This window comes from Pseudophryne corroboree, chromosome 1 (genome assembly GCF_028390025.1).
Source record: "Pseudophryne corroboree isolate aPseCor3 chromosome 1, aPseCor3.hap2, whole genome shotgun sequence".
In the NCBI taxonomy this organism is placed as follows: domain Eukaryota; kingdom Metazoa; phylum Chordata; class Amphibia; order Anura; family Myobatrachidae; genus Pseudophryne; species Pseudophryne corroboree.
Genome location: NC_086444.1, coordinates 444,514,037 through 444,586,125, shown reverse-complemented (window position 1 = coordinate 444,586,125; position 72,089 = coordinate 444,514,037). Strand labels below are relative to the sequence as shown.

Here is a 72,089-nt window from a genome sequence, read left to right as displayed (position 1 = left end):
TTTCTGTAATAATACACTGTATTATTTTATTTACATTGTAAGACAGTCAATGGAAGGATGCACACAGGTTTCACATAAATCAAAGTACATCTGCAGGAGCGATTCTTTACGCTAAATGCACCTAAACAGCGGGAATGAAATGAGTGTATTCTGACGCTACCAACTGAGCAAAACAGTACTGTAGATCTTCAGCGTTTGTGTATTGCACAGGACCTGAATTTCCTCCCTGTGCAGGCTCCCAGGGGGGAAGGGCGATGGGGGTAGGGGGGAGACGATGGAAAATACTGTGCCTTTGAAATGCAATTACATGAGCGTCCGAGTACACTACGGCATACTGTAAACCAACACCAATGGGAAGGAAGTGCCAACCTTATTTTTAATGTGTTCCCGTGACATTCACTTTAACATTTTTTTTTTTTTCTCTCCAATACAGTACATCCAATGGAAGGATGCACACAGGTTTCACATAAATCAAAGTACATCTGCAGGAGCGGGGCGTTTGTGTATTGCACATGACCTGCATTCCCTCCCTGTCTACTGCATGATCTGTGCAGGCTCCCATGGGGGAAGGGCAACAAGCTGGCAGGAGGCGGAGGAAAACACTGTGCTTTACAAATGCGAGCGTCCGAGTCCTCTAAGGGCATAAACCAACAGCAATGGGGCGGGGGCCGGGCGCTGTTTGCAGTACTTTCACACATGAAATTGGAAATCTCTCATGAGGCGTCGTGGGCTAGGGGTGAAGGCTCCCACCTCCCTCGCTGGGGGACCAGGGCTCGAGACCTGATGTGCTTTCTTTTTTTTTTTTTTTTTTCTGTAATAATACACTGTATTATTTTATTTACATTGTAAGACAGTCAATGGAAGGATGCACACAGGTTTCACATAAATCAAAGTACATCTGCAGGAGCGATTCTTTACGCTAAATGCACCTAAACAGCGGGAATGAAATGAGTGTATTCTGACGGACTGTGCATCTTCGGTATTTGTGTATTGCATAAGACCTGTGAAGGCTCCCAGGAGGGAAGGGCGTAGGGCAAGACAGTGGAAAATACTGTGGTCAAAGAAAGGGCATATTCAAAACTATGGGAAACTGTCACAAAGTACAGTAACTACAGTACTGTACGTTGAATGCCTGGAACGCACGACGTCTGAGACGCACGACGTCTGAGGCGCACGACGTCTGAGACGCTCATTGAGCATAAGGACGGTCATGGCTGCTGTACGGGACCGTCCCTATGCTCTGGGTGAGCTGCGTCTCCTCGTTCGCTGGCGGGACAGAACTCTCGCCAGCAACGAGGAGAAAGTCACAGCGTACCGGAGGGCAAGTAGGGCTATCCTCCGGACTTACAACCGGAGGAGGACAATGAGGTCTCTCCAGAGGAGATGGAGTGACCTCGTGAGGAGGACCCCAAGACGCCTGCAGGCCATAAGGGATTGTAAGTACAGTACATTACTGTAGATTACTGTACTTTAAGTTACTGTAGTTACAGGTACAGTACATTATAGCAGGGGCTGCTGTAGCAGCAGGTATCCGGTCTATACAGCACTGTACAGTATTTGTGGTAAACAAATGGTTAAACAAGGACCAAACATTAACCCGGGTCAAAAGGTCAATTTGTTTTTTGGCGTCGACCTAGATGGTGCGGCTTTTGAAATTGGTTGACACCAGTTACTGTAGGTTGACATGGTCGTTAAGTTGACATGGAAAAAGATCGACATGCGTTTTACAAAAACAATTGTTATTTTTTTAAACTTGTGTATATACAGTAGTTCTTTACAATCCACGTGGTCTACGATTGTGCAGTGTACAGTATCATGCAGTGTACAGTATATGCAATGTATCACAGTGTATCGTGCTGCGTAATTGCAGCGTGTCATGCAGTGTACATTCAGTATATGGTATTGTGCAGTGAGTGTAATGCATAGTGAATCACATCGTGCAGCAGAGCCGGCCTTAGGCATAGGCAAACTACAGTAGGCAAATGCCTAGGGCATTTGCTATGCTTAGGGGCACCAGCAGCTTCTGCTGATTAAAATGATATGCGGCATGCCTATATTTTGCGTGACTGCGGCTGTATCTGTATCTGGCTAGGGCCAGCACTGTCGTGCAGTGTACTGTATACACATGTGGTAATTGCAGTTTTTTGTGCAGTGTACATTGTATCATATTTTGCAGGGAAATGTGCAGTGTAATGTGCAGTTTGTCGTATCACGCAGTGCATACACTATGCAGTGTCGTGCAGTGCATTGTGTGGTTTAATTGCAGTGTGTCGTGCAGTGTGCAGAAATTTGTGTTTCAGATAGTACAGTGTTCTAAGGGATGTTACTTTGGCAGAAATTATTCTAAGGGATGTTACAGTGGCCTAATGTGTTCTGACGTGCATTACTCTTGCATAATGTGTTATAAGGTTCATGACTGTGGCAGATCTCTACTTTGTGACGTAATGTGGATATACTACTGCACTACTGTGACGTACAGTACAGTAACGTGAATAAGGTGCTCTACTGTGTGACACAACGTGAATCAAGGACAGTGTGTGTGTATATACTGTATATATTCTATCCCAAAAGAGATACCTACTGTATAGGCACTCAGAGACAGCAATGAAGCATTGCCGGCTTATTGTGATGATTACATACTGTATACTGTGTGTGTGTGTGTGTGTGTGTGTGTGTATATGTACAGTATGTATATATATATATATATATATATATTACTCTGTATGTACCTTAATGTATGTACAGTATAATGTATACAGTAGGTATATAATACAGTATACTGCACATACAGTCTACTGTATATACAGTAATCTGTAATTTCATAACTGTATCTGATTTCATTATTTTTGGATCTTCACAGGATATCTCCAATGATAAGAGATGTGAATAAAGAAAAGAGAGTGGAACAGGCACGGCGATGGATTGAGAGTGGTGAAACATTTGATGATGTCATTTTCACAGATGAATCGTCTATTGCCCTTGAGCGGTTCTCCAGAATGTCATTCAGGAAACGTAACCATATCTCATTAAAACCACGCCCAAAGCATCCATTGAAAGTCCATGTATGGGGAGGCATATCACGATTAGGAGCTGGTCCCCTATTATTTTTCGAAGGTACAGTACTATACTTTATTCTGTGCCTGTGTTCTGTAAAAATACATGCTGTACTGTAGAGTACATGTAACTGCACAATAAAAGGAGAAGCTTATTAATGAACAACATTTTATGATTTCTGTAGGGATCATGGATAAGAAATTTTTCCAAGAAACAATAGTAGAGGAATGTATGGTGCCATTTGTGAATAAATATTACCCAACTCACCATAGGATATTCCAAGACAATGATCCTAAACACTCCGCCTCAGCCAAATTTATGGAAGAGAAAGGTATGAATTGGGAATGCACACCACCAGAGTGAGTATTCTTTCAACAGTGTACAAGTAAAATTTTAGATAGCACTCTAGTACTGTAAATTTATTTTTTGTTTAATAAACAGTACAATGTTGTATGTTTAATTTTATCTATTTACTGTAATGTCATTAATTTTTTCTATACGCTTTTTTTATTTTTATATAGATCACCAGACATGAACCCAATCGAATTAGTGTGGGCTCAATTGAAGAGGTACATTAGGAGTGTTGCAAAGCCAACAACAAAACAGCAACTGTTGGATGGGATAAGGAAATTTTGGCTAGAAGTACTCACACCTGAACATTGTAATAATTATATAAATCACCTGTATAAAGTATTACCTGTTGTAGTCGAAAGAAATGGTCAAGCCACAAATATGTAGTTCTGTACTGTATTTTCTGTTTAAAATTTTAAATTGGTGCATTATTAAAAAACATTATAAAATTGCCTTTGTCTGATTATTGCATAAACTAATGTAGAATATTATACAGTAGTAATGTTTATTGATGTGTATGAACAGTTATTTTCAGTTTTATAAGTCCTGAATAAGAGTACTGTACATTTTGATCAGTGCAGTACATGGAATCGGATGTTGTAATATGTACTTTTTTTTACATTAATATTGATGCTTTTCCAATAAATATTCAATTTTACACTATGGTACGGTACAGTACATCAGGGTACCTGTACAATATGATACGTCATTATGGGGGAGAAATACTGTATCCACTAAATGTACAGTAAAATGTTTTTTTATTATTACAAACACACAAAGGCATCTCAGATGGAAATACAGTATGCTATACACAGCAGATAGCTTATGGTGACAGAACTTCCCTACTGTATCCCCACCCATAGTCGTGGTATATTTTAGATTGCCTAATGAGACACTCCTGCAGCATTGCCAATGATTCATGTAAAACCTGTGTGCAAACAGTATCTGTATTGAATGCAAAGTACAGTAAGAGTACAGTATTATCAGAGCCATACCTGACCAACATGATGCCCTAGGCTAGATTTTGGCTGATGCCCTCTTGCACAGATGCTACGTACTGTAGTTCCGCCTCTAACCCTGCACCCCTTTCCCAGCACCATCACCCTTTTTGGCGCTCCTGCCCCCTATAATCTAATTAAGAACAATGTGCACATTTAGTGCCAGCCCAAAACAGTGTACAGTATGTTCTTGCTGGGAAGGGGCATGGTAACACAATAATACCCGAAGATGAAATTACACAACACAGTACTGCAACTTTATTCACATTATATCATGCAGTAGGGTCTCTCTTATTCTCATTACATCATATCATAGTACCACATTACTCCTAACAGTATTGCCCCTTATTCACATTACACCCCACCACATTCATCTTTATTTACATTAGACCACAGGTTCTCAAACTCAGTCCTCAGGACCCCACACAGTGCAGGTTTTTTTCTCACAGAATCACAAGTGAAAAAATTAGCTCCACCTACTGTATGGACCTTCTAAAATGTGTCAGTTAGTAATTAATACACCTGTGCACTTGCTGGTTTACCTGCAAAACATGCACTGTGTGGGGTCCCGAGGACCGAGTTTGAGAACCACTGCATTAGACCATGCAGTAGTGCCCTTTCCTTATGTTACACCAGAAAATATTGTAGTACACCTTATACACATACTGTACAGTACAGTAATGCCACACATTAGTAATGCATTTCATATTTACATTTTCTGATTTAATTTCATAGAGCCGCAGTCACTCACAGAATATAGGCATGTACTGTAGCATCTCATTTTATTCAGCAGAAGCTGATTATTCCCGTTTGGCTAGTTTGCCGTCTCTGTACAGTACAAAAAAGTTATAGTGTCAGTGAAAAAAGCACCTCATGACAGATACTGTACACAAGCGCATGTCTAAATACTGTATACTGTAAGCAGTGACATTAAGGGGTACAGTATATGCAATTGCGGTCGAATTCCGTCAGGAATACGAAAAAATGGACACGGGATCCCCCATCTTTTTAGAACCAGCACAGGGCTCTGCGCCTGGTCCTGGTGCAAAAACTAAGGGGGACAAAAAAGCGTAGGGGTTCCCCGTATTTTTGACCGGTCCCTGCGGCCATGGCATTAAACACCCAACTAGTCACCCCCTGGCCGGGGTACCCTGGAGGAGTGGGGACCCCTTAAATCAAGGGGACCCCCCTCCAGCCACTCGATTATCTCTATCGCCCCTGTGTATTGTAGCTAGGGGATTGTGACGCTCCTTCAGCATTGCCCCGTAGCTTGCAAAATCTGTGCTGTTATTTGCTCCATACTGTAGCTGAGTGCCTCCTAGGAGCTACAGTACAGTAGGAGTCACAGGCGGTAACCATTTCAATTGAGTCTGCCCTGCTATAGAATTGTATGTGTACCGTACGGTGCATAGAACCTTTACAGTAGAAACTCTCCTGCAGCTTGGGGGACAAAAAGCATAGGGGTTCCACCTATTTTTTTAACCAGCACCGGGCTCCACTAGCTGGACAGATAATGCACAGCCGGGGGACACTTTTATACCGGTCCCTGCGGCCATGGAATTAAATACCCAACTAGTCACACCTGACCGGGGTACCCTGGAGGAGTGGGGACCCCTTAAATCAAGGGGACCCCCCCCTCCAGCCACTCGAATATCCCTATCGCCCCTGTGTATTGTAGCTAGGGGATTGTGACGCTCCTTCAGCATTGCCCCATAGCCTGCAAAATCTGTGCTGTTATTTGCTCCATACTGTAGCTGAGTGCTTCCTAGGAGCTACAGTACAGTAGGAGTCACAGGCGGTAGCCATTTTAATTGAGTCTGCCCTGCTATAGAATTGTATGTGTACCGTACGGTGCATAGAACTTTTACAGTAGAAACTCTCCTGCAACTTTGGCCTGCTTTATGTAAAACTTGTGGTTTGTCAGCTTGCTATGCGATCAAGTCCGGTGTAACGTACTGTAATGTGCATAGACCTTGCTTACAGTATCTCTGTTTGCTAGGGGATTGTGACGCTCCTTCAGCATCGCCCCGTAGCCTGCACAACTTATGCCATTTCTCATTCCATACCCGACTGCTGCCTGCCACGAGGTGGGGGTTCAGGGGTAGTGGTCACTTTGACAGTGTGCTACAGTATGCGATTGAGTCCGGTGTACCGTAATATGCAATCCTACAGTATAGTAACTTATCCCCATCGCCCCTGTGTATTTTGGCTAGGGGATTGTGACGTTACTTCAGCATTGCCCCATAGCCTGCAAAAGGGTTCAGGGGCGGCGGCCATTTTGCCAGTGTGCTATGCGATCGAGTCCGGTTACCATAATGTGCATACTGCTGTATGTATTTTAGCTAGGGGATTGTGACGCTCCTTCAGCATTGCCCCATAGTCTGTACAATTTGGACTATTACTTGCTCCGTAGCCTAGGGCCTCTGTGGGGCAAGGAGTCATACTGTAGGTGGTAGCCATTTCTATTGAGTCTGCCCAGCTACAGAATTGTATGTGTACTGTACGGAGCATAGAACCTTAACATTAGAACCACTCATGCAGCTTTGCCCTGGTTTACTGTATGTGAATAAAAAAAATAATAAAGTGTATGAAAAAAAACTAACATGCATTCGTACTGTACTGTACATGGAATCGAACCCGGGACTCTGAGTATAGGAAGCGAAACACTTCACCACTTCACCGCAGACAAATGTATAAATCCATTGGTTTTGATTATGCTGTAATGGCTACGGGATTAGAACGATAACATACAGTACTGTACAAAATTCCGAATCTTGAGAGGCAATAGTGAACTTCTAACACACATCCATTTGCGACAGTGTACACTACTGGTTTTATGTTTTGCCTGCGGGACTTGGACGCTCACATACAGTATTCATAAAGTATTGTAGATGGATCATATACTGTATGCTGTACTATTTGCGTCTGTGTCGTATATACAGTACTGTATTAAATAATGCAGCGTAATGAGTATTTACTGTATGCAGCGCAATGAGACGCCTTAGTAAAGTAGTCCTTATTATGTATTCCAGTATTGTATTTTACGGGAGACCACACGCATGCGCAGTGGTGATTGTAAAAAGCGACATCTGGTGGCTGATCGCAGGTATTACACGTAAAGGTAACGCCAAACGCCATGTCTGCCTCGGGGCGATTAGGTACGCCTCTCTGTGACTAGGCGCGCCTCCCTACGCTGCATACGCTCTATCGGGACAAACGCCTCAGCCAGTCAAGATAAAGGTGGCTACATCTGTATGACATTTATTATACACATATCAACAAAATGTTGGTTTTGAAAGCAGGATTTTATTTACAAAACTAGTGTTGATAGTAGATTGTTATAATGAAAAAAAAGTCTAAAACCTTAAACCATGCTAAAACAATGACAGTAATGCTGTAATAGGCTGTCACAGCGGAACCCTGGAAATAAAATTACTGATTTGGTGGAAAACAAATTCAGCTGCTATGTCTTTAGTGTCCGGTACCAGGTGCATGGTGGATTTCTTGTGGCAGTTCTTGTTATATTTTAAGAATCATTTCCATGAGTAATGTAAACATATGTATCCTGGCCCTCATTCCGAGTTGTTCGCTCGCAAGCTGCTTTTAGCAGATTTACTCATGCTAAGCCGCCGCCTACTGGGAGTGAATCTTAGCTTCTTAAAATTGCGAACGACGTATTCGCAATATTGCGATTAGACCTCTCTTAGCAGTTTCTGAGTAGCTCCAGACTTACTCGGCATCTGCGATCAGTTCAGTGCTTGTCGTTCCTGGTTTGACATCACAAACACACCCAGCGTTCGCCCAGACACTTCCCCGTTTCTCCGGCCACTCCCGCGTTTTTCCCAGAAACGGTAGCGTTTTTTCACACACTCCCATAAAACGGCCAGTTTCCGCCCAGTAACACCCACTACCTGTCAATCACATTACGATCACCAGAACGAAGAAAAAGCCGTGAGTAAAATTCCTAACTGCATAGCAAATTTACTTGGCGCAGTCGCACTGTGGACATTGCGCATGCACACTAAGCGGAAAATCGCTGCGATGCGAAAAAATGTACCGAGCGAACAACTCGGAATGACCACCCCTGTTTCAATGTACACTACTTATGTATATTGAATGTGTGCCTAATTCAGATATGATCACTGGGCTGCGTTTTTTGCTGCCCTGCGAATAGATAGTCGCTGCCTACAGGGGGAGGGTGAAATCGCTATGCATGTGTGCGAACGCATGTGTAGCAGAGCTGCACAAAAACTAGTTTGCAGGAATCTATGACCTGTAAACTGGATTTATTCTAGGGAACGGATTGCCACCAAGCAACAGCAGGTGGGTAGGAAGCAAGCCTTCCCGGATTTTGCTGAGGCAGAGGGGAGTGAATAAAAAGAAATTCACTCCCCCTGCCTATAAAATGGATCAGGTGCACGTGCACGTGCACGTTAGATCACGTGCATGCTCGCGCTACGTGCACATGCACACCGGGTCTGCTGATCAGATTTTTCTGGAAGCTCGCAGGTGGCAAACCCTTTCCCTACAGAGATAGTAGAGAAGAACGGTAAGTATTGGCCTGACTATTGACGCATTACTGAGTGTGTCTATCAGGACCGAAGGTAGCAAAGGACACAGTTACTACCATGTATGCAAACAAGAAACAAATGTTTATTAAACTTGAAATGCAAGCTAAAGGACTGAGATTGGATGTTTTTTCAAACTGGAAGGTAGAAGAACTGTGGAGACATCGTTGGCTTTAAACTGCATGAAGTAGTCCCAATGCTGGGAAGTGAAAGTTACTTCTGCTCGTTACTGGTAGCTGGTTGAGGCTTCTTTTGACCCTTCGTTGCGCCTTTGGGAGCAATAAAGAAGAAAGATATTAGCAGGGCCAGCTCCAGGCCTACTAGTACCCTGAGTGAGAAAATGTAGACGCGCCTGGAAAAGTGGGCGTGATCTCCTGGAAAAGTGGGCGTGGCCTCGTAACTTCATATCATCAAACTATAAATAAATATATTTTCATACCCCCTCTACGCACACAATTAGCAGCCTTACACATAACAGCCACAGTAGTGTTTCTTACACATAATGTCTCTAGTATAGTGTCAGATACACATAATGTTTCCAGTATAGTGCCAGATACACATAATGTGCAGTGCCAGATAGACATGACATGCCCCGCAGCAGTGCCAGCTACACATGACATGCCCCGCAGCAGTGCCAGCTACACATGACATGCCCCGCAGCAGTGCCAGCTACACATGACATGCCCCACAGCAGTGCCAGCTACACATGACATGCCCCCCAGCAGTGCCAGCTACACATGACATGCCCCACAGCAGTGCCAGCTACACATGACATGCCCCCCAGCAGTGCCAGCTACACATGACATGCACCCTAGCAGTGCCAGCTACACATGACATGCCCCCCAGCAGTGCAAGCTACACGTGACATGCCCCCCAGCAGTGCCAGCTACACGTGACATGCCCCCAAGCAGTGCCAGCTACACATGACTCATTGTAAGGGAGCTTGTATTTCAAAGTGTAGCTTGGATTTGTAAGTGTATGTGAGTTGGAATCAGCAGAAGCAGGAGCTGGAAGCCAAAAAAAGGAGGTGCAGTGAGCTGGAGCAACTGCTAAGTGGAGTATCGGTGCCGCAGGAGAGGTCCCACTCAGAGGGGGCATTGGAGTACTACGGCTGCATAAAAGCGAAGGACCAAGGACCGCACAAAGATAGATAAGTATAAGCCAGCTTAATTATTGTATAAGTGAGTGTTTGCCCAGATTGTTTGTCTTCTACTTATTCTTTTTGCTTCTTTTTCTTTGAGAGTAACAGGGAGTTAGACCTTACAAACAATATGGGAGGTGCTGTGATTGGGGACCTCACTCAGCGCATGTCGTGCATGATGTATGCACACCTGGAGCTACCGGCCCAGTGTGATTACATCTGCACAAGGTGTGTGCGAACGGTTGCCCTAGAAGCCCAGGTAACTGATCTAGAGCAAACAGTTACGTGACTGAGGGAGATTCACAATCTCAAGCGAAGTTTAGACAGAACGGTGGAGGAGTTGCGGGAGGGTCACTGGTAGAAGAGGATGATGATCAGGTAGCCAGTTGGGTCACAGTTAGAAGGAAGAAAAAGAGGAGGATGCTCGACATCTCCGAACTATCAAACCCGAACAAATTTGCCCGACTGGACGAGGAATCGGAGGATGATAGTGAAGAAATGACTGTGCTGGAGGAGACTGCTCCCTCTAGCATCCAGAGGAGCGGTCCCTCTGGCGCAGTAGGGATAAAAGATAGTGAGGTATGTGGTAGGGGATTCTATCATCAGGAAGGCAGATAGGGCAATCTGCTACCGGGACCGTGATCGCCGTACAGTCTGTTGTCTCCCGGGTGCTCGGGTATGGCACATCGCAGACCGGGTAGATAGATTGTTGGGAGGGGCTGGGAAAGACTCGGCTGTCCTGGTGCACGTTGGCACCAATGACAAAGTTAGCGGAAGGTGGGATGTCCTTAAGAAAGACTCTGAAATATTACCCGTGCCACGCGCTAGTCCAGGGAGGCAGAGGGAGATTAGGGAGGTAAATGTGTGGCTTAGGGATTGGTGCAGGAAAGAGGGGTTTGTGTTTCTGGAACACTGGGCGGACTTCTCAGTCAGGCGCCATCTCTTTTATCGTGATGGATAGCACCTGACTGAGGAGGGGGCAGCGATGCTGGGGGGAAGGATGGTTAGAAGGTTGGAGGAGATTTTAAACTAGGAGCCTGGGGGTAGGGTTTAGCTAGAAACTACGGGTCATGCAGTGAGAATAGTTGGGATGGCGGTTGTAAACGAAATGGGGGAGAAGTTGGGTGGAGGGTAAGAGCAGGTGGTAAGGTTACTAAAATGGGTACTAAAAGAAATTTTACCAAAGCACTAACCAATGACGATTACAGGTCATCATTGCTACATAAGCTGAAAGATGTCCCTAACGCAAGGGAAAATACTTATCTTAGTTGTATGTATATAAACGCTAGAAGCCTAACTGGTAAAAAGGGCGAACTAGAAATACTTGCAGCAAGCAAACAGTATGATATTATAGGCATTACTGAAACTTGGTGGGATGAATCTCATGATTGGATAGTCAATCTAGAGGGCTATACACTGTTTAGGAGAGACAGACTTAATAAAAAGGGTGGAGGGGTGTGTCTTTACGTAAAGCCATTTTTAAAACCTGATATACAGGAAGATATTCAGGAGGGGACTGTAGACACTGTCGAGACATTATGGGGAGAAATTTCATGCGGGGAAAAAGGAATAAAAAAAGTTAGTATTGGGTGTATGCTATAGGCCGCCTGGTATTAATGTATCTGATGAGGAATTGTCACTAAAGCAAATTGAAAGAGCAGCAGGAGTAGGAGACATAGTAGTGATGGGAGATTTTAACTATCCAGAGATAAACTGGAAAAACGATTCATGTGATACTGCTAGGGGCAATATGTTTTTAAACACACTTAATGATAACTACTTAGTTCAACTAATTGAGGAACCAATTAGGTACAATGCAATCTTAGACCTGGGGGTAAATTTACTAAGATGGGAGTTCTATTTAAGATGGGATGTTGCCCATAGCAACCAATCAGATTTTTCTTCTCATTTATCTAGCACCTTCTAGAAGATAATACCTGGAATCTGATTGGTTGCTATGGGCAACATCCCATCTTAGTAAATGTACCCCCCAGTATTAACAAACAATGGGGATGTGGTATCAGGTATTATAGTAGGGGAACCCATAGGAAACAGCGACTACAATATGGTCACATTCAATATCAATTTTCATAAAAAGCCCTATACTGGCTCAACTAGGACTCTAAACTTTAGCAAAGCGAATTTTGAAAAGATGAGGGTATTTTTCAGGGATATTGAATGGGAAGGTTTGTTTTTAGGAAAAAATACTACAGAGAAATGGGAGGTACTAAAATTCCTGCTAGCTAAAAATACTCTAAAATTTATTCCTACGAGCAGCAAAAAAAGGAATAAAAATCATAAACCAATGTGGCTTAACAAAAAGATAAAGGAACTTATGGGCAAGAAAAGGCGAGCATTTAAAAAATACAAATCTGACGGGAAGCAGAGTCATTTCAGCACTATAAGGAATGTAACAAAATTTGCAAAAAGGAAATAAGAGCGGCTAAAGTAGAAACTGAAAAAATAGTAGCAAAGGAAAGCAAAGCAAATCCCCAAAAATTCTTTAAATACATTAATAGCAAGAGATTAAAGAAGGAGAGTATAGGCCCTTTAAAAGACAAGTTGGGAGTCTTAAGCAAAAATGATAATGACATAGCGGACACATTAAATGAGTTTTTTTCAACAGTATTTACTAGAGAGGACCCAATTCAGGGACTAACACATAATCTCAATAATGATAATATCCCACTGATAGGTACTTATTTAAGCGAGGAAGTAGTCTGTGACCAATTAAAACATTTAAAGATTAATAATAAGTCACCAGGTCCCGATGGTATTCACCCAAGGGTTCTAATGGAGCTTCACTCTGAACTTGCAAAACCGCTATTTTTGATCTTTAAGGATTCACTAATATCAGGTATGGTTCCCAAAGACTGGAGTATAGCGGAAGTAGTGCCTATATTCAAATAGGGAAGTAAAGCTGAACCAGGTAATTATAGACCAGTTAGTATTACATCTATAGTGGGGAAAGTATTGGAAGGTATTCTAAGAGATAGTATTCAGAAGTTCCTTGAAGTCAATAAGGTCATTAAAAGGAATCAACATGGGTTTATAAAGGACAGATCCTGTCAAACAAACTTACTTGGCTTTTATGAAACAGTAAGCGCAAACCTAGATCAGGGTAAAGAGGTGGATGTAATCTTTTTAGATTTTGCCAAAGCATTCGACACTGTACCACACATGAGACTTATCTACAAGCTACAAGAAACAGGGCTAGAAAGCACAATATGCACTTTGGTTCAAAAACTGGTTAAATAATAGGGAGCAGCGCGTTGTGGTTAATGGATCTTTTTCAAATTGGACTGAAGTGCTAAGTGGTGTGCTGCAAGGCTCAGTATTAGGACCGCTATTGTTCAATATTTTCATTAACGACGTAACATAAGGTCTAGAGAGCATGGTGTCAATTTTTGCAGATGATACCAAATTGTGTAAAGTTATAAATGCGGAGGGGGATGCTGAGTCGCTTCAGAATGATTTAGTTAAATTAGAAGCTTGGGCAGCGAAATGGAGAATGCACTTCAATATCGACAAGTGTAAGGTAATGCACTGTGGTAACAAGAACAAAAATAACACCTATCTACTAAATGGGGTAAAATTAGGGGATTCTGTACTGGAAAAGGACTTAGGTGTCCTCATAGATAGCAAACTAAGCAGTAGTACCCAAAGTAGGACTGCAGCAAAGAAGGATAATAAGATATTAACATGCATAAAATGGGGATTTGATGCTAGGGACGAGAGTATTATACTCCTGTTATATAAATCACTTGTGAGGCTGCACCTTGAATACTGTGTACAATTCTGGGCACCATACTACAAAAAGGATATCCTGGAGCTAGAAAAGGTTCAGAGGCGGGCGACGAAACTAATTAAGGGTATGGAGACGCTGGAATATGAGGAAAGGCTTGCAAGACTAAGCATGTTTATACTGGAAAAGAGGAGATTAAGAGGGGACATGATCAACATCTACAAATATATAAGAGGACAATATACAGATCTTGCACAGGACCTGTTTTTGGTTAGATCAACACAGAGAACTCCTGGACACTCGCTCAGGTTAGAGGAGAGGAGATTCCGCACAATACGGCGTAAAGGCTTTTTTACGGTAAGGACGATACGTGTTTGGAATTCCCTGCCTGAGGGAGTTGTAATGGCCGACTCAGTCAACACCTTTAAGAATGGGTTAGATAAATTCCTAATGGATATGGATATCCAGGGTTACGGGGCATAGTCACGCACTATGGTTATTATAAAAAAGAGGGGTAAAACGTAACGGCAGTCATCAACATCAGTCAAAATTTGATACAAAATAATCCTGCATAGGAGACCACAAATAGGTTGTACTCGATGGACAATTGTCTTTTTTTAACCTTAGATACTATGTTACTATGTTACTACGTTTCTATGTATGACATGCCCCCCAGCAGTGCCGGCTGCACATGACATGCCCCGCAGCAGTGCCAGCTACACATGACATGCCCCCCAGCAGTGCCAGCTACACACAATATGCCTAAGGCGCGCAGCAAAAATTTAGGGGTGTTGCTTCATGGGGAAGGTGCGTGGCCACATAATAGTGGCAATTCGCATTACACCACACAGGAGTGCAGCTAATACACATTGCACCAGTTAGAACCTCCTATACACTTTGCACCAGGCACAGCACGTTAGACACTTTGCGCCAGGGACAGCACGTTAGACACTTTGCGCCAGGCACAGCACGTTAGACACATTGCGCCAGGTAGAGCACTGAGATACATTGCGCCAGGTAGAGCACTGAGACATATTGCGCCAGGTAGAGCACTGAGACACTGAAGCTCGATCTTTTGCAGGTTGGTCTTCAATAATGCTTAGCAATGGTACGGGCTGAGGGCCACCTTGCTGCAAGCATGATTGATTGTAAAGGTATACCTTTAGCTGCCGCTTTTGTGGCTGCTGCTCCCCGCAGGGAATGGCATTTAAATTGGTTAGTATCTATTCCTGCCTCGTTCATGGATGCTACGATCCACCCTCTGATGGTAGAAGACCTTGCAGGGCGAAATGGCTTTCTACCAGTGATGAAAAACTGGGTGATCTCGTCTCTAACATTGGCTGTGAGAGCCAAGTAAGAGGACAAGCAAGAGACTACGCATAGATGAGGTTCTGTAAGATCCTGTACAATGTCGAATTCGACTATAGGATTATTAAATTAGGAAGTTTTAGTGTGACCCTTGAGTATTATGTGAAAGCCTGTTGGGGTGTGTGACAACCATGGGTCGGATATGTGAATCAGAGCCAATTTGGCTCCCCTGGCCGCCATGGCCAGAGCCAATAAGGACGCCAACTTGCGAGATAGGAGGTAAATGTTGGAATTTGTTTCCCAAGATGCTAGGAAGGAGAGGAATGGCTCAATATCCCAAGTGTGGGAGTATTTGGGTAAAATGGGTCTGGAGAGGTATATACCTCTTAAAAGGCAGACATACAGTTTACTCTCCGTTAGGTTGGGGATCATAATGGCCAGAGCGGACCCATATGACTTAATAGTGGCTGATGCTAAACCCGACTGGTATGTTGATGCTAAGAAGTCTAGCGCCATGTGTAGTAACGATGGTTGGCTGGTAGAAGCGAGTTGTGATCGCAGTGGTTAAACTCCATGATAATTGTGCAGTATCTAGCTCTCGCACGGGGCCTCAAGGAGGCATTGATAAGAGCTTTTGTGGGAGATGCTAGTGCAGCGTCCTTTAGCAACCCAGTAATATTGCCATCCACATGCACTGGGGAAGTGTTTGAAGAATGTCCAGGGTTCCCTGGAAGCACTCTGTGGATAATCCTAGGGGAATTTTTGGTTGATTAGGTTTCCCCTAATTTTGGTTGATTAGGGGAACCAGACCCTGGATGGCCATACTGGATATACCAACACGATCTGAGGAACATGGTCCTCCCTGATCTTTTGTAAGACCTTCAGTAGAAGAGCTGGAGGGGGAAAAGCATAGGGGCAGGATAGGTCTGTCCAGGGAAAGGACATTGCATCCATTTTCCAGACTCCCTTCATCCATATTCTGGATACAAAGTGAGGGGTCTGTGCATTGGTGGGGCTTGCAAACAGATATATGTCCAAGGTTCCAAAGGTCTGGACTATTTTCTGAAAGATTTGTATTTTCAGTGCTACTGAATTTAGGGATATTTTTTCGCAAGATATGGAATCCACTAATTTGTTCAGTTACCCTGGTATGTAGGTAGCTGTCAGAATGGTGTCCCTCTGAACTGCCCAACTCCAAATTTCTAATGCTTCCCTGCATAGATATACTGACCTGGTACCCCCCCATCTTGTTGATGTAAGATACTGCGGTAGTATTGTCCAAACATAGTTGGATGCCTACCCCTCTCAGATATCTGGGTACCAGAGCTCTGAGAGCTAATTTTGCTGCTCGTAATTCCAGAACATTTATAAACAGTCGGGATTCTTGGTCTGACCAGGTGCCTCTTACTGCTCTGTCCTGTGAGAAATCCCCCAACCGGTTAGGGACGCATCTGTTGTAATTATCATTGAGGGTGCCTCGTCTAATAGGGTGCGAGGGGGAGGAATGGGAAGACTGTTCCATGTGGACAGTTCTTGCTTTACCCTTTGGGAAACACATACTGTATCTGTCCAGGAGTAATTTGAGTGAATTAGCGTCCTGAGAAGACTCCGCAATTCTTCTCAAAAGAGACGATCATTCAGAAAGCCAGGGGACATTGAAATCATTTTTCCAATGATCCCTGCTAACGTGCGGAGAGATATTCTGCGTTTTTGGGAGATTGTATATATGTAGTTTTCTGTCTCTAGCCATTTTTGTATTGGTACTCTTAGTGAGAAAGAATGGGTATCTAGGTCAAAGACCAGGAAAGTAATTGTTTTGGTTGGTATCAATATTTACTTTTGCGCATTTACTATGAACTCCAAGCTGGTTAAAAAGTAAAGGGTTAAATCTCTGTGCCTCGCTAAGGTCTCGAGATCTGAGTGTACAAGCAGCATGTCATCCTGGTAGATAATGCAATAAACGTTCTGCTAACGTAGGTGAGACACCACTGCTTTCATAACTCGTGTAAAGGTATAAGGGGCAGAGGAAAGGCCGAATACTAGAGATGTGCAGCGGGCATTTTTTGTGTTTTGGTTTTGGATTTGGGTCCGCGGTCGTGTTTTGGATTCGGAAGCGTTTTGGCAAAACCACCCTTTCGGGTTTTGGATTCGGATGTGTTTTGGATTCGAGTGATTTTTGAAAAAAACCCACAAAAACAGCTAAAATCATAGAATTTGGGGGTAATTTTGATCCTATAGTATTATTAACCTCAATAACCATAATTTCCACTCATTTCCAGTCTATTCTGAACACCTCACAATACTATTTTTAGTCCTAAAATTTGCACCGAGGTCGCTGGATGACTAAGCTAAGCGACCCAAGTGGCCGGCACAAACACCTGGCCCATATAGGAGTGGCACTGCAGTGTCAGACAGGATGGCACTTAAAAAAATAGTCCCCAAACAGCACATGATGCAAAGAAAAAAAGAGGTGCACCAAGTCGCTGGATGGCGGTCGCTGAATGGCTAAGCTAAGCGACACAAACACCTGGCCCATCTAGAATTAGACTCCAGTATCATGTGAATTATAAGGCAATTTCACTAGAATTATTCGTTATAATCAATGGAATTATTGGTCCAAATCACTGGAAGAAAATGACAAAATCATTGGAATTAAATGGCAGTAATGTTGGGAATTATATCAAATGGCAGTACCACTGGACATATACGGAAGTGTCAGACAGGATGACACTTTTAAAAAAATAGTCCCCAAACAGCACATGATGCAAAGAAAAGAGAAAAAGAGATGCACTGTGGCCGCTGGATGGCTAAGCTAAGCGACACAAACACCTCAATATCACAGGAATTATTCGTACTAATCAATGGTATTATTTATTGGTCCAAATCACTGGAAGAAAATGACAAAATCACTGGAATTCCAAGCCAGTATCACAGGAATTATATCAAATGGCAGTACCACTGGACATATACGGAAGTGTCAGACAAGATGGCACTTTAAAAAAAAATAGTCTCCAAACAGCACATCATGCCAAGAAGTAGCTGTCCCATATGTACCAAGAAATAAGAGGGCAATGAGGTAGCTCTATGACTAAGCTAAGCGACACAAGTGTGCGGCACAAACACCTGGCCCATCTAGGAGTGGCACTCAAGTGTCAGACATGATGGCACTTTTAAAAACTTTTTTTTATATGACAGGGACAAACCCACTGTCCTAACAATTGGCAGGGCTGATTAAACAAACAGCCAGGGGGAAACTCCTGAATCCAGTTTGTAACCCTGGGTAATAATTTTTATTACCCGGCATATAATAATAATCACTAAGGCTCCCCTGTAGTGATGTAGATGAGATCCACCCCCCCCCCCACAGTGGACCCCCACACGGGAGTCCTTCCGCATCATGCTGAGGATACTAAGGGAGTAAAATCCAACCTCTGAACACATGCACCTGTTGTGGGTGCAGACTTTCTGCTATTTCTATGGCCTAGCCTCGTGCAGAAATAGGCCCTCCCGAATTTTCTCGATCTGGCAGCCCAAGGGGACTGCATCAGGGAAGCAGAGTTACGTCTTCTCACAGGTGGTGCTGTGGAAGGAAGCAAAGCTGACTTACCCGAAGTAGCCTTTGTATTCAGAGTGTCCCCAAGCGGTGTCTTACCTGCGAAGGGGAGGTACCTCTTGGATTCGGCGTCTGCGTTCCATTGGTGGATCCAGAGACTTCCGCGAGCCACTACTGCCATGGAGGATTCTCTAGAATTCATCAGCCCAATGTCCCTCATGGCTTTCACCATGAATTTAGCCGAATCCTTTATGTGACCTAGAATCAAGACAACATCATCCCTATGGATTGTATCAAGGTCTTCTAGTAAATTGTCTGACCATTTTAACATAGCCCTAGCTACCGAAGTGCATTCAATAATGGGCCTAAGGGCGGTTCTAGTAGGCGTGTAAATGGATTTTAGAGTTGTCTCTATCTTGCGGTCAGTTGGCTCCTTTAACGATGCCAAGCTTGGTACAAGTAATGTAATTACCCCTGATGGCCTGGACACCGAAATGTCCATTATGGGATGAATCTCCCATCTCCTTCTATCCTCCTCAGGAAAGGGATATGTCTTAAGTACTTTATTGGGGATGTGAAAAACCTCTTCTGGGTTTAACAAGGATCTTTCAAATAGGGTATTCAACTCTTCCGAAACCGGGAATGTCACCATTGATTTTGCAGTTAGCATACAAGAATTTTCCTCTATTTGTATAGGTATTTCTAACACATCCCTAATGGCATTGATAAATTGCTGAATTTTATATTCCAATCTATCATAGTGCCCCCCTCTAACTTCTGTGTCGATCCCTGTGTCGGCATCGATGTCCGCGTTGGCCTGCAATACCTGTGTATCAGGAGCTGAGAGGGTCCTAGATGAAATGGACTGATCCATATCTAGAGCATTCTTCGTAGCTTTTTTTCCAGCAACTTAATGGAGAATGCCCTAATGAACTCTGATGAATCTTATTTCCTAGGCTATCCAGCCATTCTGTCTCCATCCTAATGGGATGAAATCACTCAATGCAATCCTGAGTACCTGGTACAGACTCCTCTGATGAAGACACCTCCACAACCTCCAAAACATTTTGTTATGAAATGACACTAACCAGTGATACGGAACACTGATGATACTACTGAGCAGTGATACTGAGTACTGATGATACTACTGAGAACTGACACTGAGCAGCACGATGCAGCACAAGACTCTGAGCACTGACCAGTGATTCTGAGCACTGATGATACTACTGAGCAGTGATTTTCAGCACTGATGATACTACTGAGCAGTGATACTGAGAACTGACACTGAGCAGCATGATGCAGCACAAGACACTGAGCACTGACCAGTGATACTGAGCACTGATGATACTACTGAGCAGTGATACTGAGCACTGACACTACTGAGCACTGACACTGAGCAGCACAAGACACTGAGCACTGACCAGTGATACTGAGTACTGATGATACTACTCTGCAGTTATACTGAGCACTGATGATACTACTGAGCAGTGATACTGAGAACTGACACTAAGCAGCACAAGACACTGAGCACTGACCAGTGATACTGAGCACTGATGATACTACTGAGCAGTGATACTGAGCATTGATGATACTACTGAGCAGTTATACTGAGCACTGATGATACTACTGAGCAGTTATACTGAGAACTGACACTGAGCAGCACAAGACACTGAGCACTGACCAGTGATACTGAGCACTGATGATACTACTGAGCAGTGATACTGAGCACTGATGATACTACTGAGAACTGACACTGAGCAGAACAATACACTGAGCACTGACCAGTGATACTGAGCACTGATGATACTACTGAGCAGTGATACTGAGCACTGATGATACTACTGAGAACTGACACTGAGCAGCACAAGACACTGAGCACTGACCAGTGATACTGAGCACTGATGATACTACTGAGCAGTGATACTGAGCACTGATGATACTACTGAGAACTGACACTGAGCAGCACAAGACACTGTACTAGTATTAGTGAGCAGCACAAAAGCACTCTGGAATTGTCACCCCCCAGATACCACTGTGACTGGAATGATGATGACCGATGCATAGTCACAGGACACTACTACCACAGCACCCTACAGCAGCAAGATGCAGCACAAGACACTGTACTAGTATTACTGAGCAGCACGATACAGCACAAGACAGTAAGCACTGATACTGAGAACTGACACTGAGAGAACGTAGCCACGTCCTCTCTGTACTCTCTACAATTCCCAAGTGAATATGGCGGCGATGCGCGGCTCTTTATATGGAATCCGAATCTCGCGAAAACCCGACAGCGGGATGATGACGTTTTGCCTCGTTCAGGTTTTCCGAGTCCGGCGGGAATAACTGAGCCGGGCTCGGAACCGTGTTTGACACGAGGAATTCGGTTCTCGGCGAACCGAACCCACTCATCTCTACTGAATACCATAACCGTCTATTGATATATTCCGTCTCTCCAATAGAATCTGAGAAGAAGTCTGTGATTGGGGTGAACCGAAATAAAATGGAAGGTTTATTTAAAATGTATTTTTATACAGAAACAGTCCCTTGTGAGTAGATAGGGAATGTCTGCTATTCCTTCCATACAAAACCTTTTTGTTTTTAGATAGTGGTTTAACGCTTTTATTTCAGTACCGGTCTTATTGAACCATCTTGTTTTGTTACCGGAAATAGGTGGAACCTCCTTCCAGTTATAGCATTTGTAGCAAACTCATGAAAAATGTTGTCAAATATCAGAAACTTGTGCTTAAAAATATAACAAGTAGTCCAGCATTAGCTAGCTCCCTACTCTCAGCTAGATCCCACATGCAATCTCCACCGCCAACACCTTCATCCTCAATACCCTCAGTTATGATCGAAGGTAAACCTGCATAAAAATTTGATAAGGCTAGGTGACTCATCCCCTATCTAGGATTACTCACAGGAATCCTTCAGCCTTAGGCCTGATGTTGCTGCTGCTGCTGCTCGAAATGAAACTTCATCCCAGAAGGGAATTCTTTGTAAGGGGAAGCAAGTATGACAGCTGTCACCTAGTTGCGAATCACTGATGCCAAAGGGATTCCAAAGCAATATGGCTTTCCCCACTTGGACTCTCCTCAGGTTTATGATTTCTGATAATGCCACAAATATTGTGCAAGCATTACAGCTGGCTGAATTCCAACACATCCCATGTTTTGCTCACGTCACATGATCAACTTGGTTATACAGAGTAAAATGAGAGGGGCATGCTGGAGATGCTGTCTGTGGCCTGTAAAATTTCAGGGGACACCTTATTATACCTGTGAGTCCTGTGATCCTGTCAACATAGATACTGGCTGGTGCTCTGAGTGCTGTCTGCGGATCAGAACTGTAGTACAGCTGAACTATCACTGAGCACCACAATAAATATTATTTCTCTGACGTCCTAGTGGATGCTGGGAACTCCGTAAGGACCATGGGGAATAGACAGGCTCCGAAGGAGACTGGGCACTCTAAAAGAAAGATTAGGTACTATCTGGTGTGCACTGGCTCCTCCCTCTATGCCCCTCCTCCAGACCTCAGTTAGAATCTGTGCCCGGCCAGAGCTGGGTGCTCCTAGTGGGCTCTCCTGAGCTTGCTAGAAAGAAAGTATTTGTTAGGTTTTTTATTTTCAGTGAGATCTGCTGGCAACAGACTCACTGCTACGAGGGACTGAGGGGAGAGAAGCAAACCTACCTGCTTGCAGCTAGCTTGTGCTTCTTAGGCTACTGGACACCATTAGCTCAAGAGGGTTCAAATACAGGGCCCGACCTCGATCGTCCGTTCCCGGAGCCGCGCCGCCGTCCCCCTTGCAGAGCCAGAAGACGGAAGACGACGAAAAACGGCGGCTGAAGACTCCTGCCTTCATTAAGGTAGCGCACAGCACTGCAGCTGTGCGCCATTGCTCCCACAGCACACCACACGCTCCGGTCACTGGTGGGTGCAGGGCGCTGGGGGGGGGGGGGCGCCCTGGGCAGCAATTAGTATACCTTTTTGGCAAACTGCACATAATACAGTTTATAAAACTGTATATGTGCCTAAACCCCCACCATTAACATTATTAAAAAAGCGGGAGAAGCCCGCCGTGGAGGGGGCGGGGCTTTCTCCCCCAGCACACCGGCGCCATTTTCTCTTCACAGCTCCGCTGGAAGGACGCTCCCCAGGCTCTCCCCTGCAGTATACACTACAACAAGGGTAAAAAAGAGAGGGGGGGCACATAAATTTAGGAGCAAAAGGTGATATAAGCAGCTATTGGGAAAAAGTCACTCTTTGATTAGTGCAAATCCCTGTGTTATATAGCGCTGTGGTGTGTGCTGGCATACTCTCTCTGTCTCCCCAAAGGACTTCTGTGGGTCCTGTCCTCAGTCAGAGCATTCCCTGTGTGTGTGCGGTGTGTCGGTACGGCTGTGTCGACATGTTTGATGAGGAGGGTTACGTGGAGGCGGAGCAGGAGCAAATAAGTGTGGTGTCGCCCCCAACGGGGCCGACACCGGAGTGGATGGATATGTGGAAGGTCTTACATGACAGTGTCACCTCCTTACATAAAAGGTTCGATGACGCAGCAGCCCTGGGACAGCCGGCTTCTCAGCCCGCGCCTGCCCAGGCGTCTCAGAGGTCATCAGGGGCTCATAAATGCCCGCTAGCTCAGATGGCAGACACAGATGTCGACACGGAGTCTGACTCCAGTGTAGATGAGGATGAGACAAATGTGCAGTCCACAAGGGCCATCCGATGCATGATTACTGCAATGAAAAATGTATTGCACATGTCTGACATTAACCCGGTTACCACCAAGAAGGGTATTATGTTTGGGGAGAAAAAGCAGCCAGTGACTTTTCCCCCTTTTGATGAGTTAAATGAATAGTGTGAAGAAGCGTGGTGTTCCCCTGATAAGAAACTAGTGATCTCTAAGAGACTACTGATGACGTACCCTTTCCCGGCAAAGGATAGGCTACGTTGGGAAACATCCCCTAGGGTGGACAAGGCACTCACACGCTTATCAAAAAAGGTGGCACTGCCGTCTCAGGATACGGCCGCCCTAAAGGAGCCTGCAGATAGAAAGCAGGAGGCTATCCTGAAGTCTGTATATACACACTCAGGTACTATACTGAGACCTGCAATTGCTTCAGCATGGATGTGTAGTGCTGCAGCGGCATGGTCTGATACCCTGTCAGACAACATTGATTCCCTCGACAGGGATACTATTTTGCTAACCATAGAGCATATTAAAGACGTCGTCTTATATATGAGGGATGCACAGAGGGATATTTGCCGGCTGGCATCTAGAATTAATGCAATGTCCGTTTCTGCCAGGAGAGTATTATGGACTCGGCAGTGGACAGGTGATGCTGATTCTAAAAGGCACATGGAAGTTTTGCCTTATAAAGGTGAGGAATTGCTTGGGGACGGTCTCTTGGACCTCGTATCCACAGCAACAGCTGGGAAGTCGACTTTTTTACCTCAGGTTCCCTCACAGCCTAAGAAAGCACCGTATTATCAAGTACAGTCCTTTCGGGCTCAGAAAGGCAAGCGGGTCAGAGGCGCATCCTTTCTGCCCAGAGGCAGGGGTAGAGGAAAGAAGCTGCATCAGGCAGCCAGTTCCCAGAAACAAAAATCCTCCCCTGCTTCCACTAAGTCCACCGCATGACGCTGTGGCTCCACAGGTGGAGCCAGGTGCGGTGGGGGCGCGTCTCCGGTACTTCAGCGACCAGTGGGTTCGCTCGCAGGTGGATCTCTGGGTTATACAAGTGGTATCTCAGGGATACAAGCTGGAGTTCGAGGCGACTCCCCCTCGCCGTTACCTCAAATCAGCCTTGCCAGCTGCTCCCGGGGAAAGGGAGGTAGTACTGGCGGCAATTCACAAGCTGTACCTCCAGCAGGTGATAATCAAGGTTCCCCTCCTTCAACAGGGACGGGGTTACTATTCCACAATGTTTGTGGTACCGAAACCAGACGGTTCGGTGAGACCCATTCTAAATTTGAAATCCTTGAACACTTATATAAGGAAGTTCAAGTTCAAAATGGAATCGCTCAGGGCGGTTATTGCAAGCCTGGAAGAGGGGGATTTTATGGTGTCACTGGACATCAAGGATGCTTATCTGCATGTCCCCATTTACCCGCCTCACCAGGAGTACCTCAGGTTTGTGGTACAGGACTGTCATTACCAATTCCAGACGTTGCCGTTTGGTCTGTCCACGGCACCGAGGGTTTGTACCAAGGTAATGGCAGAAATGATGATACTCCTCCGAAAGAAGGGAGTTATAATTATCCCGTACTTGGACGATCTCCTTATAAAGGCAAGGTCCAAGGAGCAGTTGTTAGTCAGCGTAGCACTATCTCGGAAAGTGTTGCAACAGCACGGCTGGATTCTTAATTTCCCAAAGTCGCAGCTGATTTCTGCGATGCGTCTGCTGTTCTTGGGCATGATTCTGGACACAGAACAGAAGAAGGTGTTTCTCCCCGGGGAGAAGGCCCAGGAATTGTCATCTCTGGTCAGGGACCTCCTGAAACCAAAACAGGTGTCGGTGCATCAGTGCACGCGAGTCCTGGGAAAGATGGTGGCTTCTTACGAAGCAATTCCCTTCGGCAGATTCCATGCAAGGATCTTTCAGTGGGATCTGTTGGACAAATGGTCCGGATCGCATCTTCAGATGCATCGGTTGATCACCCTGTTCCCAAGGGCCAGGGTGTCTCTGCTGTGGTGGCTGCAGAGTGCTCATCTTCTCGAGGGCTGCAAATTCGGCATACAGGACTGGGTCCTGGTGACCACGGATGCGAGCCTCCGAGGATGGGGGGCAGTCACTCAGGGAAGGAACTTCCAAGGACAGTGGTCAAGTCAGGAGACTACCCTACACATAAATATACTGGAACTAAGGGCCATTTACAACGCCCTGAGTCAAGCAGAGCCCCTGCTTCAAAACCAACCGGTGCTGATTCATTCAGACAACATCACGGCAGTCGCCCATGTAAACCGACAGGGCGGCACAAGAAGCAGGATGGCGATGGCAGAAGCCACAAGGATTCTTCGATGGGCGGAGAATCACGTGCTAGCACTGTCAAAGTATCTCACGTGGAAGGTGGTCATGCTGTTGGCCTTAGCTTCGGCTAGGCGGGTGTCAGAATTGGCGACTTTGTCATGTAAAAGCCCCTATCTGATTTTCCATATGGACAGGGTGGAATTGAGGACTCGTCCCCAATTTCTCCAAAAGGTGGTATCAGCGTGTCATTTGAACCAAACTATTGTGGTGCCTGCGGCTACTCGGGACTTGGAGGACTCTAAGTTGCTGGACGTAGTCCGGGCCCTGAAAATGTATGTTTCCAGGACGACTAGAGTCAGAAAAACTGACTCACTATTTATCCTGCATGCACCCAACAAGCTGGGTGCTCCTGCTTCAAAGCAGACTATTGCTCGCTGGATCTGTAGCACGATTCAGCTGGCACATTCTGCGGCTGGACTGCCGCATCCTAAATCGGTAAAAGCCCATTCCACAAGGAAGTTGGGCTCTTCTTGGGCGGCTGCCCGAGGGGTCTCGGCTTTACAGCTTTGCCGAGCTGCTACTTGGTCGGGTTCAAACACATTTGCAAAATTCTATAAGTTTGATACCCTGGCTGAGGAGGACCTTGAGTTTGCTCATTCGGTGCTGCAGAGTCATCTGCACTCTCCCGCCCGTTTGGGAGCTTTGGTATAATCCCCATGGTCCTTACAGAGTTCCCAGCATCCACTAGGACGTCAGAGAAAATAAGAATTTACTCACCGGTAATTCTATTTCTCGTAGTCAGTAGTGGATGCTGGGCGCCCGTCCCAAGTGCGGACTCTCTGCAATACTTGTATATAGTTATTGCTTAACTAAAGGGTTATTGTTATGAGCCATCTTTTGAATGAGGCTCAGTTTTTTGTTCATACTGTTAACTGGGTATAGTTATCACGAGTTATACGGTGTGATTGGTGTGGCTGGCACGAGTCTTACCCTGGATTCCAAATCCTTTCCTTGTAATGTCAGCTCTTCCGGGCACAGTTTCCATAACTGAGGTCTGGAGGAGGGGCATAGAGGGAGGAGCCAGTGCACACCAGATAGTACCTAATCTTTCTTTTAGAGTGCCCAGTCTCCTTCAGAGCCCGTCTATTCCCCATGGTCCTTACGGAGTTCCCAGCATCCACTACGGACTACGAGAAATAGAATTACCGGTGAGTAAATTCTTATTTGCTGCTTAAGTCTATGCGCCTGGCATGTCTACCATCTATTATCCTCTGATGTATAGTTATGACATTTAGTATACACATATCAACAGAATGTTGGTTTTGAAAGCAGGATTTTATTTAGAATACTAGTGTTGATATTAGATTGTTATAATGAAAAAAGTCTAAAACCTTGAACCATGCTAATACAATGACAGTGATGCTGTAATAGTCCATTTGGTGGAAAACATATTCAGCTACATCTCTAGTGTCCGGTACCAGGTGCATGGCGGATTTCTTGTGGCAGTTCTTGTTATATTTTAAGAATTATTTCCAGGAGCAATGTGAACATACAGTATGTATCCTGTTTCAATGTACATAGCTATACATAGCTTTATTGAATTTGTCTATTTTTAGGTTATACTCCCTCTCCCTGTAAATCAGTTTGTGCACATGTCCTCAGTTACTGTGTTACACTGTGTGTATCTTGCACAATAATATTTTCCAGACTCTTCAGGTTTCACTCCAGTTAATTTCAAATTAACTTCTCCTTTATTTGTGTCTCTGGACAGAGTTAGTCTTCCCTGAACAGATGGGTTATAACTTGTGCCTGCATTATAATTTATATATCCCAAGTACACTAGGCCTTTCCCTTCCTGCTGGAAGATCCAGAACACAGCATACATGTTAGTGCTGTCAGTAAGGGAGGCACCGGTCACTTTACAGGTGAGTTCCAGAGTCTCTGTTGGTTTCACAGTCCCAGGACCAGACTCCACTAAAGAGATTTGTGAGGTGACACCTGCAGAAAATAATGAAGAAAATATTTAGGCTTTCTTAGCTCTTCCAATGATTATGTTACTGAAATGATCAGCAAATCAGACTCACATTGCAGCGAGGACATAACACAGAGTAACCACAGGAGATTCTGCATGTCTTGTCTGAGAAATGACACTGAAACTCAGATTGAGACCTGGTGGTGCAGATTCTGCTCAGTGCAAGTTTCTGCCAGACTCTTCTCTATTTAAACAGGAAGTTATCTGAATATATTTACATATGTACTACATTAATTAAGTGGCTTACACAAAGTATATAGTTAGTTTGCCCTGATGTTTAATTTGGTCATTTATGTTAATTTATATTTTGCTGTACTACAATATGATTTATGCACTTTCCAATTTGACTGCTGAGATTGCTGAACATTGTGCTAATGTGATATTCATTTCAAATTAGAGATGTGCAGTTTGGATTCCCTGAGATAAGAACATACCCGAACTAAGGAGTCCTGAGATGAATCGAGTCCCAGTTCGGAATCACTTTGTGGTTCCAAGTGGATCCAAGTCCTGGCTCGGGTCTGTTATTAGTTCGGAACTCACATTTAAAAACTGAGTTTGGGTTTTGGTTTGCACAGAAACAGGTCCAAATTACATCATTTTAGCTGTTGTTTTAGCTTTTAATTAATTGACTTTATTAATGTGTATTGTTTTTCATCGATTTTAAAGGAATTCTAAACCAAACCAAAAAAATGTAATTTGATCTTTATTGGTGTCATTGCAAATGGCATTAAAGGGAAAGTATGCCTTTTTGCAGAGGATACAAAGCTATGCATCAGGGTAGACACATCGGGAGGGATAAAGCAAGTGAATGAGGATCTATGTAGACTACAGGAATGGGAAAGTGCATGGCATTGGCAACTACAGTTTAATGCCAAAAAATGCTAAATCATGCACTTGGGTCTCACCCAAAGGCTAAATAAAGAATTAACAGTACTATAAAGAAAATTACTAGGAAGCACAGAGAACTAGAAGTCACTACATTATTTCAAGTGACAAAATCAGGTAAGCAATGTAACAAATAAATGAGAATGACTAGTCGGATGCTTGGTTTTATAATGTGAAAACACCCTTTTTCACATTATTTTTGTAAAACAATTAATAATAAATATGCCCTTAAAAGATTTTGATATTTATAGTTTGGAGCAAAGAGAAAGGGGGGACAAGATAGAAACTTTCAAATATATCAAGGGTTTTAACTAGACATGAGCAAACTAGACACACCCGAATATCCCACTCTGGTATTGGAGAGTGTACTGCACAGACGTGTTGGCTTGTGCTCTGTGTCCTCCCTTGTGCTCTGTCCTCTGTAGGCCTGCTGCTGTAGGGGTGATTCAGGGGGCTCTGCTCATCTGACAGGGGCTCTGCTGCCCCCCAAAAATTATATATATATATATAAACACTATAACATATATATATAAACACTATAACATATATATATATATATATATATATATATATATATAAACACTAGGGCTCTGCCCTAGTGTTTAAAAAAAAAAAAAAAAAGTATTTTTATTAATAATATAATTATATATATATATATATATATATATATATATATTGCATTTTGTGCTGCACCCCAGTATACTGTACATCAGGGGTGGGGAACCTTTTTTCTACCAAGGACCATTTAGATATTTATAAAATCATTTGGGGGCCATACAAAAATTATCAACTTAAAAATTAGCCTGCCCCCCAGTAGTTATGCCCCAGTAGATATGCTTCTTAGTGGTACTGTGTGTGTGCATGCCAAAAAATGGGTGTGGCCACATGCCACACAGGGTGTTGCCAATTAAAATGGGACATGATACACATATGCCCCCAATAGTGCATTGCCAGATACACATATGCCCCCAGTAGTGCAGTGCAAGATACACATATGCCGCCACAGTGCCAGATACACATATGCCACCACACTGCCAGATACACATTGCCCCACAGTGCCAGATACACATTGCCCCACAGTGCTAGATACACATTGCCCCACAGTGCCAAATACACATTGCCCCACAGTGCCAGATACACATTGCCCCACAGTGCCAGATACACATTGCCCCACAGTGCCAATGCCAGATACACATTGCCCCACAGTGCCAGATACACATTGCCCCACAGTGCCAGATACACATTGCCCTACAGTGCCAGATACACATTGCCCCACAGTGCCAGATACACATTGCCCCACAGTGCCAGATACATATTACCCAACACATGCACCCCACCCCACTGTGCTGTGTGTGTGTCAGCAGAGGAGAGCACAGTGTGTGCTTCTCCTGCCCGTTAGTGCTCAGTCCGGCAGCGGTGTGTCTCAGCTGTCAGAGGCCAGGCAGGGAGGAGAGCACGGCTATGTCAGGTGGGGTGTAGGACCTCAAACCAGCCGCCAGTTGTGAGCTAATCAGAGCTTGTGGACCGACAATGGCTGCCGGTCCACGAGCTCTGATTGGATCATGAACCAGCGGCTGGTTTGCGATCCTACACGCCACTGCCGCCGGACATAGCTGTGCTCTCCTCCATGTCCTGACCGCTGAGACACGCCGCCACCAGACTGATCACAAAGGGGCAGGAGAGGTGCATGCTGCACTCTCCTACACTGACACACACACATGGCAGCAGGTCAGAACAAGTGGCTTTGCAGGCCTTTTACGGCCTGCGGTCCGGAGGTTCCCCACCCCTGCTGTGCATCTAGGTTCCCGGATGCATTGAAAACTCTTTCTAAGTACACACTGGAGAGTGGGCCACTTAAGTAAAGCAAAGCCAGTTTTTGCTCTTTGCTCTATTTTTTCCTGCCGGTTTTGGAACAGACTATCTGACATACCTATTTGGAATGCTATGACTAAAATAATCATCAACCATTTTTTGAATGATGACTGTATCATATGCAGTCACAGTAGACATGTCAGTAATAATTGTAGGCAGTTCCTTAAGTCCAGATTAGATGTCAAAAGTTTTTGTTGAATGATCTGCATCACTGCCACTGGGTCTCTTAGAAAAATTAGCAGAATGGCAAAAATGTCCCAACATTTTCCAGGCTCAAGACAAAAAAAGGGTTGTAATTTGTTTTTGTGTGAATAGATGGGCCATGTAGTACTTAACTGCTGTCAAATTATTTCTTTCTAATCCTTTATTTCATTCTTTTACAGGAATCCAGGAATTTCAGGAATTTTGAAATTGAGAATGTTCACTGTTTGAGGGAGGAGAGTTTAGCTGCCTCAGCAAGCTTTACACGCAGTATGTACCATGTAAACATATGTATGTGTTTGATCAATATACACAACTAATTTTTGTATTAATTAAATATATTTCCTTTCTACTTTATTGCAGACATCCTGGACAAAGGACAAGACCTGCAAGATCCAACGCGTGGATGATGATGTTTTGGTTTTTATTTGGAATCAGAGTTTGGTTGAAAAACCCAAGCCATCATGCACATCTCTAGACCCTCCTCCCTCATAAATTTGCTTCGGAGTAAAAATAATATTACATTTACTATAAGCAATTCTTTCTTCCTCTACCTGCCTTCCACTACATACATACTTCAACTCCCATGGGCCTCTAGTCTAGTTATTATTTATTGATTAATGAAATAAAGCTTTCCTGGTTACTTTCTATGGGATCAAATACTGTAGTTCTGTTTCCTAGATGAGCCATGTTGGAGTTTTAAGAGCCACATGTTCGGGCCACCCACTGCTGCCGCTTAGCTTAGTCATCCAGCTACCATGGTGCAACCTTTTGGCCTAAACTGGATAAAAACAATATTGTGAGCTGTGAGGTGAGAATAGACTGGAAATGAGTGGAAATAAATGTTATTTAGGTTAGTAATACTGTAGGAACAAAAATGCCCCCAAATTATGTTATTTCAGCAGTTTTTTTTTATAAAAAAAAAAATCCAGGTCCAAAGAAACCCCAAAAACAAAACCCGCAAATGCGGTTTTGGCAAAACCCAGTCCAGATACAAAACACGAAGGAGATCCAGAACCAAAACCCAAAAAATGGCTCGGCAAACAAACCTAGATTTAGCAAGGTACAGGAGGGAAACATTCATCAAAGGAAGAGAAGTATCAGAGGTGGTAGAGGTTAATATAGTACAGAAATGTAAACATGCTATCCTTACAAAGAACTAAGGATATGTTATGGCAAGAGAAAGTGGACTCTTTTGTGGGGCACGCTTATAATTAAAACAACTTTTATTGTGAATTTATCTAAAAAACTAGCACATATTAGAGAGAAACAGTATAAAACAAGTATTAAATATGTGAATAATTACCTTTTGGGTCACACTTAAAGTCCTATTCAACAGCACAAATAAATATAAAAAATAGACTTATTCTTCCGCTTTGGGTCACACCCAATTTCTTCTATGGATCAGAATTCGATCTGTAATTATTCCTCCAAATATGTACATAAAAAGAAATGGACAAATGCATATGGTGTAGTATGTTCAGCGATAGTATCACACAAGAAAATAAATATAAAAAGAGGGGGGGGGTTGGCATTCATTTATAGGACAGTGATTTGTTTATTATTATTATTATTATTATTATTATTATTATTACATTTTATTTATAATGCACCGCAAGTGCTTAGCAGCGCCGTACAAAGGACAGTACAGGGAAACAAAACTTAGCATTACAGTAAATAAACAACAAAAATAGAGTTCAGTTAACAAAGAGCACCACAATTCTCAAAACATAATACAGCTAAGATATAAGTAGCGAGGGAGTAATCATCGTACTACTTGGGGCTGGCGGCCATAGATAGAGATGAGCCTTTACCAGCAGGAGAAAAAGCGGGTAAAGATGGTCGCTGAGTAGGAGAGAACTATGAGTGAAATATGTCAAGAAGAGAGCTTTGATAACAAGAGGAAAGAGGGCCCTGCTCTGAAGAGCTAACAATCTAGTGGGAAGGGGCAACAGACAGATGACATGAGGTGCAAGCAAGCGGGAAGTAGCCTGATGGCAGTATGCAAGAAAAGCAGAGATGTTCAAGGCATGAGGCAGGGGGATGGAGGAGCAGCCTCAGGACTAGGTTATGCATCAGAAGAGTACGCTTTGATGACAAGATGGGTAGTGATTTCTATCTTCTTAGATGGTCACCATGGTGTAATGTGCAGTAAGTGATGCTCACTTTAAATTCTTACATAAGAGTAGAGGGTAAATTTAGTTTCTTAGAAGTTGAGATGTTGCAAATAGCAACCAATCAGATACTAGCTCTTATTTTTTAGAAACAGCTAGGTAAATGTTAAGTGGAGTCTAACTTGTTGCTATGGGCAACATCTCCACTTCTAAAAAACTCACACCTTAGTAAATATACCCCTAGAAGTCTTATATAAGATGTATGTTTGGAATACAGAGTAATGTTTCTGGGTGAATCAGCACTAAAGAAACCTTGATGAGCGGATTGCATATAGACCTGACGTAAGCATTCATTTGAGCAGCTGACACATTTTAAGTTACCTTAATATGTTTCTTACTTCTAGTTTTATGTAAGAATTTAAAGTTAGCATCACTTTCTGCACATTATATAACGTGGTGACCATCTAAGAACATAGAAATCACTGTACCATAAAGGAATGCCTCACCCACCTCCTCCTTCTATATTTATTTTCTTGTGTGATAATATCTCTGAATGTATTGCACTATGTGCATTTATCCATTTCTTTTTAAGTACATATTCAGAGGAAAAATTACGGATTTAATTCTGATGCATAGAAGAGATTGGGTGTGACCCAAAGGGGAAGTATACATCTATTTGTTGACATTTATTTGTGCAGTTGGACAGGATTGTAAATGTGACCCAAAGGGGAATTATTCACGTTCATTTGTCATATAAGGGAATATGCTGTCTCCCTGTCAGTGCAATTCTAAATGTTTTTTCTTGAATTACGCTATTTATGTCCAGTTTGAGACTACACCTGGTTACAATCATAGCTGCTCCTTTCTTGATAGAGTTACACCTTCTTTCTTTATACAAGTATTAAATATGATTCAAAATGTATTAATGTAACAGCCTGTCAACACATAATGGTATATCATAAATATCAAAGGCAACCAAACATATACATAGTATATGAGTAGAGATGAGTGGTTCGGATTTTAGAAAATGCGAGCCCCCCCAACTTTGCTGATCCCAGTTAACCTGAGCCGCGTCTTGGCATTTCACACCAGGCTCGGATTCCAAATCGATGCAAAACATCATCATCATCATCCCGGCATCGGATTCTCACAGGTTTTGGATTCTATATAAGAATCATGCGGCAGTTTCTCAGCACCATTTGACTCCTGGCACACTGCTGTGTGCTGCACTGTGCTCAGCTGTGTCCATCCACTAGCTGTCGCTGTCACAGTGTCCCTGTGTCCATCCATCCACAAGCTGTCACAGTATTCCTGTATCCATCCATCCATCCATCCATCCATCCATCCATCAGCTATCACTGTATCTGTGTCCATCCATCCACAAGCTTTACTGTAACCTGTATCCATCACCAAGTTGTCACAATGTCCCAGTGTCCATCCATCCACAAGCAGGGCTGCTATTGTGTTCATCCATCTACAAGCTGTCACAGTGTTCCAGTGAGCTGCAAATTGAAAAAAATAAAAATAATTCTGTACTGCTTTGTGCGCTGTATTCCATAAAGTGTGTTTTTGTTAGAGATGAGCGGTTCTGATTCCGTGGAATCAGAACAGTTCCAAACATGCCTGGCTCAAGAGTTTGTGAGCCCAGCCCACAAACGTCACGACAAGCTCAGGAGCATGCAAGAGGACGAACGTCATCATCCCGCGTCAGATTTTTCAGGAGACTTCTAGTGTATAAAGGCTCGACGTCACATGGCTTGGCGTCATTTTCCTGCATGCTCCCACACTGCGAGGAGCTCTACTGTGGGGTGCTGTCAGTCTGTCCGAGTCTCTGCTGTCACTGGCCATCAGGGTCTGTTAGGGTCAATCAGGGCTGTGTCAGAAGTGGAACGTCCATCACAGTGCTGTCAGTCAGTGGCCATCAGGGTCTGTCAGAATCAATCAGGGCTGTGTCAGTGCGTCCCCCCAAAAAATAAAACATTTTTTTTCTTTTAACATTGTTTGTTGTGTGCAAATTAAATGCACACTAGTACACCATAGTTACTTGTATTTAGGGGGCCATTCCGACCCGATCGCTCGCTGACGTTTGTCACATCGCAGCGATCAGGTCGTAACTGCGCATGCGCCGACGCTGCAGTGCGCAGATGCATGGCAGCTGTCGTTGCCTAGAGATCGCCTCTGAGGCAGAGGTGGTCGCTGGGCGGGAGGGGGCTGGACGGCGGCTTTAAGCCACCGTTGGGTGGGAGGGTGCTGGACGGCGGCTTGAAGCCACCGTTTAGGGGGCGCGGTCCTGCCAAAGCAGGCATGGCCAGACCGTTGGGGGGGGGTTGACATCACACGCAGCCGCTGCGGGCCGGGGAGCGACGAGTAGCTCCCGGCCAGCACGCCAAAGCTGCGCTGGTCGGGAGCTACTCTTTAAGGGCAAAGGCATCGCCGCTGTGTGATGCCTTTGCACTTCTGGGGGGGGGGGGGTGCAGCACTGACATGCGGGGCGGACTAGCCCTGTGCTGGGCATCCCCCACGCATGTCAGTGTGAATGATCGTAGCTGTGCTACATTTAGCACAGCTACGATCAACACGGAATGGCCCCGAAAGTACCATGTATTTCAGCGGTCTGACTCAACGCAGTGTGGCACAATCTGCTTCACCCAAAAAAAACAAAACAAAAATCTTTTTTTGCTCTTCTATACATTGTTTGCTTTGTGCTAAATAAATGCACACTAGTACACCATAGTTACTTGTATATAGTACCATGTGTTAAAGCGGTCTGACTCAACGCAGTGCGGCACAATCTGCGTCCCCCCATAAAAATAAATCAAATAAAAGTAATTTGTTGCAGAAACACTTAAAAATTGCTAACATGCCATTCACATCACGCAGTGGTAAGGAAAGACTCAGGGCTTGGCCTATATTTATGACTGATGATTCTGCAACTGTTAGTGAGGCATCTTCTGCCTCTTGTGACAATAAAAGACCTTGTCACTCAAACTTTCGAGGTGTAAAAAAACCTGAAAACCACTAAGGCAGCAAAACAAATGTGCGAACTTCAGAAACAGAAATTTCAAAAATCCCTGAGGAAAGTCCAATTGCGTTCCCAAATCCTATGTTCCCAAAGCCTAAACTCTCAGAGAAGCTGCCTTCCACCGTTATTGCTCCCTCTGTATGTGTGGAGTATTGCTGGTGACCTAGCTGTTGAAGATGTAAAAAGATAATTATCACGTGTTCAATCCTGCGCTATTCTGCTTAACCATGGCCCTCATTCCGAGTTGTTCGCTCGGTATTTTTCATCGCATCGCAATGAAAATCCGCTTAGTACGCATGCGCAATGTTCGCACTGCGACTGCGCCAAGTAACTTTGCTATGTAGAAAGAAATTTTACTCACGGCTTTTTCATCGCTCCGGCGAACGTAATGTGATTGACAGGAAATGGGTGTTACTGGGCGGAAACACGGCGTTTCAGGGGCGTGTGGCTGAAAACGCTACCGTTTCCGGAAAAAACGCAGGAGTGGCCGGAGAAACGGTGGGAGTGCCTGGGCGAACGCTGGGTGTGTTTGTGACGTCAACCAGGAACGACAAGCACTGAACTGATCGCACAGGCAGAGTAAGTCTGAAGCTACTCTGAAACTGCTAAGTAGTTAGTAATCGCAATATTGCGAATACATCGGTCGCAATTTTAAGAAGCTAAGATTCACTCCCAGTAGGCGGCGGCTTAGCGTGTGTAACTCTGCTAAATTCGCCTTGCGACCGATCAACTCGGAATGAGGGCCCATGTGTGAAACATGTACCATAAAAGTGCATATATACAAACAGATAATCGTGCAACATAAATTGTGTACATGCAGAGCACCACATCCAAATAAAATGAAAAGTTACTGAGCTTTTATAAATGGAAATGGATCACACGCTTCGGTGAGCAGCTTCTTAATACACGTAGGAGACAAGATCGTCCAAGAATCTCTGAAATCAGAAGAAAGTGCTTCCCTCTAATGGGTATGACCCTTGGCAGGGGGGATTAGCACAGAAAATAACTCATAGTGCAGTATTTTGTATAAAATCAAAAGGGTTTTAATACAAATCGCACTTACAATAAATAGGAATAAAAATGACATGTAAAAACTCCTTTTCTGGCAACAGCACTTGAACATTGTAAACATATCACCACAACTCCTGTTGGTGTTCTCAGGATGGGGTTCGGCAACCACAGCTCCGGAATCTGTGGGAGCCTCTCCAAGGTGACAGTGCAGAATCGGTGAGTGTCCAAGCAGGCAGGAGTTACAGGAACCTGTAACTCCTGCCTGCTTGGACACTCACCGATTCTGCACTGTCACCTTGGAGAGGCTCCCACAGATTCCGGAGCTGTGGTTGCCGAACCCCATCCTGAGAACACCAACAGGAGTTGTGGTGATATGTTTACAATGTTCAAGTGCTGTTGCCAGAAAAGGAGTTTTTACATGTCATTTTTATTCCTATTTGTTGTAAGTGCGATTTGTATTAAAACCCTTTTGATTTTATACAAAATACTGCACTATGAGTTATTTTCTGTGCTAATCCCCCCTGCCAAGGGTCATACCCATTAGAGGGAAGCACTTTCTTCTGATTTCAGAGATTCTTGGACGATCTTGTCTCCTACATGTATTAAGAAGCTGCTCACCGAAGCGTGTGATCCATTTCCATTTATAAAAGCTCAGTAACTTTTCATTTTATTTGGATGTGGTGCTCTGCATGTACACAATTTATGTTGCACGATTATCTGTTTGTATATATGCACTTTTATGGTACATGTTTCACACATGGTTAAGCAGAATAGCGCAGGATTGAACACGTGATGATAATTATCTTTTTACATTCAGTTTTCTTGAGTGTTGGATGAACACTCTATTCACGTGTGCTTCTGCTGCATGATTCTGGTTTTAATTGCGCATATTTGTCACACCCATACATATTTTTTACTAGCTGTTGAAGATGCCACCATGGAGATACAAGAGAATGAAAGGCAGGGACGTAGCCAGAACTTTGTGGGCCCCATAGCAACATTTTGAAGGGGCCCGTCCCAATGCTTCTAGAGAGACACTTCTCTGCAGCAGTTGTTCATTTTATGCCCTATAAAATAGTGCCCTAGTTCATTTTCTGAACCATAGTAGAGCCTTATTTAATGTTATGCCCCATAGTAGTGCCCTAGTTTCTTTTATGAATCGCAGTAGTGCTTAAATTCACCCAATGTCACATTCCAGAGCTGCCATTACACATTATGCTGCACAGGACCCCTAATTAACATTATAATATATAGTGCTCACCGTTAATATTGTGCCTCAATACAGTGCCCCCGTTCATATTATATAACATTAAAATGGCCTCCAGTTCATTTTATACCACACTACAATGAGCAGGTCCAGGGGCATACCTAGATATATTGCAGGCCTCAAGGAAAAAGTTTGAAAGGACCCGTATATACCACGCATTGCCGAAAAATGTATATAACACATGTAACTTTGACAGGGAAGGTGGGCCCCTCTCAGCACTGGGCCCCATAGCAGCTGCACTTGATGAGGGGGGCATTTGTCTAGCAGACGATGGCACTAATGAGGATCTTGAGGGTGATAATTAGGATGTTGTGTGTATAAGTCAGGTACAAGTGGAAGCCATCAGACCAACAAATCCACCTCCTATGTATGGAATTATTTTCACCAAAATCCTGACAACATTTCCCAAGCCAATCTGTAGCCTTTGTGAAAACAAAATAAGTAGAGGTAGGGACGTAAAGCATTTAGAAACCTCCATCCTATTACATCATCAGCAGCGAGCTCATGGCAGGTGTAGGTTCTTAGAAACTGTTGCTAAGAAAATAACAACAAGCAGTCCAGCAGCAAATGTCTCCCTTCTCTCTACTAGAACCCAGTACCTGTCGATCTCCACCTCCAACACATTCATCCTCAACCTCAATATACTCAGTTTTGACCAGAGATGGTCGTGAAACCAATTTGTTAATACTAGGTGAATCCTCCCCTTTCCAGGATTCCGCAGAAGAATCCTTAAGTGCAAGGCCTGCTGATGCTGGTTCTGCTGCTGCTGCTGGGCGTAGTTCATCATCCCGGAAGTGGACCAAGAAAACTGCTAGTACTAGTAGTATTTCCCAAAAACAATTGGCTGTTCAGCAATGCTTGGCAAGGAGAAACAAGCATGTCAGTTCTTACCCAGTTGCACATCGTATCAGTGACGCCATGACTTCTTGGATAGTAACAGATCTGTGTCCAATATCTGCCATCAATTCAGTGGGCTTAATGCAGTTAACGGAGGCCGCATGTCCACGGTACCAAATTTCATCCCGGTTCCATTTCACCAGAAAGTCCATTCCTCGGCTGTACCAGGACGTTAAGAAAAGCCTCATTGACGGCCTAAAAATGCCATTGTAGCCAATGTCCACCTAACCACAGATGTGTGGACAAACGGGAGTGGGCTAACTAAAGATTATATGAGTGTGACAGCTCACTGATTTACCTTTAGCAGCAGCAGCAGTACTATCTAGCAAACATCGCCAGCTCATTCAAAGGCAGGCTACTTTGTGTATCACCGGCTTTATTAAGAGGCATACCTCTGACAACCTCTTTGAGAAATTAAGGGATATGATAGCGACATGGCTTAACCCACTTGGACTATCCTCAGGATTTGTAATTTCGGTTAAGGCCAAAACTATCATGAAAGCATTACAGCTAGGTGAATTCCAACACATCCCCTGTTTTGCTCACACAATAAACCTGGTGATTCAGCATTTTTTTTTAAAAAGACAGGGGTGTGCAAGAGATGCGGTCTGTGGCCTGAAAGATTGTGGAGCATTTTGGGCATTCCTCAATAGCACGCAGGAGATTGCAGCAGCTGCAAGAAGATTTGAATCTGCCCTTCCATCAACTGAAGCAAGAGCTGATGACAAGGTGGAACTCCACCCTTCATATGCTTCAGCGGATGGAGGAGCAGCAGAAAGCCATTCATAGCTATACAACAAGCCATGACTTTGGGAGAGGAGGGGGTGGTATGTACCTCAGCCCAGTACACTGGAAATTACTTTCTGTCTTGTGCAAGGTGTTTCAACCCTTCGAAGTAGCCACCTGTGAAGTCCCTTCCGACACTGCTATCTTAAGCCAGGTGGTTCCCCTAATTAGGCTTTTAGAAAAACAACTGGATTTGAAGGAGATAAAACAAGGCAAATCTGCAAAATATGCTGGACTTGTAGATCAAGCCCTTTTTTTGCTAAGCGAGTATACAAGGGTTGACAATATCTTGAAATCGGATCACTACATTTTGGCAACCGTGCTTGATCCTAGGTTCAAGTCGTATACTTTGTCTTTCTTTCCAAATTACACATATTTTAAGAGATGTAAAGAGCTCCTGGTGAGCAAGTTGGCAGTGATGTCTCCTCCTTCAGTTTCTTCCGAAACAGCCAGGTAAAAACTATGTTTTCCTAAAAGACCTAGTGGGGATGCAGAGCAGTCCAAAGACCATTTTGACATCTGGTTGGGTCTAGATTAATTTCCCAGTAGTGACACCTCAGTAGTAACTCCATCAGCAGTTTCCCAGTAGTAACTCCATCTGAGAACGGTCACCGTTCAAAGAATGGTGGAGGACTACTTTCACGACACCATAAAAGTAGGAATGTCACAAAGTCCCTTGGCATACTGGAAGGAAAAAAAAGTCAATATGGAGGCCCTTGTACAAACTGGCTTTATATTACTTAAGCTGTCTACCCTCCAGTGTGTATTAGGAGGAAGTTTTCAGCACAGCTGGGAACCTTGTGAGTGAATGGAGTAGGAGTCTACTTCCTCAAAATGTGGAAACGATAATGTTTATCAAAATGAACTGGAAATTCCACTTGGAAGACCTGTCCCAGCAATTACATCGAAATACAGAGATATCTGTAATGGGGGATTCCAGCAGGGAGGAATTAATATTGTATGATGAAGAACAGGATGTACACACTGATGAGGATGGCAGTGGCGATGACATCTTGTAGACACTGTAGAGCTGTTGCTTTAAGGCAATTGGTAACTTGTTTTTTGGGGGCCCAAACAAACCAATCATTTCAACCACAAGTGTGGCAGTCCTTGTCTCTGAAATGATTGGTTTGTTAAAGTGTGCATATCCTATTTAATATCCAACATAAGGATGGGTGGGAGGTCCCAAGGACAATTCCATCTTGCGCCACCATTAATTTATCCCACTGCTGTGTGGCAGTATTATAGATATGCTACAAACTGCCGACTGTTTGTGCCGCTGCTCTGTCGCCTAGTTGTAAGTTACCAGCTAGCTGGCTGCAGTCTTTGACCTAAAGTGTCTGAACACACCATTGTGAGCATTAAGGTGGTCAACATTGTCTGCAAATGACTGGAAATTAATGTTATTGAAGCTAATAATACTCTAGGGCCAAAAAAAAAACCGCAAAAATTATGTGATTTTGGCATTTTCTGACAATTTTGGAAAGAAATCCAAATTCCATCACGGCTGTTTGGCAAATCCAAATCCAAATTCCACCGATGAATCCAAATCCAAATCTTTGGGGCTGGCGCACATCTCTAGTTTGTGTTTACATACATATATAACTTGATTTCCTGCAGCAAATTGAAAAATGTAAATATGCACTGCTCAAAAAAATAAAGGGAACACTAAAATAACACATCCTAGATCTGAATGAATGAAATATTCTTATTAAATACAGGCACGTGGAGGCCACACACACTACTGAGCCTCATTTTGACTTGTTTTAAGGACATTACATCAAAGTTGGATCAGCCTGTAGTGTGTTTTTCCACTTTAATTTTGAGTGTGACTCCAAATGCAGACCTGCATGGGTTAATAAATTTGATTTCCATTGATAATTTTTGTGTGATTTTGTTGTCAGCACATTCAACTATGTAAAGAGCAAAGTATTTAATAAGAATATTTCATTCATTCAGATCTAGGATGTGTTATTTTAGTGTTCCCTTTATTTTTTTGAGCAGTGTATATATTGTTCTATTGTACTGTTTTGCGCACTGTGGCTTTGGCCATTATTTATGAGTGGTGGTTGACAAAGCTGAATATATTTGTCCTATTAAAAACACGTTAAAGGTTAAAGAACACAGTACGCAATTGGCGCAAAAGGTACCGCAAGGGTATGCCCTTAGCGTAGCAGACGCTGTGCACAGGGTGTGAACTCAGGCGTTGCAGATACTTACAGAATTAAGCTAGAATAACTATACCTTAAGGAATGTACTTATACTGTAAACATTTGTGCAGTGACAATGTGTAGATGTAATGCAGTGTAACCTTGTTAGCTTAAAAGCTGTATGAGTGACTATGACGCTCTGAGAACCTTTATGCATTTATAATAATCAATCGAATACCGGTCTAAGGTTCTAACGCCTTTAGTGAGAGAATGAACGTTCAAAAAGAATAATACAATACAAGCTATACACTACCAATATAACATAGAATATCTAACCAAGTTACTACACATAAAATACAATAAAGACACAATTACTTTTAAAAGGGGAAGGAGAGAGAGAATGGCTTATAACATTAAATAAGAGACAATATGGTTGCAGATAAACCCACACATGTGAGAGACAATCGCTGTGCAGTTAGTCAATGCTGAATACCGCATGGGATGGAAGCTAGACTCCATTTTGGGAAACCTCCCATGATTCCAAGGACTGCAACACATGGTTGAAAGGGGGAGGGGAAAACACCCAGCAGCAGCCATTTTACTCAAACCAACTAATCTTATTCCACATTCCAATCCAACTTCCTAGTACCATCTTATTCAATTTCACATTCCAAACAAACTCAGTATCTCAATAACCAGAGCATATGGTATGCTGGCTATGCGATATGAATCACCACAAGACCAGATCACAATGTAACCACACATATCAGCCTGCCATTGCTACAAGCACATGACTACAGTAACAAAGGAAGTATGCTTTGACTTCAAACCTTCAGCAAGATGCATCATGTAAACCTACTATAATCTGTTATAAATCACCAACCATAAATGTATACCAGGAATGCTATGTTACAGATTGTCTACTGTTCCAATTCATTACAGATTTCATAGAGTATTCAGCACAAACACCCAACAATCACACAGCTGCGCAAGCCTCATTAACCTTAAGCCATTTGTATCTCCAAACCAACCACTCTATAACAATCACTTCACAACAACCTCAAACACATATTTAAACTATTCTATGCCAATCAGCCATGTGATATTGAGATTATGATACTTAGCCTTTGGTGCCTGGTGATGATCCAGCCATGCTTCTGAGAGCTTTGTTCTGAGTGTAGCTACATTACATCTGTTCTCTGAGTTCACAAGCAACTGCACACCTCTCTCTTTGGCCAGGCACTACCTTCCTGTGACTAGTTCCTGGGGGAGGGGTCTCTCTTCCTTTGTATATGCTGATCAGGTTCAGCCCTGAACTGTATCATTCATTGTTCTAACAAAGTGATTTTCATCTTTTATACATATAATCATATCTATCCGCTGCAATGTCCCACAACTTCACAACAAGCATCAAATTAATCTACACATCAATCTGCTTGTTTCAATATCAAACATGACGGGCGTATCTGGTTCTGTTCAAATAATACACATTCATGACATTAATTCATTAGCTAATTTTAAATCTCCATGATGTCTGGTGCTTGATATTATTATAATTATGTACTGTATGAAATAAGTGTCGAATCCATCTCTGTGCCATGTCCGTGTAAATGCGTGTGTTACTATATATTGCTGTGCTCGCTGCGCATATTTGCAAGTATAGCGACTTAAATGTGTGTAGTTTGTATGTTCTCTCTATGTAATATTTTTGACTTTGACAGTCCACCCTTTGGCAGTCACCAATAACTGCCACTTCCTAAAACATTTCAAAAAGAGAAAAATATATGTCATATGTAAATACATTTCTATGATTGGGTAAGGGAGGAGAGAAGAAGGTGGGAAAAGGGTATGACCTAGTGAGATAGCAGAAGCATATGTGTATGAATCCATGTTTGGGGGGTCATGTATCATCGTGCCGTACGTGTTTTAAATCAAGCTTCGAGGTATTGCGAAGTATACATTTGAATTCCTTCTTATCCCGCGGTACGGGTCTGTGGATGGGCTGTCAAACTTTACCGAGCTCTTTTCGGATTTTGGTTGCAACAAAATGGGGGCGCACATTTTAGTTGATGATACATGAATGGGGGAATATGTGATTGCTGGTATCTGTGCCTGTATTCCCTATCGACTATGTGTGTCATTACCTGAAGGTTGTAGAAATGAAGATAAAGAACAATTATGGTAAATGCAGTGGTATTCTATGTCAGGTTAATGAACATTTGTCGGTTGAAGTCTTGTCTGGTTTCTGTTGAATGCAGTCTTCTTTGTGCTTTTGCCCAAAAGGTGCGAGCAAAAGCTTTGTCAATGTCCATAGACTTACAAAAGTGTTGGGCTAGCGTAAATTTAAAATTTCTAGGGAAACTGGGGGTCTATGGCATAGTTCATCAAATATCTGTGTATAAGGTTGTCAAAACTTCTTCTTTAATCCATCAGTTGTCTGTATACTGGATCATCAAATTCCTCGTCCAAGTGGGTCTTTTTACCTTGGAGAAAACGGAAAAACAGGTGAAAGAAACGGACCGTGGAATCACATTTTCATCACAACAGTGTCTCTATCGTTGGGTCATAAATCAAATCAATTTTGTTATGCAATACAGTCATTACCTCAGGCAGTACTTTTCCAATATAACATAATCCTTCTGAGTTTGGGGCAAGCCGCTCATACGCCTTTCTCCCGCATATGAAATATGCATCATCGGGGAGAACATATGGGACTGAATATGTCATTACCATGTTACACATTTTCCATGTGAACTCTCCTAACCCTAATTCTCCCATCTGTTTAGTACACCTATCAGTTTGTACGATTTGTGCACTGTATCCTGGTGATACCTCTCCAACTCTCATGATCCTACTTCCTAGGGTATACCTATATCGGAAAGATTTTCCACTACCGGCTATGTGGCGTATAAGCTCTGTATCTGTAGGCATTCTATCCGCTCTATATGAAAAGGTCCTGGTTTTGTTATTCCATGACACTTCCCAATTTCCCGGCTTTCGGGGATTGGAAATGTTAAAACATACTAGGGATCTATCCACATGATATTGGTGGAGCTTCAAACTAGGAGGACTGGAGATATTAAACCTCCTGTCCACCGGCCTCCCACCACTTAACTCAAGTACCTCCCCTACCGTTAAAGGGAATGGTACTAAGCCTGATTTGCTATGGTCTTTAGGTACTTGAAAGCATACCCAACAATCTGTCTGATTTAACACTTTACCCACTAAGGAGTGATAGTTACTCAATGGATGCCGGTTCATGTTAATGTTAAAACTGGACTGACATTTCTTGATGCACCCATCCTCTACTACCCTGTCACAGAGTCCACAGATACAGTTCTCTTTTCAGCTAACAATGTTTACAAATAACATGGCTGCTAGATCGTTTCCGGTACTCGCCTTTGCTTGGTGGTTGTGTTGCTATTGGAAATTTACACCTCCGTCTCAGTCATCAGAACCTTTCTGGATCCTTTCTCGACCTCACTGGTACTCTCACCGAAACAGACTGCTCTGGTCAACATCAGGGTCAACATGAAAACACGGATCACAGTCTCTTGGGGCGAGTCCATCTTACAGGAGGAGAAAAGGAGAAATTTGTAATGGGGGTACAGGAAAACAGTTTGAGGGGGAGAGAAACTTGTTACGATAATAAGTTCTCTAGTCTTGTTGTTCTTAAGGTGCTGTCTCTCAGTCTTCCAAACGAACATTCTGGTGATGCAATATTCCTTCCCAACCAGCGATCTTTCTGTAAGGAGCAAAAATCTTGCATTACCATTTGTCTAACTGATGTGTGACATACCATCTTTAAAACATGAAAACATGAGTGAGAAGAGAGAGAAAACAAAAAAAAAAAACAAAGAAAGAGAGAACAATTCATATATATATATATATATATATATATATATATATATATATATATATATAACATAACACATCAATAAACAACAGGAAAAAAAAAACATTTTTTTCAAACATTTTAAAACATTGTCAGATCATCAGGCTGTCATATCTACATATCCAATGGTTTCCTTGCGCAGTCCCTCCCACCAGCACCTCCATACTCCACCCTCTGTATCTGGCCAGGATACATTGATGCGGATAGGTCATGCTGGGGTTTGGTAGACTTCTGCAAAGACCAAGCAGATATGCAATGTTTGAGTCCTACCAATAATCGTCAGAGATGGGGAGAGAAAAGAAACATTTCACAGATACATTTACAACGTTTCACCCGGTCATTCCTGTGTCTTCAGGGAATGACCTCCCAATTTATTAACTGTTACCTCAGGCTTACCATCAGTCCTAATGATCACCTTTTATAATTTGGTGTGTCATATTCATGCTCATATTCATGTCTAGGGGGTCTGACTTTATGTGGGCTGTTGCAGTTACTGGCATAATGCCCTTCTCTTTTGCACAGATCACAAACCCTGGGCTTCCTCCAAGTGTCAGTGAAGTGGGGTCTTGGTTGATTTGCTGCCTCCTCAAACGCTTGGATGCTCAGCACCATCAACCGCTTTCCCTGTACCTCCCTGATTCCTTGGATACCATGATTATGTCGTTGTCTAGGGAGTTGACAGAGGTGGATTGGCCATAGGGTCTACAGGGAATACCCCCGGTGGGCCGGCGCACCCGTGGGGCCTGTTTTGTTTGAGGACATGTGGTCCTATTTATAGACATAATGAATAAGATGCCAAACAATTTGCATATATGAAAATGACTTTGCCACTTAGCCTGTGATTGCAGATGATCTAGTGTATGCTCGGTCTGCCTGCTTGGCTGACATATAAGATTGAGTGAATAGTGATTGGGATACGGTTGGTGTAATAAGCAAGAAAATATATCTTTCTAAAGAATGATATAGTTTCCTAAATCCTAAAGGTGTGTCATATAATGTGCTCATAACATCTAATTTTATTTCCTTTTAACTTCCCCTTGATGCTGGACATCCCCACTATCTGGAAAGTCTTGGGGGGAGGGAGCTGCTGCCATGGCCCATGGCTAGACCTTACACCTCTGGTGCTGCCCATGTGGGGCCACTAGTACAAATTTTTCCAGGGCCGCTTTTTGTTCCCAATCCGCCCCTGGGAGTTGATATACCTTCTGTGAATCTTTGATCATACACTTAGATCTTTCCTAGGATCTGGGAAATCAGACATGATTGATCTCAATTCTGTCCGGGACCAGGGATGGCGCATTGCACTGTCCTTGACGGGAATGGTTCCCTGATCGTCAGTCTTCCCATTGGGGACTGTGATCACCCTGACAGGACTAAACTCAATTACATCACCTTGTTTTGGTCTTACAATATGGGGTACATTTGTTTGTGCGTGATATAAAACATTGTACGTACCTGTGGACACGACCTCACCTGACCCTCCGTTAGGGGGTTTGATTATTGCCTTTACCGATTTGGTCGCGTCCACCTGGATGTCTCGTGTGATGGCTGCTGGAAGGGGTGCCGACATCGGGCTGGGCTCACTTTCTTGCTTGTATTCCTGAGGGAAGTTTAACATGGGGTGCGACTTGCACAGGTTAACATTTGTGATTTTTACACTTTCCTTTTCATAAACATTATTACATTTGTTACTTTTGTTCTTAATACAGTTACTAAGTGCATTTTTATCGTACAACATTGTGCCATTTCTCTGCAACCATAATCCTCTCCATTGCCATGTCTCTCTTCCCAAGATGAGGGTCAGATATGTAAGTTAAATTTCTTTGCATTTCACTTTCCTGTTGCCATAACTGTAAACAATCATAATGTCTGATCCGTTGCTTCCCGGATTTTATGAGACAGATCCTTCGCCTTAAATTATGCAGTACCTCTGAGTCAAAACTACCTATCCCAGGAAATGGTGCTTTATCCCCCACAGTCATTCGTGTCCATTCATCACAAAAGGTCTCAGTGTGGAGACCATATCTTCCCCACATTACTAACCGGGCCGACCCCCGGGGCTTGAAAATCTCTGCAGCCTGAACTCTGACTGCTAAACGTCCCTGTGTTGTGCACTTGGCTTCCATTGTGGACCTTTTTAACACAGAAAAACTTCCTAAAATGCACCAAACACAGAAGTCTACGGTGGAAGTTACCCAAGCTCTTCCACCAGCTTCTTCTGCTCCGAGTACAACGAATCCGCTCCTTTTAGCAGACACGTGTAACCGTTACAGGCCCTATCTCTAGAGATTTTCCTGAGAGACCAGTGAAAATTCCCTTCTTTACACAAATCACGCTTGCATGTGCTCCCTACAACACGTATGAGGGCAAGATTTACGCATGGATATACTACCTCATATCACGTTGCATTATTGGTCACACATACAACCGTGCGGTCCAATCGTACCACTTATAGACACTTGTTGCCCATAAATGGTAGGATCATTGGAGTCTCCCTACTGTGCTCCAAAACAGCCAGAGCGTAATACAACGAAAACTTTATCACACTCCGTCGCACGTTTTCACTTAGACCGTGCTCATCACGTATTCACCTTGACCGTGATTCACCAAGACTTACTTCACCAAGATTTACTTCACCAAGATTTACTTCACCAAGATTTACTTCACCAAGATTTACTTCACCAAGATTTCACCAAGAGGAGTTCAATACACTCATACCGTTTTCAACCCACTATCATTCTATAGTTTTCTGATCAGAAAAATCATTTCCCGTAATCTGATAGCTCTCCCCAGAGGCATTACAGTAAAGTAAGGTATTTAAACTAAATTTTGGAAACTGAACAAATGTGTGCTATTGTCTTGTGGCTTCTGTATCGCCTTACTATAAATGTAAGCAATATTTCACCATATAAACGCTTACCAAACCCCACACAGTATCTTCTATGCTGTGTGCTTGTTTTTACAATTACTCTTTTAAGTATTACTCCTTAATGTATCATTTTTACTCTTTAACTACCAATAGCAACAAATCTTTCTCAGCACGTTATCAATTATGAAATGGCAACCAGGAAGGTGAGATGTGAAAATTACACAAACGAACATGCAATTCTAAATTAATCTAATAACATATATTGATGTAAGCACATGCATATAGATATTACATATAAGTACCAATCACTATTACTTATGATTGACTGATATAGATTAAATAAATGCATTAAAAAAAACTCATTAAATGATGATTTCTTTTTGACAATGGATGGCTGATTATTTCCTGAGTCAACTGAAAATCAGCCGCTTAGGGGAGGAAAAAAATTGACCTTCCCAAAATGGCCGCTGCTCCTCCCCCTTTCACCTCCATGAGGGTCACACAAAATGGTGGACAGACCATGCTGCTTCTGGTCACAAAGAAAGTCATCATTCAAACTCCTAAAGTTATTCTAGGCCTGAGTTTTTTAAAAAAAAAACTATATCAAGGCTATGCAGCAACTTTTAAATGTAATTTTAAACCTACTTAAACAGATAAACCATCCAATCTGCGTGTGTAGTTAGGCACAAAATAGAAATAAAAAAAAACAGATTTCCAAAGACAATAACGTACTGTTCTTACCTTCCAGTTCCCGAATTCCCTCAGCACTCCTTACCAAGTGAAGCAGGCGCTTATCTGGTCAGCACTGCGAGGGATAGCACCTTCCTGCCTTTTGCTGATCGATAATGTCTGCTAAAGTTACCTAGTGCAGATATGTGAAGACCGGAGGAGAGCCCCCACTTGACAAAGCCGAATATATTTGTCCTATTAAAAACACGTTAAAGGTTAAAGAACACAGTACGCAATTGGCGCAAAAGGTACCGCAAGGGTATGCCCTTAGCGTAGCAGATGCTGTGCACAGGGTGTGAACTCAGGCGTTGCAGATACTTACAGAATTAAGCTAGAATAACTATACCTTAAGGAATGTACTTATACTGTAAACATTTGTGCAGTGACAATGTGTAGATGTAATGCAGTGTAACCTTGTTAGCTTAAAAGCTGTATGAGTGACTATGACGCTCTGAGAACCTTTATGCATTTATAATAATCAATCGAATACCGGTCTAAGGTTCTAACGCCTTTAGTGAGAGAATGAACGTTCAAAAAGAATAATACAATACAAGCTATACACTACCAATATAACATAGAATATCTAACCAAGTTACTACACATAAAATACAATAAAGACACAATTACTTTTAAAAGGGGAAGGAGAGAGAGAATGGCTTATAACATTAAATAAGAGACAATATGGTTGCAGATAAACCCACACATGTGAGAGACAATCGCTGTGCAGTTAGTCAATGCTGAATACCGCATGGGATGGAAGCTAGACTCCATTTTGGGAAACCTCCCATGATTCCAAGGACTGCAACACATGGTTGAAAGGGGGAGGGGAAAACACCCAGCAGCAGCCATTTTACTCAAACCAACTAATCTTATTCCACATTCCAATCCAACTTCCTAGTACCATCTTATTCAATTTCACATTCCAAACAAACTCAGTATCTCAATAACCAGAGCATATGGTATGCTGGCTATGCGATATGAATCACCACAAGACCAGATCACAATGTAACCACACATATCAGCCTGCCATTGCTACAAGCACATGACTACAGTAACAAAGGAAGTATGCTTTGACTTCAAACCTTCAGCAAGATGCATCATGTAAACCTACTATAATCTGTTATAAATCACCAACCATAAATGTATACCAGGAATGCTATGTTACAGATTGTCTACTGTTCCAATTCATTACAGATTTCATAGAGTATTCAGCACAAACACCCAACAATCACACAGCTGCGCAAGCCTCATTAACCTTAAGCCATTTGTATCTCCAAACCAACCACTCTATAACAATCACTTCACAACAACCTCAAACACATATTTAAACTATTCTATGCCAATCAGCCATGTGATATTGAGATTATGATACTTAGCCTTTGGTGCCTGGTGATGATCCAGCCATGCTTCTGAGAGCTTTGTTCTGAGTGTAGCTACATTACATCTGTTCTCTGAGTTCACAAGCAACTGCACACCTCTCTCTTTGGCCAGGCACTACCTTCCTGTGACTAGTTCCTGGGGGAGGGGTCTCTCTTCCTTTGTATATGCTGATCAGGTTCAGCCCTGAACTGTATCATTCATTGTTCTAACAAAGTGATTTTCAGCTTTTATACATATAATCATATCTATCTGCTGCAATGTCCCACAACTTCACAACAAGCATCAAATTAATCTACACATCAATCTGCTTGTTTCAATATCAAACATGACGGGCGTATCTGGTTCTGTTCAAATAATACACATTCATGACATTAATTCATTAGCTAATTTTAAATCTCCATGATGTCTGGTGCTTGATATTATTATAATTATGTACTGTATGAAATAAGTGTCGAATCCATCTCTGTGCCATGTCCGTGTAAATGCGTGTGTTACTATATATTGCTGTGCTCGCTGCGCATATTTGCAAGTATAGCGACTTAAATGTGTGTAGTTTGTATGTTCTCTCTATGTAATATTTTTGACTTTGACATGGTTCTGCAACTGTCAGTTAGGCATCTTCTTCTGCCTCTCATGATGATGCAAGACCTTTTCACTCAGAGTCTAGAAGAGGAGTAAATAAAATATAAAAACCACTGAGTCAGTAGAGCAAACTGTGCGATCAGTAACAGAAATGACACAAATCCCTGAGAAGAGTCTGTGTGTCCACAAGTGCGCTGTGTGATCCTGACCTTTCTGATACTGTACTTGCCGAGAGGCCACCTTCCGCCATTTATGTTCCCTCAGGAAATGTGGAGATGAGCAGCAGAAATACAGCTGATTAGAGAAATTGAGGATGCCACTGTGAAAGTGCAAGAGGATGAGGGGGATATTTGTGTATCTGATTCCATCAGTTATGATAAGTCAGGCAACAGTGGAAGCATCTCTTGGCCATGATAAGAAGAAGGCCATTGCCACACCTAGGCAAAGGACCAAAAAATCCAACACTTACAGTTTGTGTGGAATTAGGTTAACCCAAATCCTGACACTAACTGTCAAGCCATCTGTAGTGTTTGTAAAACAAGAGTAAGCAGAGGTAGGGACAGTAACCATCAAGGAACCTCCTTCCTGTTACAACAATTGCAGCAAACTCATGAAAATGTTTTGTCAACATCAGAAACCTGTGCTTAAAAATACAACAACATGCAGTCCAGCATCAGCTGACTCCCTACTCTCAGCTAGATCCCAGCACCTGCAATCTCCACCGCCAACACCTTCATCCTCAATATCCTCAGTAATGATCAGAGGTAGACCTGCATCCAAATTTGATAAGGCTAGGTGACTTCTCCCCTATCTAGGATTCCTCACAAGAATCCTTGAGCGTTAGGCCTGCTGTTGCTGCTGGGGATGAAACTTCATCCCAGAAGGGAATCTTTTGTAAGGGGAAGCAAGTATGACAGCTGTCACCAAGTCACAGAGCGACTCATTGATGCCAAAGGGATGCCAAAGCAATATGGTTTTCCCTTCTTGGACTCTTCTTAGGATTTAGGATTTCTGATAATGCCACATTAATGAAAGCATTAAAGCCAGCTGGCTGAATTCCAACACATCCCATGTTTTGTTCACGTCACATGATCAACTTGGTTGTACAGAGTAAAATGAGAGGGGCATGCAGGAGATGCTGTTTGTGGACTGTATAATTTCAGGGGACACCTTATTAAACCTGTGTTTCCTGTGTTCCTGCCAACATAGATACTGGCTAGTGCTCTGAATACTCCGCACCACTCCGTTGTATGCTCAGTGCTGTCTGCGTATCAGAAATGTGAGTACAGCTGTACTATCACTGAGCGCTACAATAAATATTATTGCTGCTTAAGTCTATCCGCCTGGCATGTCTACCATCTATTATTGTTAGGGTCTCCTGCCCTGTGCTGCCACGTCGTCATGGCAACCGGGAGACAAGTGCTAGCGGAGTAACCTGAGCGCAGCTGATACTCCGGTTCGGGTCTTTTGCTGTGCAGTGGTTACAGGCATGGGATCCGGTGCTGGTTTTTGTGCTCACAGTCTGTGAGGTCTGAGGGGGGCGTGGACAGCACCTGCTTTATAAGGCCTCTTCTCAGGTTAAGCAGATGCTGCTGAATCTTTGTTGGTTAGTCAGTTCCTGAAAGTTAGCCAGTACTGTGTAGCTTTGTATTTTGTTGTTGCTTACTGCAAATAGGCCTGGGCATTTGGTACTACACTCTGCCAATCCAGACCTAGCAGTAAGACTGGAGTCAGTCGTTTAGCCTGCTGAGGTTCTTTTGCTATCCTGTGAACCCAGCAGGTTTGTGGCTGTACTTTCAGACCTGCCTGCATAATCCTCTCTCACTGTGCAGGGCGTCCATGTGTCAGTTTAGTGGCAGTAAGCTGAACCTGGGCCCTGCAAGTGAGAATTAGGATTGTGGAGACTCTCCTTGTGTCTATTATTCCATCTCTGACCAAGGAGTTTACTGCCACACCCGTTGGTAACCCTTTAGGGTTTTGCTGTTGCCCTTAGCAACAGCATTTCGGGTTCTCTACGTATTAAAACACAACATCTTGCTTTTTCCATCTGAGCATTTCTAATACTAGGGAGACACCCTGTTTCTTAGCCTCTGGGCTTCTCTGTTCACTCTGTGTTGGTTTTGTTACCCTATCACCTTCTGTGTACGTTATGTCATATTTCCCAGTCTGTCTGTGAGTTCATTTGTTTTGCATCCCTCTCTGTTCAGACACCAGTACATTCCTGCAGGCACTGGTGTGTATAACAGTTCAAACACCAGTACATTCCTGCAGGCACTGGTGTGCATAACATATTCAGCAGCCAAATACTCCTGTTGAAATTTTGTGGGAATATGGAGCATACCCCTCAAAATACGTTGCAACAGGTGGTCGATCAGGTGCAGGTCCTGACTCGTCAATTTAATGATTTGTCCATTAAAATGCACACCTCCCAGGCCGCTGGCGGAGCTCCCGCAGCAGCAGCACCTTCAGGGGTTAAGGAGCCGAAAGTAAATCTTCCGGATCGTTTTTCTGGAGATCGCTCGCAGTTCTTTTGTTTCAAGGAGAGCTGCAAGTTATATTTCCAGCTTAGGCCTCAGTCTTCTGGGTCAGAGATTCAGCGGGTGGGCATAGTGATTTCCTTGCTACAAGGAGACCCACAGGTCTGGGCATATGGGTTGCAGCCTGACTGTCCGTCGCTTAAAAGTGTTGATGCTTTTTTTACGGCACTGGGCATGTTGTATGATGACCCTGACAAGACGGCCTCAGCCGAGGCTCAGATTTCGATCCTTAAGCAAGGGCGAAGGCCAGTTGAGGTTTACTGTACGGAGTTTCGGAGGTTGGCCCATGATACCCAGTGGAATGACCCAGCCCTGAGACACCAGTACCGAAGAGGTCTTTCTAACCAGATAAAAGACCAACTGGTACAATATCCCTTGCCTGATAGCTTGGATCAGCTCATGCAGTTATCCATCCGGGTGGATAGACGGCTGAGAGAGCGTAGGCTTGAAAGGGAGACCGAGGTTTCCTTCTTTCCCAAGGGAACCTCAGACTCTGAGGAATTTTCCGAGGAGCCTATGCAGATTGGGGCTACCCGCCTCTCCTCGCGTGAGAAGACGCGGAGGAGACAGCAGGGGTTGTGTTTGTACTGTGGGAATAAGGGTCATGTGGTAGTATCATGCCCAGAAAAGCCGGAAAACTTCAGGGCCTGAGGGTGATGGGAAATATCCTGTCAGGCCAGAAGTCAGAATTTCCCAAGAAGACTTTTATCATTCCGGTGACCTTGAAGATCCTCGGTCAAACTGTCAAGACTGAGGCCTTTGTGGACAGTGGGGCCGACGGGGTTTTTATGGACCGCCAATTCGCCCTGAAACACTCTGTTTCCTTAGTACCCTTGGCGTCGGAAATTGAGATTTGTGGGTTAAACGGGGAACCATTATCCCAGGGTAAAATTACCTCTTGCACTAGCCAGATTTCTTTGTTTATTGGAGCCACACACTCTGAAAAATTGTCCTTTTATGTGACTGTCTGTACTTTTGCCCCATTGGTGTTGGGGTTACCCTGGTTAAGGGCCCACAATCCTCAATTTGACTGGGTCTCTGGGGAGATTCTTAGTTGGGGTACTGATTGTTTCAGGAGTTGCTTGAGCCTTCCAGTCAGGCTCTCGCAGCTAAGTTTGCCAGGATTGCCAGGGTGTTATGCAGATTTTGCGGACGTGTTCTCCAAAAAAGTTGCAGAGGTACTACCTCCCCATCGCCCCTATGACTGTGCCATTGATTTGTTGCCGAATGCTAAGCTTCCCAAGAGCAGGTTGTACTCCCTGTCACGTCCTGAGACTCAGGCTATGGCAGAGTACATTCAGGAGAACTTGGCTAAAGGATTTATCAGACCTTCACAGTCTCCAGTTGGGTCGGGGTTCTTCTTCGTGGGTAAAAAGGACGGTTCATTGCGACCCTGCATCGACTTCAGGGAATTGAACCGTATCACGATTAAAAACTCATACCCACTGCCTCTCATTTCGGTCTTGTTTGACCAGCTTCGTACTGCCACCATTTTTTCTAAGATTGACCTACGCGGTGCGTACAATCTAATCCGAATAAGAGAGGGGGATGAATGGAAGACTGCCTTTAATACCCACTCAGGGCATTATGAATATTTGGTGATGCCTTTTGGGCTCTGTAATGCCCCGGCAGTCTTCCAGGATTTCATGAACGATGTGCTCAGGGAATATTTGGATAGATTCTTAGTTGTATACTTAGATGACATCCTAATCTTCTCCCATTCCCTGGAGGAACATCGGAAGCATGTACGCTTAGTCCTCCAGAAACTCAGAGACCACCGGCTTGGGGCGAAGCTGGAGAAGTGCGAATTTGAAGTTCAGCAAATCGCATTTCTAGGATATATTATCTCCCCAGAAGGTTTCCAAATGGAGGGTTCCAAGGTACAGGCAGTCCTGGATTGGGTGCAGCCCACTAGTTTGAAGGCGCTTCAGCGTTTCCTGGGCTTTGCAAATTTTTATAGACGATTTATCGCTGGATTTTCGTCTATAGTGGCGCCCTTGGTGGCACTCACTAAGAAAGGGGCGGATGTTGCTCACTGGTCTCGTGAGGCCAAAGCGGCTTTTGCCCGTCTCAAAAGGGCATTTGTCTCGGCCAAGGTGCTGCGACACCCAGATCCAGAGCGTCCTTTTGTGGTGGAGGTGGATGCCTCTGAGATGGGTATTGGGGCAGTGCTCTCTCAGATGGGAGTGTCTGATAATCGCCTTCATCCCTGTGCTTACTTTTCCCGTAAATTTTCGCCTGCCGAGATGAATTATGACGTGGGTAACCGGGAATTGTTGGCTATTAAGGATGCACTCGAGGAGTGGAGACACTGGCTTGAGGGGGCTAAGTTTGTGGTCTCAATTCTCACCGACCATAAGAATTTGGCATATTTAGAGTCAGCGAAGCGTCTCAATGCCAGGCAGGCACGATGGGCTTTGTTTTTTGCTCGCTTTAATTTTTTGATAACATATCGCCCTGGGTCAAAAAACATCAAGGCTGATGCGCTCTCGCGGAGTTTTGCTCCAATCCAGGAGACCACCGAGGAGCCATTGCCCATTGTGTCCCCATCATGTATTAAAGTGGGCATTACCCAGGACCTCTTGTCATTAGTCCTTAGAGCACAGGAGCAGGCTCCTCCAGACCTTCCGGTAGGTCTTTTGTTTGTGCCTCCTAGGTTAAGACAGCGAGTGTTCCTGGAATTCCATGCCAAGAAGTCGGCAGGTCACCCGGGTATTGCCAGAACTCGGGAGTTGCTATCTAGGGCGGTGTGGTGGCCCTCGGTGGCTAAGGATGTGGATCAGTGGGTTCGGGCATGTGACATCTGTGCCCGAAATAAGACTCCTAGAGGGGTTCCTGTTGGCCCATTACATCCACTCTCTATTCCATCTAAGCCATGGACCCACATTTCAATGGATTTTGTTGTGGACTTGCCCAAATCCTCTGGGATGACAGCCATCTGGGTTGTCGTTGACAGGTTTTCGAAGATGGCGCACTTCGTTCCACTGGTGGGGCTGCCATCGGCCAGACGCCTGTCTGAATTATTTATGCTGCATGTTGTGCGCCTCCACGGGTTGTCACTTGATGTGGTCTCTGACCGCGGATCCCAGTTTGTGGCCAAATTCTGGAGGGCATTTTGTTCCGATCTCCAGATTTCTGTCAGCTTGTCGTCAGGCTACCATCCGCAGTCTAATGGGCAGACTGAAAGGGTGAACCAGACTTTGGAGCAGTTCCTCAGGTGTTATGTCTCCAAGTGTCAGACTGACTGGGTTGCTCATCTGTCAATGGCGGAGTTTGCCTATAACAACGCGGCTCACTCTGCTACAGGGATCTCTCCCTTCCTTTGTGTGTATGGGCATCATCCTAAGGCCAATTCTTTTGACCCCCTGGACTCCACGCCTGGTGGTTCCTCTGTCATTTCGGTCCTTAGAGGTATTTGGAGGAAAGTGAAGAAAGCCCTTGTGTCTGTGTCATTAGTGACCAAAAGGGTTTTTGATAAGCGGAAAAGACCCTGCAGCTTCAAATTAGGAGACTTCGTCTGGTTGTCTACCAAGAATTTGAAGTTGAAACAGCCATCTCATAAGTTAGGCCCCCGGTTCATCGGCCCTTATAAGATCACCAGGGTTATCAATCCGGTGGCATTTCAGTTAGATCTGCCCCGTTCTTTTGGTATCAATAAAACATTTCATTGTTCACTTTTAAAACGGGCGATTAGTAATCCTTCTTCCAGAGGAAGACCTTCCCCTCTTCTGATACGTGGCCAGAGGGAGTTTGTTGTTGAAAGGATTCTTGACTCCAAGATGGTTCGGGGTCGGTTGTCATTTTTGGTGCACTGGAAGGGGTATGGTCCGGAGGAGCGGTCGTGGGTGCGCAGTTGTGATCTTCATGCCCCCAGACTGATACGCTCTTTCTTCTCGCAGTTCCCCGATAAACCCGGTGGTAGGGGTTCTTTGACCCCTCGTCAGAGGGGGGGTACTGTTAGGGTCTCCTGCCCTGTGCTGCCACGTCGTCATGGCAACCGGGAGACAAGTGCTAGCGGAGTAACCTGAGCGCAGCTGATACTCCGGTTCGGGTCTTTTGCTGTGCAGTGGTTACAGGCATGGGATCCGGTGCTGGTTTTTGTGCTCACAGTCTGTGAGGTCTGAGGGGGGCGTGGACAGCACCTGCTTTATAAGGTCTCTTCTCAGGTTAAGCAGATGCTGCTGAATCTTTGTTGGTTAGTCAGTTCCTGAAAGTTAGCCAGTACTGTGTAGCTTTGTATTTTGTTGTTGCTTACTGCAAATAGGTCTGGGCATTTGGTACTACACTCTGCCAATCCAGACCTAGCAGTAAGACTGGAGTCAGTCGTTTAGCCTGCTGAGGTTCTTTTGCTATCCTGTGAACCCAGCAGGTTTGTGGCTGTACTTTCAGACCTGCCTGCATAATCCTCTCTCACTGTGCAGGGCGTCCATGTGTCAGTTTAGTGGCAGTAAGCTGAACCCGGGCCCTGCAAGTGAGAATTAGGATTGTGGAGACTCTCCTTGTGTCTATTATTCCATCTCTGACCAAGGAGTTTACTGCCACACCCGTTGGTAACCCTTTAGGGTTTTGCTGTTGCCCTTAGCAACAGCATTTCGGGTTCTCTACGTATTAAAACACAACATCTTGCTTTTTCCATCTGAGCATTTCTAATACTAGGGAGACACCCAGTTTCTTAGCCTCTGGGCTTCTCTGTTCACTCTGTGTTGGTTTTGTTACCCTATCACCTTCTGTGTACGTTATGTCATATTTCCCAGTCTGTCTGTGAGTTCATTTGTTTTGCATCCCTCTCTGTTCAGACACCAGTACATTCCTGCAGGCACTGGTGTGTATAACAGTTCAAACACCAGTACATTCCTGCAGGCACTGGTGTGCATAACAATTATCCTCTGATGTATAGTTATGACATCTAGTATACACATATCAACAAAATGTTGGTTTTGAAATCAGGATTTTATTTACAAAACTAGTGTTGATATTAGATTTTTATAATGAAAAAGTTAAAAACCTTAAACCAGAGCTGGCCAAACCAGTCCTCGAGATCTACCAACAGTTCACATTTTCCAGACCATCTAGCTGGTGTACAGGTGTAGTCATTACTAATTAAGATGTGCTTAATTCATTCCTAACTGACAATTATGCAGCTCTCCAGTATGCTTGGAAAACATGAACTGTTGGTAGATCTCGAGGACCGGTTTAGCCAGCCCTGCCTTAAACTATGCTAAAACAATGACAGTAATGCTGTGATAGGCCGTCACAGCAGAACCCTGGAAATAAAATTACTGATTTGGTGGAAAACTTATTCAGCTGCTATGTCTTTAGTGTCCGGTACCAGGTGCATGACGGATTTCTTGTGGCAGTTCTTGTTATATTTTAAGAATCATTTCCATGAGCAATGTGAACATATGTATCCTGTTTCAGTGTACACTACATATGTATATTGAATGTGTGCCTAATTCAGATCTGATCATTGGGCTGCGTTTTTTGCTGCCATGCGATCAGATAGTCGCCGCCTACAGGGGGAGGGTTAAAATCGCTATGCATGTGTGCGAACGCATGTGTAGCAGAGCTGCACAAAAACTAGTTTGCAGGAATCTATGACCTGCAAACTGGATTTATTCTAGGGAACAGATTGCCACCTAGCAACAGCAGGTGGGTAGGAAGCAAGCCTTCCCGGATTTTGCTGAGGCAGAGGGGAGTGAATAAAAAGAAATTCACTCCCCCTGCCTATAAAACGGTCCAGGTGCACGGGCACGTGCGCGTTAGATCACGTGCATGCTCGCGGCTATGTGCATGTGCACACCGGGTCTGCTGATCAGATTTTTCTGGAAGCTCGCTGGTGGCAAACCCTTCCCCTACAGAGATAGTAGAGAAGAACGGTAAGTATTGGCCTGACTATTGACGCATTACTGAGTGTGTCTATCAGGACCGAAGGTAGCAAAGGACACAGTTACTACCATGTATGCAAACAAGAAACAAACGTTTATTAAACTTGAAATGCAAGCTAAAGGACTGAGATTGGATGTTTGTTCAAACTGGAAGGTAGAAGAACTGTGGAGACATTGTTGGCTTTAAACTGCACGAAGTAGTCCCAATGCTGGGACGTGGAAGTTACTTCTGCTCGTTACTGGTAGCTGGTTGAGGCTTCTTTTGACCCTTCACTGTGCCTTCGGGAGCAATAAAGAAGAAAGATATTAGAGACTGACCCAGGTGTACCAGAGGAAACAACAGTACTGTAGGGTGGGAAAGGGTGTGAGCTCTTGCTTGGTGGCAATCTGTTCCCTAGAACAAATCCAGTTTGCAGGTCATAGATTCCCGCAAACTAGTTTTTGATCTTCGGGAAGGCTTGTCGCCTAGCAACAGCAGGTGGGTAGACTACCACATACCTGGTGGTTGCTCTGAGAAGCTCAATCTTTTGCAGGCCGGTCTCCAATAATGCTTAGCAAAGGTACGTACTAAGGACCACCTTGCTATAAGCATGATTGATTGTAAAGGTATACCTTTAGCTGCCGCTTTTGTGGTTGCTGCTCCCCGCAGGGAATGGCATTTAAATTGGTTAGTATCTATTCCTGCCTCTTACATGGATGCTACGATCCACCCTCTGATGGTAGAAGACCTTGTGGGGCGAAATGGCTTTCTACAAGCGATGAAAAGCTGGGTGATCTTGTCTCTAACAGGGGCTGTGAAAGCCAAGTAAGAGGACAAGCAAGAGGCTACGCATAGATGAGGTTCTGTAAGATCCTGTACAATGTTGAATTTGACTATAGGATTAATAAATGAGGAAATTTTAGTGTGACCCTTGAGTATTATGTGAAAGCCTGTTGGAATTTGTGACAACCATGGGTCGGATATGTGAATGAGAGCCAATTCGGCTCCCCTGGCCACCATGGCCAGAGCCAATAAGGACGCCAACTTGCGAGATAGGAGGTAAATGTTGGAATTTACTACTCACGATGCTAGGAAAGAGAGGAATGGCTCAATGTCCCAAGTGTGGGAGTATTTGGGTAAAATGGGTCTGGAGAGGTATATACCTCTTAAAAGGCGGATATACAGTTTACAGTCTGTTAGGTTGGGGATCATAATGGCGAGAGCAGACCCATATGACTTAATAGTGGCTGAGGCTAAACCTGACTGGTATTTTGATGCTAAGAAGTCTAGCGCCATGTGTAGTAACGATGGTTGGCTGGTAGAAGCGATTTGTCATCGCAGTTGTTAAACTTCTTGATAATTGTACAGTATCTAGCTCTCGCACGGGGCCTCAAGGAGGCATTGATAAGAGCGTTTGTGGGAGATGCTAGTGCAGCGTCTGTTAGCAACCCAGTAATATTGCCATCCACATGCACTGGGGAAGTGTTTGAAGAATGTCCAGGGTTCCCTGGAAGCACTCTGTGGATAATCCTTGGGGAATTTTTGGTTGATTAGGTTTTCCCTAATTTTGGTTGATTAGGGGAAACCAGATCCTGGATGGCCATACTGGATATACTAACACGATCTGAAGAACATGGTCCTCCCTGATCTTTTGTAAGACCTTCAGTAGAAGAGCAGGAGGGGGAAAGGCATAGGGGCAGGATAGGTCTGTCCAGGGAAAGGACATCTCAACAATTTTCCAGACTTCCTTCGTCCATATTCTGGATGCAAAGCGAGGGGTCTGTGCATTGGTGGGGCTCGCAAACAGGTCTATGTTCAAGGTTCCAAAGGTCTGGACTATTTTCTGAAAGATTTGTATTTTCAGTACTACTGAATTTAGGGATATTTTTTTACGAGATATGAAATCCACTAATTCATTCAGTTCCCCTGGTATGTAAGTAGCTGTCAGAATGATGTCCCTCTGAACTGCCCAACTCCAGATTTCTAATGCTTCCCTGCTTAGATATACTGACCTGGTATCCCCATCTTGTTGATATAAGATACTGCGGTTGTATTGTCCACACATAGTTGGATGCCTACCCCTCTCAGATGTCTGGGTACCAGAGGTCTGAGTGCTAATTTCACTGCTCGTAATTCCAGAACATTTATAATCAGTCCGGGTTTCTTGGTCTTACCAGGTACCTGTTACTACTCTGTCCTGTGAGAAACTCCCCCAACCAATTAGGGATGCATCTGTTGTAATTATCATTGAGGGTACCTCGTCTAAGAGGGTGCGAGGGGGAGGAATGGGAAGACTGTTCCATGTGGACAGTACTTGCTTTACCCTTTGGGAAACACGTATTGTATCTGTCCAGGCGTAATTTGAGTGAATTAGAGTCCTGAGAAGACTCCGCAATTCTCTGCAAAAGAGAGGATCGTTCATAAAGCCAGGGGACATTGCAATTATTTTTCCAATGATCCCTGCTAACGTGCGGAGAGAAAATCCTGCGTTTTTGGGAGATTGTATATATGTAGTTTTTTGTCTCTAGTCATTTCTGTATTAGTGAGAAAGAATGGGTAGATAGGTCAAAGCCTAGGAAAGTAATTATTTTGTTTGGTATCAATATTGACTTTTGCACATTTACTATGAACCCCAAGCTGGTTAATAAGGAAAGGGATAAATCTCTGTGCCTCGCTAAGGTCTCGAGATCTGAGTTTACAAACAGCATGTCATCCAGGTAGATAATGCAATGAATGTTCTGCTGATGTAGGTGAGACACCACTGCTTTCATAACTCGTGTAAAGGTATAAGGGGCGTAGGAAAGGCCAAATACCATAACTGTCTATTGATATATTCCATCTCTCCAATAGAATCTGAGAAGAAGTCTGTGATTGGGGTGAACTGAAATAGAATGGAAGGTTTCTTTTAAATCGATTTTTATACAGAAACAGTCCCTTGTGAGTAGATAGGGAATGTCTGCTATTCATTCCATACGAAACCTTTTTGTTTTTAGATAGCGATTTAACGCTTTAACGTTCAGTACCGGTCTTATTGAACCATCTTGTTTTGTTACCAGAAATAGGTGGCTGATCCAGCCTTTTGCCTTGGGATCTGCCAGCTCTATTTTTCCCTGTTCTAGGGCTTTTGTCAGTACCTCGTCTAACAGGGCACTGCAATTTCTTGAACCCGTAATCTGGGGTATTTGGTGAGGGAAGCATATTAGGAGACATAGACCAGATCGGATTGTTCTTAGTAACCACCTGTCTGTGGTAATGTTCAACCATTCCAGATATGACTCCCTGAGAGTTCCGTGGGGAGAAAGGCGTATGGGTAAACTTACCGTAGTTGTGGCCTTTTCTGGAGTTGTTCCTTGCGCCTGAGGTTGATCCTCTAGAGTTGTCTCTAGGTCTGTTGCTGAAATCTCCTCTATGGCCTCCTCGTGTGCCTTGGAAGTCTTCGGCCGGACCTGCGGCTCTTGAAGTCCAACCCCCTTGGGGAAAGGCCCTCTTAAAGCTCTTGTCACCCTTTTTAAGGTATGAAAAGAATTTTCGGGCTTTGTGGCAAATTTTGACCTCCTCTATAAACTGCAGACTGAATAGGTCGGCATCGGAGAGGTTTGGAAATTCCAGGGATTTTGGTGCTAAATCAGCTAACCCTACGCTAGTTATCCAACTAGCTCTGCGAATATTGGTGATATTATTCAGAGTCTGGCCTATTATTAGAGTAGCTCTGCTAATGGCCTTCAGTAGGGATAGTTTTGACGCCACTAAGGAATCTAGGGAGGTACTGGACTCACCCTCTCTTTCTGCTTTATCTAGCACAAATAGCAGAGGACCGGCTGCGTCCGCTATTTTATATTGTATCTTTTTTAACATACAGTCTGTGGTGTCATTTTGCCTTTTGTCTGCCACAATAGAGGTTAATGCTGGGTCAATGTTAGGGGCAAATAACGCTGATACATCAGACAGCCCCATATGGGAACGCAGTATCAACTCATCTTCTTTAATGAGAGTTGCTCTAAAAGCCAGTTGTGCATACTTCTGGACTTCTGAGTCGCGTTTTAGGGCCCAGTGTGTGGAATACAATTTTGACGGTGGAGCTTTCCCTGCTAAAGGTACTCTAGCCATCTGTATTTCACTAAATTCACCACGCTGGTATGAGGCAGATGTTCTCGTGACTTCCTCAGATTCCCTGTCTACTGTGGTACTATATTTAGGGGAGAGGTGTGACTCTCTGGCAGGTGACCCTATAACCTGACTACGGGCCCCTTTGGACTGTCAGCTACGGACAGGAGTGGTTTCCCAGCTACGAGCAGAAAGCATGTGCTTGCTCCAAGCACTAGATTGTTGTCTGCTCTGGACAATACCAGGGAATGGGGGAATATCACCTGTACAGGTGTCCCTGGATTAAAGTTTACCTTTATTTTTACTTTTGTGCTTTCTCTTATGTGCCTTCGGGCTTTCCGAACTGGATGACTCTGAGGAACTGGAGGAGTGCAGGTCCCTAGCTGAGACTACCTTTTTCCTTTTATAGTTCCTAATTTCCTCAGAGGAGTCAGAAGAGGAAGGGGAAGACCTTGCCCTTTTATAGGCTCTCTTCCCCTTAACACTGCCATCAGCAGATGACATATTAAATGAATCTGTCGCAGTGACAGAAACTGTGTCCTCCATCTTTGCTGACAGGAAAATTTCTGCGCATGCACGTAGCCGCGAGCGTGCACGTGACCTAACGTGCACATGCTCGCGGGGGTGCGCATGCACACCCGGTCCATTTTATAGGCAGGGGGAGTGAATTTCTTTTTATTCACTCCCCTCTGCCTCAGCAAAATCTGGGAAGGCTTGCTTTCTAGCCACCTGCTGTTGCTAGGTGGCAAGCCTTCCCGAAGAACAAAACTGATTTTGTGCAGTCTCTGCGCAGCCCAGGACTTACTCAGCCACTGCAATCACATCAGCCTGTCCGGGACCGGATTTAACGTCAGACTCCCTCCCTTCAAACACTTGGTCCCGCCTGCATTTTTCCAGTCACTCCCTGAAAATGGTCAGTTGCCACCCACAAACGCCCTCTTCCTGTCAATCTCCTTGCGAACACCCATGCGAATGGATCCTTCGCACAAACCCGTCGATGACCAACAATCCCCTTTGCAGCTGTCTGTCGTGCCTGCGCATTGCGGTGCATACGCATGCGCAGTTCGGATCTGATCGCCCGCTGAGCGAAAACGCACAGCAGCGATCAGATCTGAATTAATCCCGAATTTGACGATTTTTAGGTCATACTTTGCTACCCCCTCCCTGTAAATCAGTTTGTGCACATGTCCTCAGTTACTGTGTTACACTGTGAGAATATCTTGCACAATAATATTTTCCAGACTCTTCAGGTTTAACTCCAGTGAGTTTAAAATGAACTTCTCCTTTATTTGTGTCTCTGGACAGAGTTAGTCGGCCCCGAACAGATGGGTTATAATCTGTGCTTGCAGCATAATCTATAACTCCCAAGTACACCAGTCCTTTCCCTTCAGGTTGGCAGATCCAGCCCACACCATACATGTTAGAGCTGTCAGTGAGGGAGGCACCGGTCACTTTACAGGTGAGTTCCAAAGTCTCTGATGGTTTCACAGTCCCAGGACCAGACTCCAATAAGGATATTTGTGAGGTGACACCTGCAAAGAATAATGAAGAAAATATTTAGGCTCTTTGTTAGCTCTTCCAATGATTATGTTACTGAAATGATCACCAAATCAGACTCACATTGCAGCGAGGACACAACACAGAGTAACCACAGAAGATTCTGCATGTCTTGTGTGAGAAATGACACTGAAGCTCAGCTTGAGACCTGGTGGTGCAGATTCTGCTCAGTGCAAGTTTCCGCAAGACTCTTCTCTATTTAAACAGGAAGTTCTCTGAATATATTTACATAGGTACCACATTAATTAAGTGGTTTAAACAAAGTATATACAGTAGTTAGTTTGCCCTGATGTTTAAGTTGGTCATTTTTATTCATTTATATTGTGCCGTACTACAATATGATTTATGCACTTTCCAATTTGACTGCTGAGATTTCTGCACATTGTGCTACTGTAATATTCATTTCAAATTAGAGATGTGCAGTTTGGATTTCCCGAGATAAGAACACACCTGAACAAAGGAGTTCTGAGTTGAATCGAGTCCCAGTTCGGAATCACTTTGGGGTTCCAAGTGGATCCAAGTCCTGGCTCGATTCTGTTGTCAATTTGGAACTCAGATTTAAAAACTATGTTTTTGGATTGCACGTAAACAGGTCCAAATGACATTATTTTAACTGTTATTATAGATTTTTAGAGATTTTATTTATCAATGTTTATTCACTGTTATCAATTTTAAAGGAATCCAAAACAAAACCAAATTTTTTTTTAATTTGATCTACATTGGTGACATTGCAAATGATATTGAAGGGAAAGTATGCCTTTTTACAGAGGATACAAAGCTATGCAACAGGGTAGAGACACCAGGAGGAGTAAAACAAATGAATGAGAATCTATGTAGACTACAGGAATGGGCAAGGTCATGGCAACTACAGTTTAATGCCAAAAAATGCAAAAGAATGCACTTGGGTCTCACCCAAAGACTAAATATAAAATTAACAGCACTATAATGCAAACTACTAAGGAGAGAGATCTGGAAGTCACTACTGTATTTGAAGTGACAAAGTCAGGTAAGCAATGTAACAAAGTAATGAGAAAGGGGAGTCAGATGCTTGATTGCATATGGACAGAGCCAATGCTAGGGTGTTTGGCGCCCTCCTGCAAACTATTAATTTTGCATCTTTCTACAAATACTGATCTGGCCGATCTCAGCCTACCCACAAGTGGCTGCACTGCGCTTGCAACTAGTTGTGGCAAGCTGTGTCCAGTTCACGGGAACGTACACACCATGCATTTGTAAGAATCGCAGGTGCATGCACACCCACGGGCAAGCTTATCATGGCAAACTAATCCATTTGCTGAGATTAGCATTTAATCTGAGAAGAGACACATCTGTATGTCCTCTAGACATGTATATTTACAATGTTTCATAGTTTTAAATGTGTAAAGAAGGGTGATGGGGACAGGGTGAGAGTCGGTAAGTGACAAGAGGTGACAGGGAGAGGGTAATGGCAGGGAGAGGCAGTGGGAGATGGTCCCAGAGTGATGCTAGGGAGAGGCAGTGGGTGACAATGAGAGGCAGAAGGAGACAATGAGAGGTAGAGGGTTACAAGCAGAGGGTGAAAAGAGAGGATGACGAGGAAAGGGTGAGAATCACTAGGTGACAGGGAGAGTTTGACAGGAGAGAGAGGTGATGGCAAAAGAGGTGGGTGACAGGCAGAGGATGACAAGAGAGAGGTGACAGGGAGAGGGTGAGAGTGAGTGGGTGACAGGAGAAAGAGGTGAAAGCCGGGGAGAGGCAGTGGGTGACAGGCACCCCCAAATGACTAATTAAGCAATTTGAATTTTCTAAATATCTTAGTCTTGTATTACTTACCTTTCGCAGCACTGTCTCTCCTCTGGTTCTGTTTTTCTTCTCCAGTGTCGCAGAGAAATCTTTCAGGGACCGACTGGGCAAAAGATTGGTACATACTACCTCTGCACCCCCTCAACGCCCAATATACTGCAGTCACTGCCATGAATCCCCCTTGCCACACACTACACTATCGCCGCAACCCTGCACACACTACTCTACACTTACCTTCTCTGGCTGGCTTCTTTCGTCATGCAGGAGTTGGTCCAACAGTCAGAGGATGCAACAGCCGGGAACAGATAACAGTGGAATGCCAGAGCAGGTGAGTATTCCCTTTTTTTTTTCTTTTGCACCACTGGGTTTTCAAAGCTGAAAACACAGTATGCAGCACACACTGTTAATATGACACTTCTGCCCCCCCTTCCTACCACACATTATTAATATGCCACTCCTCAGTACACATTAATATGCCACTTCCACCTTTCCCCAGCACACATTAATACTGTATGTCACTTTCCCCCAGCACACATTAATATGATACCCCCCTCCCGAGCAAACATTAATATGACACCGCCCCTACCCAGCACACATTAATATGACCCTTCCTCCCCAGAACCCATTAATAGGCCATTTCCCCCCTTTCCCAAGCTCAGATTGTTAATATGCCACTCCCCAGCACATTAATATGAACCCCCCTTCCCAGCACACATTAATGTAAACCCCCTTCCCAGCACGCATTAATATGACCCCCCCTCCCCAGCACACATTAATGACACTTAATCCCAGCACACATTAATATGACCCCCCTTCCCAGCACACATTAATATGACCCCCAGCACACATTAATGACACCCCCCACGCCAGCACACATTAATATGACACTCCCCCAGCACACATTAATATGACCCCCCTCCCCAGAACACATGAATATGAACCCCCTCCCCAGCACACATTAATATGATCCCCCGTACCCAGCACACTTTAATATGATCCCCACTACCCGGCACACATTAATATGATCCCCCCTTCCAAACACACATTAAAATGACACCACGTCTCCCCAGCACACATTAATATGAACTCCCTCCCCAGCACACATTAATATGACACCACCCCTCCCCAGCACACATTAATATGACCCCTCCTCCGCAGCACACATTAATATGAACCCCCTCCCCAGCACACATTAATATGAACCCCCTCCCCAGCACACATTAATATGAACCCCCTCCCCAGCACACATTAATATGAACCCCCTCCCCAGCACACATTAATATGAATCCTCTCCCCAGCACACATTAATATGACCCCCCTTCCAAACACACATTAAAATGACACCACGCCTCCCCAGCACACATTAATATGACACCACCCCTCCCCAGCACACATTAATATGAACCCCCTCCCCAGCACACATTAATATGAACCCCCTCCCCAGCACACATTAATATGAACCCCCTCCCCAGCACACATTAATATGAATCCTCTCCCCAGCACACATTAATATGAACCCCCTCCCTGGCACACATTAATATGACCCCCTGTGGTACCTGACATTGGCCAGTCGAGATACCCATCTTTGTGCAAGAGCTCCGAGTTTAGCGGCAGACAGATATGCCAGCGGGATATTATCAGTAATTATGACGAAAGGGGTGGTGGCCAGATAGTGCTTAAAACTTCTCGGTAATGGACCAGATGAGGGCGAGCAACTCCAGTTTGAACGAAGGCACTGTAGTTTTCACAGTTCTGCTCACTCTTGCAGAGGCCCCAACTGGCATATCCAATCAGTCTTTCACGCTCATTCTGAGCATGGCTGGCATCGGTGTACACCTGAAATGGTTGTTCATAATCAGGATAGGCCAATAACGGGGCTTCAATCAAGAACATCTTCAACAGGTGAAAGGCCCGCTGTTGTTCATCTCCCCAGTGCACCAAGGACGACGTGACCCGATTGGCCTCTGACAACTCAGGGAAAAGAGCCGCCACTTTGGCGAATTGTTCTATGAAGCATCTATAGTAGCCCACAAATCCCAAGTAACTTCGTACATCTCTGACGGTATTGGGGACTGGCCAGTCCTGAATTACTCTGATCTTTCCCGGGTCAGGCATTACACCCTCCGCGCTGATGACATGTCCTAAATACTGGAATTGGGCATGAGCAGGTGACATTTGCTCGGTTTAGGCCGCATTTGGTCAATTCTTGGAATACTTATTCCAAATGTCGCAGATGGTCCTCGTAGTTTCTTGAGATTATCACATCATCGAGGTACAACAGAACCATCTCAAAATTGCGATGTCTGAGACAGTGCTCCATGACGCACTGAAGGTGGCGGGGGTGTTACAGAGCCTAAATGACATCCTCTCAAACTCGGATAAGCCCATCGGTGTAGTGAAAGCCATTTTCTCGATATCTTCAGGGACATTTCAACATGCCAGTAGCCACTAGTGAGGTCAAGTGTGGAGAAGTATGCTGCAGTTTTTAGAGATGTCAGTGACTCCTCGATTCGAGGGAGCAGATAGGCATCCTTGTGTGTTGCTGCATTAAGCATGCAATAATCTACGCAGAAGCGTAGACTACCGTCTTTCTTCTTGATGATCACGAGTGAGGCGGCCCATGGGCTATGGCTTTCACGGATGACTCCTGCCTCTTTCATTTCCGCAATCATGTTCCTCACAGGCTGACAGATAGCTGGAGGAAGGGGTCTGTGTTACTCCTTCATAGGAGGGGTCGTCCCTGTAGAAATACGGTGATACACTTCGCCAGCTTTTCTGAATTCAGATGGGTGCTGACTGAATCCGGTAGCGTTTCGTCACACAATCTGCAGCACTCCATTCCGCTTGTTGGCGGGGTTGTCAACATTTCGGCCCACCATGGAGGTTCTTCGCTAGTCACCAACGTCTCTTCAACTGCCGCCCCTTGTTGAGCTGTGGTTACACCCTGTCCTACAATGTCTTGGAAGTTGATCCAACTGGCTTTCACCACAGGGCAACAGAATTTGTAGAGTCTGATGGCATACGAGTGCGGGTGCAAGAGGTGGACTGGTACCCTTCCACGTACCACTTTTGCTAACGTCCTCACAACGGCGGATGGCTGTTGTCCATCCCACTGGCAGGGTTCCACCAAGGCCTCGTAGTGTCTGCTTCCATGACCAATTCTCATCTTGCACCACACCACTTGTTTGGAGTTCGGTTTCAATAGAATAGGTTGGCAATCTGTGATTCAGTCCTTTCCAATCTCATCCCAACTATTAACAAACTTCTTTTGACCCTCTAGCAATCTGACGGTCTGTTGCAGGGCCTTTCACTCCATAGGGGCTAATGTCTTCATCTCCTGGAGAGCTTCGACTAGTTCCTCTGGGCAGTTCCTCAAGATGTTCATGCCCAGAATGACGGGTGGCAATTGAGTATTGGGCGCGGTGGTGATGAGGTTTCCCTGGTGGGTCAAGACAACTTTTCCTACTTTCACACCAGCTTCCCAGTAGCCCTAAAAGGCAATGGGCTGTCCATTGCTAGCTAGCAGGTGGAGCCATGTAGTGGGTGGGGATGCAATGGCGGCTTCATCCCAGTGTTGATGGAATTCCGTGAGCCGGATGGTAGAGACTTGCGAGCCAGTATCTCAATCCCATTGATACGTATGTTCAGATGGGGGCACTCTCCAACATACTGGGGCCACCAATCTCATGATGGCGGACCTGTCAGTGGTTCTCCTCCCGAAGGTCGGTCCCTTGCATTAGGGTTCTCTTGTTTAAAGTGTCTTATGGGCAGTTCCATTCAATGTGGCTGCTCTGGCGACATACTCTACAAATCAGCCAACCCTGTGAGTCGAACTGGTTGGTTGACCTTCGGCCTGATTCTCTCACGATCTCCCATCAAGGGCTGTTCCTTCTACCATGTTCCTGATGCCATTCTCTGCGTCGATATCCGCCTGGTTCTTTGCCAAGTTCCTCTAGCTTCTTGCTCATCCGGGAAAGGCTAAGGTGGGAATTCAAATGTTTGAAAAGTCTGTTGGGTTTCTGTTTTTTCCTAATAGATAGGAAAAACAGACACCCAACCGACATTTCAAACATTTGAATTCCCCCCTAAGTGTCACCTCCGATATCTGGCGATTCAAGGTTTCAATAGGGTCTGGTACTGGTGGTGCTTGCGCCTGCTAAAGGACTACTCCAGTTCGAGTGAAGGAATCTACGTTTTTGTATGGGGAGATGCTCTGGGGGTTTTCTTCCTCAGGTGTCCCCGACGCACTGCTGTTCTCAGCCCCATCGCTCTGGTTCAATCCTAATATTTCTAAGACATTTTCTTTAAATTCAGAGAAAGAACTGATTGGCTGCTGACATTTCCACATTCATTTTTGTGACCAAATCGCTTCTCCTTGTGCTCCTTTAATAAATAGGTAGATTAGGGTTTCGGCAGCCTGTTTGACATCCCTTGCATCCAAGGTTTGTACAGCCTTCATGGCTTCCTGTAGGCCTAGTGCAAATTCCCGCAGTAATTCACCTGTTTGTTGCTTTCTTGCGTATAGGCGGCTCTTCAGCTCTGCCATGGTCTTAGAATCGAATATATTCTGTAGTTTTTGAAATATACAATCTGCTGTCTTTTCTTTATCTTCCCATGCTTTTCATTTCCGCAGTGCAGGGCCCGTACATTGCCCCATCAGGATCTCCACTTTTTTTACTTCAGTGAGTGGATATAAGCAAAAAACATAGAAACATTTTGTCTCTAAATTCTTTCCAAGTGCTTGTGTCTGTGGTTTCATATGTCCTATATATGCCGGCAGCCATGGGGCCCCGAAGTAGTATGGCATGGTGATAGGTGATGCTGTCATCCTGATCAGGTGTCTCTGTCCAGGTGACGTAG

At 44.2% G+C, this 72,089-nt stretch overlaps 1 long non-coding RNA gene and 1 gene segment (V, D, J or C); one reads left to right on the top strand and one right to left on the bottom strand.

The window, feature by feature from the left end:
* The first annotated feature begins 28,137 nt into the window (after positions 1–28,137).
* On the top strand, positions 28,138–31,963 carry LOC134899263 (uncharacterized). The gene is made up of 3 exons (XR_010172994.1): positions 28,138–28,240; positions 30,865–30,952; positions 31,046–31,963. It is a non-coding gene; the product is annotated as an uncharacterized LOC134899263 (long non-coding RNA).
* Positions 31,964–65,084: 33,121 nt separating this feature from the next.
* LOC134977191 (immunoglobulin heavy variable 4-61-like) lies at positions 65,085–67,353 on the bottom strand. The segment is given in 2 exon segments: positions 65,085–65,422; positions 67,260–67,353. Coding segments are annotated over 2 exon segments (432 nt in total).
* Between the last annotated feature and the right edge of the window lie 4,736 nt (positions 67,354–72,089).